This window comes from Pangasianodon hypophthalmus, chromosome 30, assembly GCF_027358585.1.
Source record: "Pangasianodon hypophthalmus isolate fPanHyp1 chromosome 30, fPanHyp1.pri, whole genome shotgun sequence".
NCBI lineage: Eukaryota > Metazoa > Chordata > Actinopteri > Siluriformes > Pangasiidae > Pangasianodon > Pangasianodon hypophthalmus.
The window spans coordinates 5,003,777-5,075,865 of NC_069739.1; the positions used below are offsets into that span (position 1 = coordinate 5,003,777).

A 72,089-nucleotide genomic window follows, 5' to 3' on the forward strand; every position below is an offset into this window, starting at 1 on the left:
AGAGAAGTTGGAAAGCCATGATCGATTCAACGCAAAGACGTAACGAGCATTTCATTTGATGCCAAAGTTTATGACGCAAAAAGCATGTCTGCCTAATTGCAAGCATATGTGCTCCGTCTTTGTTTAGCATGGCTTCTATCCTTGCTGTTTTCATTAGTGAACATATTAATTGAAGACGATAGGGTAAATATGGTTGCTAAGATTAAGGGCAGATTAAGCTACTAATATTTACCAAAGCAAAATGTACTCAAGTTTGACTGGCAGCCAAGGAATCCACATGCACACACACATACACATACACACACACACACACACAAATGAGCAGCAAATTATGTTTCCATACTAGAATTACACCTCGAGCAGTCAGACACCCAACCTCAGTTGCGTGTGAAGGTATTTCCGTGAGAAAAAGAGAAAGTGTGAGTGAATTTTAGTCCGAAAGATTGGCAGTGTCAGGCTTGGTGCCAGGCGTTAGGAGAGCAGGGCGTTAGCGAGAGGTGCCGTGTAAATGGCACGGCATGTTTTTGCAGGTGTGTGGACGGCCCACAGGAGGAATTTCCTGCAGCGGACTGCAGCGCTCGTGTGACCTCACACACCTCACGCATCCCACCACCACCCAGCAACATGGGGCTTATGAGACGCTCCGGCTAACGCTTAGCCCCTCATCTCTAACACCAGGCCAAAGGTCTGAGCACAGACCTGACCCTAGAGGAATCCGACAACTTGTTATTGTTATATTAAATTATATATATGTCATATAATGTTTCTATAGTAACAACTCATTAAAGGGGACTTTTAATATAAGCCTAATAATGAATATATTAATAAACTGTTGTTATAACAAAACAGGTATAATCGTTGATGTGCTGCTGTTTTCTTGAGGAGATATTTATAACATTTATGTAAGGAGTCTCCAGTGTCAGAGGTTTGTAATGGTCAGTAAGGTTTCCTCCACAGAAGAGCTTTGTAGTTTCTGGGTTTTTTTTTTCCTAACCATGAGAGAGAGAAAAAGAGAGGCTGCTGAGTGAACAACTGTTTATAGCTGCTATAGCGTAAGTGATAACAGGAACTAGATTGTCTCGTAGAACGTGCAGCTGTAACAATAAATAGTTAAAAAGCATGGGATATTGTTCTTTAATTAAAAAATATATAGTGATAACACTTTACAATAATGTTCCATAACTCATAGGTAACTATGCAGGAACTAAGCAGGAACAACTGAGTCTTCTGGTTGGAGTTCTCATCGGTTGAGTTCGCTCGCTGCTGCTGGGGGTGGCCCCATATGGACTGCCTGAAGAACTGTTTGGATTGCTGGGGATGGTGCCACCTGGGGGCTGTGGAGATGGCTTGGGGATCACATATGGGGAGCTGTACTGTAATGGCTTGGGACTGCGATTGCTGTAGTGGCTTTGGGGCTGCAGTTGCCACGAGCAGCTTCGTACTCAGGACTCCATCAGTGGACAGTGGATAGATTTTAACCAGCCGGACCTCTTGCAAATACTGTGATGAATTTATTGGTTGCACAATTGCACTATTTGTCCATTTAGTACACAATAGAAGGGACTTATTTATAATTGCACTATCCGTTGCACCCAGATGAGGATGGGTTCCCTTTTGAGCCTGGTTCCTCTCAAGGTTTCTTCCTCATATCATCTCGGGGAGTTTTTCCTTGCCACCGTTGCCACTGGCTTGCTCATTAGGGATAAATTCACAGTGATAAATTTAAATATTTACAATATATTTTTGTGAATCCATTTATTTCTGTAAAGCTGCTTTGTGACAATGTCCATTGTTAAAAGCGCTATACAAATAAAATTGAATTGAATTGAATTGAATAGTTCTTCATTAACACTTAGGTTACTATTAATAACTAACATTATTAGTTACATTAGTAGTTATTGGGTTATGAAACATTATTCTAAAGTGTTAGCTACAGCGACTTCACGATAGCAAACTGTGTATGATAATTGAGAATTCCTTTGATTCGTAATTAGCAAAAGAACAATGGATGTAGCTTAAGAAGCTTCTTATGTAGCTTGTAATGTAGCTAGCTCGTTTTAATAAACTGGTTTATAGTAGTTTGGGTAAATTGTCTAAGGTTCTAACTATCATGCAAGCTTAGTCTAAATTAATCATATCTAAATATTTTGTGCTTATACTCCTACAAATATGAATTGAAACTCAACTTTTGAGAGTATTAAATTATCAACCACATACTAAGCCTGAAATGGCTAAATGCTGAGGCAAACCTTTGCATCCTTCCTGATTTTTTTAATGGAGGAAAGAAAAAATGTACCCCTGTTTAACAGTTTATCTAAAAAAATACCAAAAAATTGTAGATGTTAAAAATGAAATGCAAGTGCATCCTGCAACAAGACAATGATCCAAAACATGAGGCAGAAAGATACTTGAAAAAGACATTTAGATTTTTTTTGGACTTCATGTCTGATGTGAAAAGGGCAGTGTATTCAGAAATCTGTGCAGAGAGTATAAAAGGGGTTGGATATATTATAAATGAAAAAGGATGTTGTAACACAATAACAGAAAGAGATGTTGGCTTTTTTTAAAAAAAACTAATTCTTAATAACGATAAAGAACATCTTCAAACCCACACACTCAATGTCTTGTTTCTATGACTGAAATTCTTCCTTCTTCAGTTTGTCCTAAAGGCATGAAAACAGTCATACGTTTCGAGTTTCAAAGGCAATCAAAGGTATTAGCAGAGGCAAACACTTCCTGTATGTTAGGAGTGATTATTTCTAAAGCCCAGAGGCTTCTCGAGGATTCAGTTTATCCTGAGTAAATCCTTTAGACTCATTCAGTTTAATTCTAACCTGATGAAATAAAGGCTCAGCGTGTGGGGACATTCACCAGTGTGTGTGTACGTGTGTGTGTGTGTGTGTGTGTGTGTGTGTGTGTGTCATTGCCAGATGTGATACACCTAGGTCTGAATTGGTAATGCCTTTCATTTGCCTCTGCATGTGTGTATTTGAGCATAACTGTCACTGTAATAAGGATGTGGAATATGAAATATATATTTATTAATATATAAAATAAAAATTAAATATATTTAATGTAAAATATATCGTTATATATAATATTATTGTGTATAATCAAAATACATGATGATGATGATATTTATTTATTTATTTATTTATCGACTTGTTATTCCTGAAAGAAATAAAAAATGGTAGTGATGCTAAATAAGAACAGAATTGGTGAGGTTTGAGGCTCTGGGTATATGTGTGTGTGTGTGTGTGTGTGTGTGTGTGTAAGGTACCTCAGAAAGGTACCAAAAATATCCAAAAATGTACCAGTAAATGGTATGTGTACCTTTCTGTTGTGGGTCTCAGCAGTCCATTGTTGATGTTGAGGACTAAAAGACAATTTGGTCAAAAAAGGATGAGTATAAAACAAATCTTTGCTCCTGAGTGACCACCTTTATTAACCTCTAACTGGTCTTTCTGTCATCTGTTTACCTGCAAACCATCGTAGTAGCCAAGCAACAGCTCCAACAAAGCGCCGGAGGTCCAGATGCCCCGGTGAGCCACACACGATGGTGGTGTGAGTCGGAAATAGCTGCTACGCTAAAGCGAACCCTCATCCAAGGAAGACGCAAGGATGTGGATAGGCCATAAAGCAGATGCTATTTCCTCCATTCTCCTGTATTATTTCATGATTTCCACATACATTTCATATATGCCCAGGGATAACTGACTCAATAAAGAGCAACAAGGACGCCAGGACACGGGCCAGTGCATGCTCACGGATAATAATAGAAACATTTAAATTAAAAATATGCTTTGGTCTGTTGTGAGTGTCAAGAGTTCAGGCCAGGCCACAGGGTCACTGTGCACCAGTTTAGCTCCTTGTGACGCAGCATCACAAGCATTTTTATGAACTCATGCAGGTCAAACTCAGCAGATAGGATAACAGCCTGAACACTGAGACTGTGATGTCATTCCCTTGCTTCGTTCCAGGCATGTTTGGCAACTGCTTTGCTTTTATCAGTCTCGCGCTGCCACTTCTGCACTAACATGTTTTGAAAGAAGCTGACGGCATTAGCGTGGGTTCAGATGGAGGGCAAATGCTTACTGTTAACTCAAAAAATTTGATGCTTTTCATTGCTTAATCATCACGATTGTGCACAATGCACTGAAAAAGTATTGCATAATTGCATAATCAATCTTTCATTTTAATATCAGACAAAATTTCAAAGTAATTTGGTTTTAGCTTTTGGAAAGGAAAGCTCTCTATTGTAGGGTGGTGTAGATCCTTTAAAGGCACCCCCACCAGGAAGACAAACGCTTTATGATGCTAGATTGAACCTTTTTTTCTAAGAGCATACTCTAGTATGACTATCTTATGTGATATTTATCTACAAATCCTCTTCATTTTACATTGTTTTATTCATACCATCTGGAGAGAGGTTGCTCAAGTGAAAAAAAATGTAATCTCAACATCTAGCCAATGTTTAATTATGTCCTCTCATGTGTGGTTGCGAGAAGAAATGCTATGAAATCATCTATAGCTGCTCTAACAGAGGCTAAAGAGATTAAACCCAGGCCAATTCAACTCCATCAGACAGGGGAGCTACAAAAATTACTCTCGGTAATGTAACTCCTTTTGTTTGGCTGGAGAAAGTGAGTCATTGGGTGTGTTTTCCACCAGCTGGCTTTGAAATCCTACATCTTATTATTAGTCTGGCTGGTGTGGGTGGTAATCGGTCTGCGAATCTGCTAACCTGACCTTTTTACAACTCTCCTAGGCACTGCTTGGCCTGCTGAGTAAGCCTGACTCTATAGATCTTTCCCGATAGTGTGTGTGTGTGCGCGTGAGCCTACGGTGATGTCATTATCCAATAGGTGGGCACCTTAAGTTGAGGTCTGCAAGAAATCTGGGAAATACCCTCCTGCTTTTTTAGTGTGGTTTTTGTGGTTCAGATATACATATCTTAATACCAGATAGGCTCTAAGAAAGACTGGAAATGTCTGGCTGTATAATTTTTGGGATGGGAGTGGTTAATAGCATGAGCCCCTGGGAAAGTGTAAAGAAAACCGTGGAATTGCTCTGTCAATGATTTTTTTTTTTTTACTGTAGGGAGTCGCAACACATTGTGATAGGCTAGTAGAGCTGGTAAAACCCAACCCACTGGACTCATGGAATACTTTAGCAGACACCTCTTTAAGAACAGGATGTTCAACGAAAACAACACACGCACTGCTGCTTTGAACGCGTTCCCTGACTGGTTGCACCTCGCACACCTACGTCAGTGGTGTGTCTGTTAGCTCCAAAAGCCGACGTGTTCTTTCTAACAGCTCTGCTTGTCCAAGCCTTAGGTCTGCAATTAAATTACTTTGGATGCAATTATTTTGGGTGGGCCCAAGCGTGATTTTTATTAAGATAAAGGGGCACTCGTAGTTAGACTCACAGTAAACTGCTTACAGGCTCCTCAAATACATACACACAGGGTTCTATGTGTGGATTGAACTGACTGAACTGTGTTTGAACCAACCTGCGCAAGTGCACCAGGGCTGAATCCGCTCGGGTTATTACGGTGGGTATCGGCGTCCGGTTTACACCGGTCAGAAGCCAATATCCGCTCGAACGGAAACTGGGAGAGTTACTTCAGCGCAGAGGTATTCCTTGTTCGTTTAAAGTCGCAGTAAAGTTCAATCTGTACATTTTTTTGGCAAAGTGAACACCCAGGAAGCTCTGGAGGTCGGAGTGCACTACCAAGAACATTACATCACAATACATTATGTAAAACTGAGACATGAAGCATATCGGAAAAGATGCCATATTCACCATTTTTGAAATTTCCCAATTTGTAGTCATGTCTGAAAGCATAGTGTAGAATATCCAGCCCACAAAACAATGCAATAGATTAAGCTCCAAATTATGTTCCTATGTACACTGTTAGGAGCAAAACCCTTCTTCAGGGATACTTTGAATTCTACTATTCTACTCGAAAAGTATTATAATGTTTTACATAGAAACTTAATAGGACAAGAGTGGATGTCGGGAATACCCATATACCCATGCAGTTTCATGTTTGGAATGCACCGTTTTGGACATAGGAAAAGTGTTTTTTTTTAAGCTAAAATTGTGGTTTAAATGGTTGTCATCTATGAAGCAAACTTCTAAAGAAAAAGGTTAAATCTACAAGTCTTAACTCTGTGGTCTCATCCGCTGTGATTTTTTTGCCTCACAATGTATAAGTTGCTCTAGAGTGCTAGTTCCTTTTTTGGGTTTCTGCAGTTTCCTGGTTTTCCTAATAGCACATGGCTAATGTGATATGGTAACCCAAATTACCTAGCTAGTTATACAAAACCACCCATTTGACCACTAATCAGATATCTTCCTCCTAAAAAAAGAGATGCTTTGCCTGTTTTTACCACAGATTTATTCCTGTATGCCTGTTTCACCAACTTGGAGTGCTTCAATCCTGGAATATATCAGTTCTTCAGAGTAACATCTTTACACGTCATTGGACCTTCTCCATCAGAAAGACTAAGTAAAAGGCTCTCCGCTGTTCTCCATATCTCATTAAGCTTATACTGTCAGCATTGTATAGATTCAGTGGGGTTTGTGGCGTATCTCGAACACTATTGGCTGTTGTGTAAGTCAGTCACGCACATCAACACAGCGTCACTCTAAATTCCTGTTCCAGAAGGAAATACGTCAACATACAGAATCAAACTGAATCACAGCTAAGAAGCCATTTCGTAGGTCTTTAAGGAAAGAACCGTACCCTTAACCTTCTTAACTGGTGGTTGCTTCTCATTTTTCATAAAGGTAACCTTTTTACCTTGCATTGTCAGTGGTTGCTTGGCAATCTGTAACTGTAAATTGCCAGATCCTGTTAAAACAAAAACCTAAAACACATGTCCGGCTGGTTTGTTGCATCATGTCTTTGATAATGGGAAAGAACACTTGCCAATGAGAGTGTAATATTAATTTGACTACTATGATCGTCCAGGTCTTATGCATTGTTCCACCTTCTTCTTTTGCTTGAATTAGTAAAGAATATGAAATATGAAAACATTTTTTCGAGTAGTGGAGTCAGACTTTTACATCCTACTGTATATTGATTGCAGTGATAGAACAAATCTAGAAGGAATTCACATGGTGCACAAGCTCGGTTTTGTGTTTTGGAAGAACTGTTCATTGGAAATGTTTGGAGCTGCCGGTGTTTCAGTGTTGCAGCTGGGCCTCATGGAGGTCTCTACTGAGCAAACTCTGGGCCTGCAGGATGTGTTTTTCCCCCATGACAGATTCCTTTTTTTTGGGTGTTTGGGCAGCTTGGCTGGGAAAAATCCACCTCGCTAAAGGGCAGAGGTGTTTGCACTGCCGTGGACGCTGTTTAAATTCGAAAGAGGACATTCCGACTCGGCTCATGTGATTCACGTCGGTTTACTTCAGGTCATTCCGAGAACCCGGTTAGGAGAAAAACAAGTCCTCTTTCCCACATCTCTAGCTCTTAATATAGACCAAACTAAGACATTGTTTCAGTGTAACATATTGATGAACCGTGTTGTGGCAAATCGGCCATATTTGCTATTATTTGAGTCTATTTTATATAATCAGGAAAGATTATTCATCCCAAACTTCCCTAATTGCTTCCTTTTTTCTTCGTTTTGGCATTCGGCTGATGAATTGCTGTTGGTTTCCTTTGTGGAGAGGACGTGCTGTTGCATGCGTATTTGGCTCTGCATCCAGAAGCAAACTTGCGAAACAGAACAATGAGAATTCAGACTGTGGAGCCATAACAAGCTTAGCATTACTTTCGTTCGTCATGGCTCGTTACTTTCTCAAGGCCTAGTATTACCTCCGTTTAATAATCTAGCTGAAATACAGTAAACAGCCTCCTTTGGTTTCCTCTTTCTCTTTCACGCAGCCTGTCTTTCGTCCATGTTGGTTATGGGTTGATGTCATTGTAATTGTTTGGGACGGCTTGCCAAAGATGAGCTTAGTGCTAGTGGCATGCAACTGCTGCCACATTTATCATAAGCAGAGTTTAAAAGAAGCGTTTGCGTCACGAGCAGCCGTTCTCTGTCTCAGCCTCCTATCACGGGCCAGACAGCTGGCCTCTTTCATACACTCCGACATGCAGGCACGCAGCACACACCACCTGAGCTGATGTGTCTGTTGTAATTCTGAAAAGATCCTATATTGATTTCTTTGATGTGTTTGGGCATGCTAATACTTTTGTAAGTAAGGAAGGCGGGCCGCTCTTGTAGGAAAATAATCAATGACACTGGGGTGTGATGTGGCCCAACATGAAGCAGAATTACTGGCCTAAAGTTGAATATTTTCCTATTACAGCATACCCATGAGTGATTTATTCCTTACTTATAAACGTATGAGCAAGTTAAAACACATAATTTAACAATTGAACACACCTATTTTTTAAAAAAAATTTATTAAATAACCACACTTCATACTTTTTAATCCATTTATAGTTACATTTAATGTTGTGGAACATCTGCGAAACAAGTTAGTTCCTGTTATCACTTACTTAATGGTTGTTATTTTATGTTTTATGAGTGTGTGTATACTAATTGGTCCGCATTAGGCACAACAAAAGCCTCTAATCGTTTTCTCGTGCCCCAAATTTCCTGTGTTCAAAGGCCTTCAGTGAAAAAAATGCAGCATTAGGTCAAATCCACATTAAGCCTCCTCCCTGTTAAGTGGCACTGTTGTTTACCAAGTAAGACCTGAACATTCCTCGTGCCACATTCTGCCGTGGCCACAGGATGAAGGTAAAGGAAAGCTTTTATGAAATATCACGGTTTGGGAATGACTCTGAAAAAGTGCCGAGCCAATGTGGTTTATATATATATATATATATATATATATATATATATATATATACACAATATGTAGCCTTCTGATGAGGGAAAAACATCAAACCATCCAAGATTCCTCAAGTTTCTCTCCATAAATTCCTCAGTTTTCAACATTAACATCTTTCAGACTGTTTTAAAATAGTCTCGCTCTCACCTTAGGAAGAAAAATGAATCCCTGTGTCAGTGATCACTACACTACTTTTCCCATCCATGTCCATACGGAGGTTCTCCCAAGATCTCGGGTTGCTCTTATGATCATATTTATTTAACGTAGAAGGCAGAATATGATCTTGAAATTGAGGTTAAATAAAGATTCAGGCGATGACGCCAAAAAAAAAAAAAAAAAAAAAATCAGCACGCTGGGTGCTGTTTAAAGAAAAGGCATCAAGTGCTTACATGGTGAAAGTGAACCCCCTAAATTAAAGACAAACACTTCTCAAACTTATTTAAGGAAGCTGATTAGGGCTCTTTCTATTTTTGTTACATGAGGCTCAGAGGTAAAGCGAAACCTGGTGATAGACACACATGTGCACTCGTACACACACAAGCTAGAAGTATTTAAAAGAAAATAAACAAATTCAGGCTCTGAATTCCAGAGTGGGCTGATGTACCTTGTGGTCTGTCAGTGGTTACAAAGAGCTTCTGTCTGTGTGTGTGTGTGTGTGTGTGTGTGTGTGTGTGTGTGTGTGCGTGTGTGTGTGTGTGAGGGTGTGGAGTAGGGGTCTAGTGAACATTCCACTGGACATAAGAAGGCCTTACTCTCTCTTTTGCCCTCTCCCTCCCTTTCTCTCTCTTTTTCTCCATGAGCTTGGTCTAAAGCCTGTTTTCCTAAGCTACTTTAGAATGTTTGTGCAACCAACCGTTGACCACTTCATTAAAATTACTGTTTGATGCCGAGGCTAAGTCCAGCAGCGCGTCGGCTCAAACTGGTTTGAGAAGAGAGGCAACATTTTTCAGCATGAAGTAAACAAAGTGCTTGTAAAAAAGCCACAGGTTAGAGCTATGGAGCAAATAGACCAGTTTAGGCCAGCTTGGGCCAGTTTAACCTTTATGTTCCATTCAGGTTAAAATGGCCCATTTGAATTTTAACTAAAAATGGAAAAGAGTAAAAATTATTATTATTTTTTTCAACAGGAAACATTATGTGCTAAAGTACGTGTAAATAATTTTGAAATACCATATTTATATTGACAAGATTATGTTTATATTTGTACAGTTGAGTGCAAAATCCCCCATGGTTTCTGGGTGAAAAAAAATGAAAATGTGCATTTATTTTACAGTTATTATAATTATAATAATAATAATTATTATTATAATTATTAGTATAGTAGTAGTATAATATTTGTAAAAAAATATATAATAATAGTAGTAATATAATATTTGTAAAGAAAAAAAAAACACCCAGAAGAACCCATGGGGGGTACAAACTTTTGAACTCACTTATATTATAATAATAATAATAATAATAATAATAATAATAATAATAATAATAATAATAATAATAATTATTATTATTATTATTATTATTGTAGCAACACTGAAAATAATAATAATAATAATAATAATAATAATAATAATAATAATATTTAGAAGTAGTAGTAGTAGTGGTAGTGGTAGTAGTAATATTTATTTATTTATTTATTTTCACAAGAATTTAAACATAAAGCATTGATGTACCCTGTTATAGAATATTCTGACCAATCAGAATCAAGAATTCATTAAGGTATAGTCATGAATAAAGGGTAAACAGTGCAGCACTAATTCAAGATTCAGGATGCTGTATTTAGAAACATACATATCGATATGTGTTGTTTATATTGCTAATAGTTGAGATGAAGAAAAGGAAATCATATTAGAAATTTAGAGACACTCTGGCTCGATGTGATGTCCATGCATTGCTTAGTAATAAACTGAACAGGACAGTCTATACACACATCCTAGTTGTAGAGTACTGTATGTGTATTAATTTTCAGGCACCAGACTGTAAAAAAAAAAAAAAAAAAGTGCGCCTACACTTCCTCAGCTGCTTGCTCTTGCACTGCCTCAGCCAATTTCTGCATAAAAGATCGAGATGGAATAAAGAGCGGAACGGAAACGGGGTAGTCTCCGTTAGTCAGCGGGCATTACCTGGCAAAAGTAACAAGTAGCTGTGAGTAAATACAGCTAGTGCGTTGGAGCCAGTGTGTTTTGCGCACGAGGCGAAGAATTGGCTAGATGTGTTAGAAAAGTGTGTGTGTGTGAATGAGGGGGTGTGTGGGTTGGGGTGTTGGAGAGAAATTGCACATTATCGTGTGTACATGTGTATATGTGTGTGTGTGTGTGTGTGAGAGAGAGAGAGAGAGAGATAGAGGGAGAGAGAGAGAGAGAGAGAGTTGCTTCCTCCTTGTGTTTGGGTTCGCTGCACCCTGGCCCTTGACCTTTAACCCCTAACCCCTCAGCTTTCACCCTTAACCCACACTCTGTCAGTTCGCACACCTGCAGCATAACACCACACTCAGAGGAGCATAAGTATTGTATGCATGCACACTACATCTGAAAAACTGAAACTCCTCAGTGTTATTCTGTATATATGGTAAGTCATTTCTAGAACATTCTTCTCATATTGGATTTTAGAATGTATACTACATAGTAAGTATGGAGCAAAACCCATGGAGGCATGCTGTTCTAGGAAAATTATCAACAACAGGATGAGTCACTGTCACCACCCCAAAACTTAGATCAAAACTTAGATCATTTTGGAGCATTCACATTCATACAAGTCCCTGTAAGTTGTTACCATAGAAACAATATCCTATCTTAACAAGCGCATTAATATCATATAAACCTGCAATTTTGTCTCGCACCTTCTGACCAATCAGAATCGAGATTAAACTGCGTTGTGGTATAAAGACAGTTGAAGTAAAGTCTCATTCGCTGAGATTTGCAATTCCTATGCAGTATGCGTCAAAATGGGAAACGCCCATGGCAGCCATTTTGTAGGATCGTTCCAATTTGAACATGATGAAAAACATTTACCTCCAAACAGTCGCTTTCCACGGAAACAACAGCTACATCCTTTACTCCTGAGATTCCTTACCTTGTTTTTACGCTGAATGGAAAAAGGCCACGACAACAACGTTCCTATAAATGTATAGGATTCATGTTTTTATGTATTTACTATTTTTTTAATCACTACCTTCGGTAACTGCTCATAGCTTGAGCGTTTGTATTGGGTTACCGTTGTAAATTTAGAAAAGACAGACTAAGTGAATGGCAGCTCATAGGATGAAATTCTTAGCATTATGGGAATGTTTTTGTTGTCTAGTCCATCTGTTCATTATGAACTTGTTTACATAATTCTGAAAAACATTGGCTTGGGCTTTGAAAAATGATGTTCATATGCATTTTACAAATTATATTCTATGGGAATCCTTCCTGGAGGAGCCTTTGTAGGGAGTAGGGCATAGTCATGATCGCTTCAGAATGAACTGAAGCCGTTTAGCATAGGCTAGTCTACGGTTCAAGGTTCCATGTGCAACCAGTTCTCATCTGGTTCTTTCCTGTTATTAATTCACTTTTTGCCATTGTTGTCTATGTACATAATGTCTTTTCTATGAATGATTAATCATAACTAAGCACCACTTTGTCATATCTCAGTTTCCTTTTTTCTTCCATTTCCCCTCCTTCCCTAGAGCTTATCTTTTCTAGATATAATGATGGATTGACCCGTGTTAGCCCTTGTTTACGTCAGTTTTGACCCCTTCTGTCTGTAATGATGTCAAGGCACATAGAGATACTCAGTGATTACGTACAGCTCTGTCTGTCTCCACAACTTTTCTAATATATGGGCTACTCTAATATATCGCTATCATTCTAAAACCCCTACTTCGGTGTTATAGCAGGAATCCCATGAATCAACAATCTCAGAATTACAGTGTAGAGTGAAATGGAAAAAAAAAATATGGAAAATTTATGGAAAAAGAACTAGAAAACCTGTTGAAATAATAAAAAAAATCACAATTTAATGCTATTTTGTTAATTCCAGCTCAAATATATAATATCTGTATAATATACTGTAAATCTGTTTTTAAATATGATTTGTCATGTTCATTAGAGAAACTGAGCCGAGCACATAAAGTTTGATGTGTTTTATGTGCTCAGAAAAAAAACTCTGGATATTTTACTGGATATTCCTGCCTGGAATAGCGCATGAGGATGATCTGACCTGAGATCTGTTCAGGATATTCTTTCATAGAAGATGACTGGTGTGATTTGAAAAAAAAAAAAAAAAAAACTCATTCTGAATCAGCACAAACAGTAAACTGACTAAAAGCCACTCTCTGTTTTGACTTTCCGCTGTAGCGCTTAATATCTGCAACAAACAGTCGGTGGTCTTGGTAACGTATGCTGTAATGGTTTACGCCGGCAAATATGATGATGATGATCTCACTCTCGGCAAGGGGAGTCTGTTTACCTCTTTAGTTTTTTTTTCCCCTTCCACTCCCTCTCTCTCTCTCTCTCTCTCTCTCTCTCTCCATTCACTTTTATTTCATTTCATGCAATCTACAGTGACATCTTTGGTGCTAAAAAGTGGGTTTTCTAGCACGTCCAGAGGAGCTGATTTGAGCCACTGACTCATTTTCTGATCTAATTTTTTCTAATACGTAGAGCTTCTGTGTGTGTTTGCATACACAGGAGTCTGTGTGGAGAGATTCAGATACACTGGGTTCAAGGATAGAGAATTATGCCCAAATATTTCCCAAGGACTTGAATGGGGAATGCTACACATAATCTATTCCTAACAATAAACAAGTGTAATTCTTGATATGGTGAAGTTTTCTGTGAGGAAATTTTTTTTTTTGGAAGGAGTCTCCAGTGTCAGCGCTTTGTAAACATCAAAAGTGCAACTTTTCCAACATAGGAAAGACTTTTCGCTTTCTGTTTTCGCAGTAACATGACAATATACATTTCTTTTAATCTTTCAAATTTAAAGACAGAAAAAAGTACTGTTTCTAGCTGTTATTACATAAGTGATAACAGGAACTGTTGTTTTTTAGGATGGATAAATGTAACTATAAATCAATAAAAAAGTATGAAGTAACTATAAATGGACAAAAAATATGAATGAATTAAAAAAATATTTGTTGGAAATTTGCTGTGGTACAAGATGAATAAAGGACTTCCTGTAATGTGTGTGTGTGTGTGTGTGTTCCCAGAGGTAAGGGGAAAAAACATGTCCATCTGAGGATTGTGACAGGACATGATGTTTTTTTTCCTGATTTGCTCTCGGTCCTGTGCGTCACTAACATTGGCACCTTGACTCTTTCGCATTCCACACCAGAGAGGAATCCTCGCCATCCTGAAACTCCGCTTTGTTTCATCGCATACACACACGCGCTGTACACCCTCATGGCAGACTGACCTCAAACCTAACCCTCACCTTAACCCCAGATATTCATCATATCTCACACACTGGTCGTGTCTAGTATCAGGAGCAGGTACAAACAACCTGAAGGCAGAGAGCGGTCTTTTCCTGCCGAACTTTAATCGTGAAATATGATAGTGTAGCTTAACTCCATAATAACAATGTCAGAGGCTGAATAATAGGTTTAATTGTCGTGAATGTTAGTGCTAGCTAATGGAATATCATGAGTTGCTGTTATGACTCTGAAGCTAATTATTTCCAGCATGTTCCGAAGTGTTTTATTCATTCCATAGCAATTTGCCAAAGATTACCTTTTTAAATTTATTATTCCTAACTTTTTATTATTGATAACATTATACTTTTTATCCATTTATAGTTACATTTACTAGTTAGTTCCTGGTAACATTTCAGTTATTGCAGCTATAAACATTCATTTATTCAATCTATTTTTCTCTCTTTTGACGGTAAACCTGAGAACCTGGGATTTTTCCCATGGTGGAATGCTTACAGCTTTAACTCAGACTGTTACAATGTGCTTACACTGGAGACTCCTTCCAAAAAGGCTCACTTCATTATATCAAATATCACACTTTTTTTAATGTGGATCGTCTGCCATGAAAGTCCCTGTGTAAGTTGTTACCATAGAAAGCGCATTAATATAAACTGCAATCAACAAACAAGAAAGCAATAATAATTTACTGTACTATTGAAATTGGACACAGCCAGCCATAACACACTGATGAATCTGAACTGCGCCCTAATGTTCCCAAACAAAATCATGGAGCGAAGTGTGGCGTACTGTTTGCAAACAAAAAAGTAGGGTACAAAATGTGCCGAGCCTCAGGACGTTAAACTGCGCTTGGCTCAAGTCTATAAAACATTCAGCTTCGGTAGAAATGAAGTGTTTGGATCTTCAGAACGCCAGGTGATGCTTAGAAAACATCAATATTTATCCTGCCAGAGCTTTGAGGAAGCTAGAGGAGAGATTCTTTATTTCTCAAATATACCCTTTGACGAGCACACACACACACACACACACACACACACACAACACCATCCATGCAAACATGCAAGTCCTGCACACACAGATCGGCTACGAGCAAAACGGCCTCCACACGGCTTCCAAAGTAAAGTTTGCATTCCGCGGACGGTTCGGCATATCTGGCACTGTGTGTGTGTGTGTGTGTGTGTTGTGCAAGTTTCACTTGCCACTGCTGGGATGGTGAATATTAGCGAAGGAATGTGTGTCTGTAACACAGTTGTGGCCTTTTTGCTCACCGGCTATTTCCTCTCCCTCAGGAAAAGGTAAATACAGGAGTTTATTTCTCGTGGGCCTCGTTGCTGAGACCTAAAAATACGGCTGTCAGAACGCCGCTGGACATCTGGCATGGTGCTTGATTCCACGCTCACACACACACATACACACATGCACACAGAGCTTCAGCCCTTTCATGCAGAGAATCAAATCACCTCATGAAAGTCTAAATGATTATATATGTAAAATGTAAAAGAAACATAAAGAGGACGTGGTCAGAGGACGCAACTTCAAACTTGCTAGAATATTTGATTATTTTCAAAAATTGTTTGCAGAATTCACATAGCAGAGCCGGTCTGGTGGTGGTTTTAAAATTTTTTTTACATAATGGCCCAATAACTGATCCCTTTCTATGGATCTGCGCCAAAACCGATTAAGATAATCAAAGAACATTGTTAAACCTGGTAGTAATAAGGTTAAGGTCAAAATGTTATTTGTAATATTTGACCCAAATGTGGCACAGGCTTGGTTCAGAAGTGGTTCAAATTCAAGTCATGATACCATATTGTCAAAAATTATGGTTTAAAAATTTAAAGAATAAAAAAAATGAAGGACCGATTGGCCATGACATTAAAACCACTGACAGGTGAAGTGAACAACATTGATTATCTCCTTACAATGGCACCTGCCAAGGGGTGGGATATATTAGGCAACAAGTGAACAGTCAGTTCTTGAAGTTGAAGTGTTGGAAGCAAGAAAAATGGGCAAGTGTAAGGATCAGAGCGACTATGACAAGGGCCAAATTGTAATGGCTAGACGATTGAGTCAGAGTATCTCCAAAACGCAGGTCTTGTGGGGTGTTCCCGGTATGCAGTGGTTATTACCCACTAAAAGAGGTCCAAGAAAGGACAACCGGTGAACCAGTGACAGGGTCATGGGCGCCCAAGGCTCGCTGATGTGAATGGTGAGCGAAGGCTAGCCCGTCTGGTCCGGTCCCACAGAAAAGCTACTGTAGCACAAATTGCTGAAAAGGTTAATGGTGGCTATGATAGAAAGGTGTCAGAACACACAATGCATCACAGTTTACTGCGTATGGGGCGGAACTACACGCTATTAGGCAGGTGGTTATAATGTTATGGCTGATTGGTGTATATGCTAATAATAACAACAATAAACAGACAGTTTATTTTAAAATCTCCATTATTATGAGGCTGTAGTGAACAATCTGAAATATTCGAACACATTAAACTCAAGGTAACATTATATAATCAAGCGTTAAGACAAAATGTATTCAACTGATTATCACAAACACTAGGAGAGCCATAGAAAGAATTTAAATGATTAAATTTATTAAAAAATTATTTGGCCCTAAAGAAGCACTTGTTTATCAAGGATTATTTTGTGAGATGACTTAACACGAATGAAAAGCCTAACATATAAGTTAGAGGCTGATGAAGAAGTGAAGGAAAATGAGTAAGAGGATAATGCTGGTTTTAGAGGTTAGTGTCCATGGTGTTTTTCCTCCACAGAGGAAAACCCTCTTCAACTAGACACTAAAAACAACATGGCTCTGAGGAAGGTGACTCAAGGAGGACGTCTAACCAACCCATCTCTGTGTTTGAGAGAGAGAGAGAAAGAGAGAGAGAGAAAGAGAGTATGTGTGTCTGTCTGTACTTACACTGTTCTGCTCTCTTTGTGGAAAACATGATGTCCCGAGCTTGTGGGCATATGACGTTTTCTTCAGCTTTCACTTAGTGAACCAAAGGATGTGTGTTAGCTTTCTCAGGTTGATGGTTTGTCTGTGTGTACTTTTGGGTGTGTTTGTTCACAATAATGCACATGTGCCACCTTTTTACTTCTCACCAAAATAGTACTGCAAGCAAATGTGTCTATAGGATTTCATAAATAAATAAATAAAAATAAAATAATAATAATAATGTAAGCAAGGTATAAAACACTGGGGGATGTGCTGTTACAGGAAAATAATCAGCGATAGAATATGGTGTGTGTGAAGTGGAATTACTGTTACAACCCTAAAGTTGATTATTTTCCAAGGATTGGGAGTGTATGGCAGTTTTATCATACAATAGCTATGCGCAGTGAGTCTACTTAAAATGATTGTGCAATTAAATACAGCACAAAGGTTCATCATTAAATGAAACATTCTATAATGAGGTAGTTCATACTGCATCTCAAGTCTGATTGGTCAGAAGGTGTTTGTTAATTTTCTATAACAGCAGCTCTGACAGTAGCACCAGTTGCACGGCAAATCACAGGTTTATATTAATGCACTAGTTCTAATATGTTTCTATAGGAACAACTTTCCAGGGACATGTATGAAGTATAAAACACTATAAGAATAAAACAGGTCCAGGTCACGCTGTTATGGGAAAATAAGCAACATCTGGGTAGTATCTTTGTTTCACATTAGGCCCCATCACACCACCACTGGCTTTGATTATTTTTCTATAACAGCACACCCGATAGTGCTGAATTCCTTACATAATAAATAGTCCACAATAGTACATTTTCTTTACGATATCTGTAAACACTACATCAAATACTCCTTTAGGTTTTTCTTAATGACTGTTACTTGTTAGAATGACTTCTACTAAGGACTTTTTATTAAACAGTATCATTTAGGATACACCCAGGGGCTTAGCATATCTACCATAATCTGTGAGTAATAACTCACATGAATATTTCCAAAGGAAACTCAAAACAAAACTCAAATTCTTTTTCACAAAGAATTAAAGTATGCATGTGCTTGCATCCAATCAAATAAGCCAGTCATGTGTTACATGAATTTTCTCGCTAGTAAATACTGACCTCTGCTGGTGAGCCGGGAACTGAGTTGTCGAGCACAAAAAGGATCGAAGCATGTTTTTAGTCTCTTTCACTAGCTTCTGATGAATTGATGAAGCACCATGAGGCATTTACACAAACACTCAGGTAGACACTGTATTCTACAGAACACTATTTCACCAGAATGGAGAAGTTGAGGGAATGTTCCTCTTTTAAATGCTATCATTTCATCCTAGTAAATCATATCGAATCCTCTGACTTGCTGAATGAAACCCATCAAGTTTCTCCTCATTCAGTTTTTTTGGATTCTGGACTCAAAAGGGCCGTAATGTACAGTGTATAAAATCTGATTTACAGTAAGCCATATACATTAGTAGGGTTTATAACAGGAAATGCCTCTTCAGGCTAAGTTTCCCCCTTGCTCTTATCTTTTCCTCTGACTACGGGGATTATGCTAATTTTTGTCCCTGAATAATAAGTGTTAGGTTGTACATGAAAGTAAGGAATTTGACTGGAAAGTATTTCATTCAGCTTTAAGAAAAAACTCATTTAAACTGAGCTTAAACAAGTTACCTCAGAAAAAGGGCTATTTTACCTCAGAATTTTTAGGTTTATTAGCATTTATGCTGATGGTCATAAAACACAAGGTTGTTTAGAGTGGTTTTACTTGCTAGCATTAGAGTTATTTATCAATAGCTAGCACAAATATCTTGTTAGCAACAATGCCTGTTGTTATTTAGCAACTGGTAGCACAAATGTTAGCTGGCTAGCTACAGTTAGTTATACAATATATTTAGCAGGCTAAATATATTTACCTCAGAACTTTTAGGTTTATTAGCACTTACGCTGGTGGTCATAAAACACAAGGTTGTTTAGTGTGGTTTTACTTGCTAGCTAGCATTAGAGTTACTTATCAATGGTTAGCACAAATATCTTCTTAGCTACTAGTTGTTACTTAGCAACTGGTAGCACAAATGTTAGCTGGCTAGCTACAGTTACTTATACAATATATTTAGCAGGCTAACTGTAGCACTACCGCTTGTCATCAGAATAGCCTATACGCTTGTTTCATATAAATAATGTAAAACATTAATAAAACTTCTATAACACTTAGCACTTTTGTTTGGAGAGTAATTATTAAAGCTTTAAGAAAAAAAAAAGAAAAATTTGAACATATCTTAGAAGAAAAGGGGCATTTGGTGTCATGTTTGTATGCTTATTAGTATTTAGGCTTACAGTCACAACTCACAAAGTATTCATTGTACTGGCTAGCTAGCATTAGTGTTATTATTTAGCAAATAGCTGCTTAGCTAGAAGAAAACAATATTAGCAGGCTAGCTGAGAAAAAAGTTTGAGGTTAAACAGCATGGAGGAAAAGCTTTAAGACTTATGAAATCTATGTAATCCATTAATGTGGGGGGAAAAAACTTGATCCAGTGGCTCCCCATTTGTAACATTTCATCCTGTGAATTTCAAATCGTGAAACCATGTTGGTCAAATGGGATGAGGCATCAAATTTAATGTCACATTTTAGCTAGCTAGGCAATTTCTAGGTAGATAGATAGATAGATAGATAGATAGATAGATAGATAGATTTAAAAATTGAGTAAGAAAAAAACGAAGTGCAAACATGAGACTTTGCTGTATTACTCTTTGCTCCATTTTGACTAAAATGGAATAATAAGATTGCGCTATAGAATATTTTTTTAATATATATTATTGAATAAATCATTACTTGGTAGGCGGTTCTTACTTTTGCACCCAAATTTCTTGCCTTTAGACTTCTTAACTTCCTTTACACACACTCAAGGTTTCATTTCTTGGACAGAACTACCATTTTGGAAATCCCTGATTCAGATTTCAAGGCCAGACAGTGGCGCAGACTGAAAGGAAGAACAGGAAGTCACTTTGGCACTTACAGGATGTGGGATGTTAGATTTCTCATTGCTGTGAGATACTCTCACCATCCTGTGAGGTTCCAGTATGAGCATCGATAGTGAGTTCAATCTGTGTGAGCAGACTGGAAAGACAGAATGAAAAATATTGACCTTTAGGCCAATATGCTTCAATGAAGCCACCAGAAAGCCAGTGTGATCTACTGATCTGCAGCGTTTCTGCTTTTCCACTAAACCAGTCCAAGTTCTTGTGGTTTTAATTAACATTTGGATTTTTCTGTGTTATCATTAGAGCTTGGAACATCTTTTGGGGGAACTCTTTTCGCCAGAAGAACAAGTACTGCCTGAAGCAAAAGCATGTTGTTTGTTTTGCCCAAACTTCCTGTGCTAAAAGTTTGTACCTAAGCTCAAATGATGCACTGTTAACTCAAACCAGCTACATGTAATTTCATTAAACATACTACTGCTCACAGTACAGGAGCACTACATCTAAATCTCTTCTCCTCTTTGATTCGTGTTGTTGCTGAGTGAAATAAACAAATATCGAAAATCCGACCTCCCCTTCATGTCTGCCGTGATTTATTGTAGCCTTTTTTCCGCCAGCGCAACACTCGCCCACAGCTGGCCGTGCACCTTTAGTGAGTCACCATTTCTGTTGCCCAGCATCTGCTTCTAGTTCTGAAAGGCCAGTGGTCTTGCATTTTGGCACTTTCCTCTGTTTAAGGCTCACTCAGGTGTAGTGAAGCAGGAGAACCCTGAACCGTGCAGTGCCAAGGATCTCTCTTGCCATCTAACTATTCAGCTTGGATATTTTCATATATTCGTTTTTTTTTTTTTTTAATTTACACATCATATTACTTTTTTTTCTGTGGTGTATTCCACAAAAGGACATTTTTGCCATGCTAGGGTTAAGATTTGCCTTTAAAAAACTAGGAATTCAAAATCATGGGTTATATCTTTGAGAATTTAAAAAATCTGAACCCTGAATTTATATCAAAAATACAGAATTTATGTTAATTAGGTCATAACTGATGCATCCAGGCTCCGAATTTAAAAAGTAAATGCTTTGAGAATAGTACAAGAAAAAAAAATTGTTCTACTCAAATAGCAGTGATGTTAAGCACTTCATGTTTAGTACAACATTTCAGGTAACATTATAATTGGTTAGATTATGCCAATATTAACTTCCTGGGAATTGGTAACAGCTTCAGATGGCTGCTTAACAGGAACTGAGCTCTTTCATTAGAATATAAAAACATGAGATGGTTCTTACCTCATTACGGTTCATTTCTTCTGCTTTGACGCCCCTGAAACAAACATGGCAGACGACTGTGATTGGCTAAAACCTGAGTTTGACTGCTCTGCTTTTCTCTAGTCACAGTGGTCTGCCATGTTTGCATCCATGACGTTGTGTGGAAGATGTGGATATGGAAGATATACAGTAACCATACTCAAATAAGTGCCTCTAAAGTTTTGATGTTCTACTGAATTAGCTGCTTTAAGATGCTAATGATTGCAATCAAGCTAAAGTTAGCATAGCCTAAGTAAATAGAAGGCAACCTAAATTAAACTCACCTTAAATAAATAAATAATAATCAATTAAAAATAAAATAAAAACTTTTTAATTTGTTTGACCACTCTGAAAAGCATATACTTTTCGCTGGGAATCCTGGATTAAATTATACCTCTGGCCTAATTTAAATAAAATCTGTATTTTTGAGATTAAAGATTTTGAGATTTGTATTTAGGTTTTTATTTATTTATTTATTTAAATCTCAAAACTGTAATTTTAACCCTTACATCAAATCTCACCCTAGCAAGTTCAAAACAAAAAAACAAAAGGAAAAAAAAAAAACATTGCCAAAATAATTTATTAAATACAGCACAGGAAAAAGAATGTGATTTCATATGACACTTAAATAATTCAAATATACAAAAGTCATATTCAAATACTTTTAGCAGCTTCTGAGCTCAACACCACCCTGACCAAGGAAAACATAAACAAGATGCTCTTACCATTATTGATTTTTTTTCTTTGTGGTTTCACCAGAACCTCCAGCAACCAAAGCAAAGAGAAGATGGAGGTCTTCAGTTTCTCTGGGAACTGTAAGCACGTACTGGCACTTTCTGGGCAGCTGATATGAGGGAGAATTGGTGTTCTGTGCTGTACCAGGGACTCCCAAGCACTAAGAGTGGACTTACATAAAGCAGACCTGAGCCTCTGGCATAATCACATCACTGTGTGAACAATCAGGAGGAAATGTATTAAATTTTTCATTTTTTGTTTTTGACTTGACCAACGTCATGGTGAAATGTTTGTAATGCGACATGAAGTTACTAACACCACTGTAAAGTTGATTATTTTTCTTTAACAGCACATCCTGATGTGGTTTATTCCTCTTATGACAAAGTAAATCGCCAACAATTACAATTTTTTAAATTTGTCTACAAACAAGTTAGCTCCTGTTATCACTTGTGTTAGTAGCTGCAAACAATAATTCTCTTTTAAATCTCTTCTGAAAAAAAAAAATTAATAATAATAATAATAATAATAATAATAATAATTACATTTATGAAATAAACCTTTATTGAGTCCACATACAAAAATGTTACAGTTTTTGGTAGAATACCAGCATTTTAATTGCTGAGACACATATCACAGGAAATAACCACCATCTGTGTTAATGTGAAAGAGAATATATCAATTATGTAAATGTTAATTATGCCCTTATGTAGCTACTATGCTGCAAATATTTATTTATAGCATCTAACCAGCACTTTAATATACATTTTTAAAACCATAGCACTGTTGAATTCATGAATCTCATTGTTGATTCATTTCTATAACAGCACGGTTCATACGGAGATTTATATTAACCCACTCGATCTAATACATTATTGTTTGCATAGTGACAACTAAATAACATATTAATGTTGAAAGTTTTCTGTAAAGAGATGTTTACTTAACATTTTTGGAAGGAGTCTCCAGTATCAGAACTTTATAACAGTCAGAGGTAAAGCTTAACTTGAAGTTTTTCCTCAATGGGAAAGTCAACAGCAAAGAGATAAGCTGGTGAGGGAACATTAAATGTATAAAATTGCAAAAAAGTTTTTTTTTTTTTTAAGTAAATACATCGTTAAAAATGTATTCGTTGGCAAATTGCTGCATAATAAGAGGAATCAAAACTTTGGAACATGCTGTTACTGGAAAATAATTCTGGCTTTTAACATTAACTGCACTTCATGACCACCCTGTCGTTGATTGTTTTCCTATAACAGAAACACCCCCAAGTGTTTAATTCCTTACTTAAAGCACACCAAATTAGACTAATTAAAGAATAAGGCTTTAAAAGTATCGAAAAAGATAATTATGCATTTGTAAACAGTGCTGTGTAATTTGCCTCATTTGACTGCTTGATTAAACAACAGCAACTGGGATTTCGCCAATTAGCAACCAATTAGTTTGACACCCATTTGCAATTTAGACTCAAATTTTTCAGCTAATTGTACGCAGTGTTTCAGGAGTGAGAAGCAGCGAAGAACAGGGCAGTCAGCGTCTGTGGGTGGCCAAAGCAGTTCAAATCCCAAAGGGCATTGTGGCCAACTACTCACTTCACTGTGGAGGCTGAAAAAGCCTTTTTGAGGCGCAGCTGAAAAACCTTTCTAAGCATCCAGCATGAGCGATAAATCACACAATGCTTTGGAGTGCAACTAGCGTATAAAGAACTCTTTGTAGAAAGGGAGGAGTACAATAAGCATGACTCATTGGGCTCTAATTAAATTTATGTGACTGAGTCAGTGCGTAGTTGTGTGTGCTGACAGAAAGCGTTCTCTTATGAAGAACTGTAATGAAGTGACCAAGTGTATCAAGAAATGTTCCAGAGTTTGGGTCAGGAGTAAATCTTTGTTGTGGAAGTTGGAAGTGATGGTGCAGTAATGACATAATAACGGTGATGACGAGTTCAGTAAGTGTATGATGGATGCAGGCGGCTGAACTGAGTTGCCCTGAATTTAAAAAGAAATGAACGAATTTAAGGAAGGAAAGAAGGCAGGAGTCAACTTTGATCTCTTCAGGTCCGTGAGCATGTGTGTGAAAGATGTGCTCGTAATATGAACATGCATTAAAAAAAAATGGTTAAAAAAATGATATTCAATCAGATTTCAGAGCTGCTGGTGTTGATTAATTTTCTAAACCAGCAGGTCTGACAGTAGTAATGAATACACAGGTTTATATTAATGAATTTGTACTAATATGTGAGTAATTGTTGATATAGTGAGGATTTCTGGAACGAGATGTTTATTTCTCATTTCTCAAAGGAGTCTCCAGTGTCATACATAAAGTTGTAACTTTAATTTTTATAACATGAGAAAGTTTTCAGGAGATTGTTTGTTAATAGCTGCTATAATCTAACTGATAGCAGGAACAAATGTTTTTTTTTTGCAATGTTCCTTAATTTAAAAAAATCAACGCTGACAACCAGCTGTGAAATAAAAGGAATAAATCACTTCAGGATGTGTTGTTATTGGAAAAACAACAACTTCAGGGGTTAACCCTGTATTTTCCTACAAAAGCCCCATCCTAATTTATTCCTTAATCACTATCAAATCCTAATGAGACTCTAAAATAAGTGCTTTATTATTACAACATATGTATGTGGGCTTTTGTGATTTGATCTAGAATGTTCCAATAAAATAATTATTAATACTAATAGATTAAAAATAAAAAAACAATCATAGTAAACATTTTTTTCAAAAGATTTTCAAGTATTTCAAAATTAATTTTTTTTAAAGCTAAAATATAGAAATATATGTTGTTGAAAAACATATGACTGGCAGTGTAGTTCAAATGGTACTTCGGAAATATTATAAACAACAGGTCCAAGAATGACGTCAATCTTTTTTTGCACTTAAATCTGCTCTCAGATGCTAACAGTTCTCCAATGTAATGCTTTATTTATCACAAAGCTTAGCCTATAGATAAAATCCTCTCTGTATGTTTGAAACCACACCCTGTTCACTACATCATTATATAATGCACGAGTTAGAGATTTTTTTTTTGTAATCATCATAATGATGTCTGAAAGCACAATGAAGAACACCTATAGTGTAGAGCTCTTTTGCTATCCCATAATGCACTGCATTGGGGTGGTGTCTAAACTCCCATAATGCACTTTGTAGTTGGCTAGTACTAGTATCAGTTGAAGATAAATGTATATAGTGTAGTACAAATGTTGAATTCAAGTGAACTTCAAACGAATTAGACAGACTTCTTGACAAAAAAAAAAGAAAAGAAAAAAAAAACATTCCAACCATTTTTCTATTCACATATAACTATTCTGTATTGAGATATTCCATTTTTAGAATATTTAAAATACTTTACAATGACTTGTTTAACCAAAAAAAAAAAAAAAGGAATATATGGTATCCAAAATATATTGACTAGATGTGCATTTGTTTTGGTTGAACTTGTGCTGATTGTTTGTCTTCTATAAATCTGTTCTTCTGAGGAAAAGAACAGAATTTCCACTGAGGATGGTTAAATATGAGAGACGTTTGGTTAGAGAGTGTATAATACATCATTATTTGTTTAGGTTTGTAACCATGCTGGTTCTTTTCTCCAGACTAATCATCTCCATCAGTCCAACAACATCCTGCTGCTGTTGTCCTGTGCTTTGCATCAGTGCGTGATGTTTGTTGGAGTAAAGGTTTGTCTAGACTACTTGTCGTCTTAAGCACATGGAGTCAGCGCTGGGTATTGTAAAGGAAGAGTAAGGACATAACTGTGACGACTAGTACAGAGAGGGTGTGATGATTCTGAGATGCCGAGCTGTTCATACACATGCTTTTGGCAGGCGGTCGAACTGATTTCAGCTTCGGGGGAGGCATGATCGTGCCCTGAACCTGAGGAGAGGGAAGTTAAGAGACGTCAGCTTTGGCTACATGCGCATCATAAATTTCACAGAATGATGAACATGTGTGTGGCAGCTGTGCCTCTAATATGAACATTCACAGAGAAATAACATAAATGAAATGAATTGGTTCTCAAACTAGGATGGCCACAGGGAGGCGCTAAGGGGGCATTTGGATCTCAGAAACTGTATTTTTTGAAATTGTCTCAATTTATAAATCTGCTGTGGCCAAATCTAAAAACGTGGTTTGTGTTTAAAAATAAAAATATTATTAAAATAAAATGTGTGCCAACAAATTACAGTTCATGGCCAGCTTGATGAGCCCATGAACGAGGGGGAATGTAATTTGCAGTGTTTTATTTTAGCTTTTAAATGCTTGAAAAAATTCTACCTCCCAATTTTACCCCACTGTTGAGGGATAAAATAATAAATAATAAATAAAATAATTATTTAAAAAATATATTTTTAAATAATTATTTAAAAATAAAAATAAAAATTAAATATTATAAAAACTATTATAATAAACAAACAAATAACCAACCAAACAAACAAATAACCAACCAAACAAACAAACAAACAAATAAACAAACAAACAAATAAATAAATAAGCATGTTATGCCAACTTTTACCATTAGGTCTACTATTTATTTGTTTGTTTGGTTTTTTGTTTGTTCATTCTCTCTCTGCAGTGAGAGCTACGCTTATGAGCTAATAGTGAATACAAATATACAAGTATTGTGGGATTAGTATGAATAACTTTGAAGAAAACCACAGCTTGGGCCGAAAGATGGCCTGGGTTAATGAAACATCATTGTACCGAACAAGTATTGAACAAAACATGCTGTTAAAAAAGCACCCCGCCCACCTAATTTTTATTTTTTTTTTCACTTACCAGCCACTCATCATAACCCAGCTTGGAGCAGCGCACATTCACTGGGAGCTTCAGCACAACTTCATTGAAGTCTTTTCCTCTCTTCTTTGTCCATCGGAACTTGTCCATGGCTTCGGTGAATGAAAGGTTGCTGTATTTCTTCGGACTTTTAATCACAAAAGGCCATGTCCTGCATAAAGAACAGCTGATTTATGTTAACTGAGTTTCTAATCATCTCTAATATATATTCTAATTAGACTAATTAAAGGGTAAAAAGGGTTGCACTGTTATAACATGGAGGCATTTGTTAACTTTTCTGGCATGGTCTGGGTCTACTTGCATCCTTATAGTGAAGAATCACTTCAAATTAATACAGTAAGCTTGTAGGTTGCTGTTGTAGGAAAATAATCAGTGATGGGTGATGGCTCCTACTTGGTGCAACACAAAAGCGTTTGTCTCTCGTCAAAAGATAGTGAGTTCAAATCCCGACGTTGCCACAGCCATCCGTGGCTGAGAGTCCAAGAGAGCAGAATTGGCTGTGCTCTCAATAGAAATGATAATACATTGGAACAAGCGCATTAATATAATCTCGTGATTTGACTTGCAACCGGAACTACTGTCAGAATGTCCAATCAGAATTGAGTGTTGTGCTATAAGTGTGTGTAAACTATCAACTCCTACAGAAGTAAACTAAATTGAACTAGACGCTTGAATGATTTTTCTAACTCTGTATGACGGTTAAAGCTCCTTACATGAATTGTGTGTGTGTGTGTGTGTGTGTGTGTATTTTTGGGAAATGTGGTCAGTGGGGGTGTAAAGATCTACATCTGTGTAGCACTGCCTCGTCTAAACCCTTCTGTACCGCACAAAACAGCTCATGGCAGTAGGAGGGGGAAGTAAACACACAGCATCAGCGGAGCCTGTCAGATGGTTTCCATTTCAGAGCCCCCTACTACTCACACACTTCAGCACGTGCACACACACACACACACACACACATGCTCCCTCATATGCAAACAAACACACAGGCACAGGCATAAAACAAGATGGACACCTTTTTCCCTTTATCTGAACTGGTTATTTGAATCTTTGGTTACCATTTTATCTATATTGTTCAGTCATTTTTTAGTGATTAGCAGCTATAAAAGGGTGTACATATTTACTACTACACTCCAAGAAGAAGATCTGAGGGGTAAATTATTATATAACTGCATTACAAACATTTACAAGGAAGGCTGATTTCTTGCATGGCTTTGTGTGAGACAAAGGATTTGACTGTGTGGCTTCAGCACTCGCGTCTGCTTTTCAGCTCTCGCGTGTTTATTAGCACCAGACCCAAGTCGATTTTTACAAGAGCAGGCCTTATATGTCTCTCAGCTTGAAAAAATCCATTTTGTCCTCTTTGCTAGAGAGGCTCAGCAGGACCGATGGTTCCCTTCCTGCACATGACAGCATATGTGCAGATACAATAGCTCATGTACAGAACGCAGATATGTTTTTAACCAGGTTGAGTTTGGTCATGGTGTGATGTGTGCAATAAAAGTGACCCATGAACTTCAATAACACACTAAAATAAAAAAAAATAGGGCGAGTTATGACTAATAAAAAATAGGGCGAGTTATGACTTTTTCATTTGCAAAAGCAGAACTAACACAAACCTCAACACATGCAAGACTCTAGATGTTTAAAAGATGTTTTTGAACAGTTATACCAGGGACCCAGGCTGCCTGAGGGGCAGGGGAGAAAAAAATAAAATGGGCACAGTGGGGCCAAGAGAGGGCACATTTCATTGCACGCAGGAGCACCTAGAGGGCATGTCATCCCATCTTCTTGCATGTAGGGTAGCCTATAGGGCACTGCATCTCATTTTCTCTACACAGTAAGGGCACCTACTAGGGCACTTCATCATGTTTCCTAGGATGTAGGGGAAACCTATAAGGCACTGCATCACATATCGTCCACTGGAAGGCACCCTAGAGGGCACTTCTTCATGTTTTCTCATATGTAGGGGCAGCCTAGAGGCCGGTTCATTGCATTTTCTCGCACACAGCAGCACATCATCAAGTTTCCTTATATGTAGGGGAACCCTGTAGGGCACTGTGTCATATATTCTCCACTGTAAGGGCAACTATTAGGGCACTTAAACATCTTTCCTTGGATGTAGGGGGACCTTATAGGCAATACATCACATATTCTCCACGGGAAGGGCACCCTAGAGGGCACATAATCATGTTTCCTTAGAGGTAGGGGAACACTATAGGGCACTGCATCACATATTGTCCACTGGAAGGGCACCCTAGAGGGCACATAATCATGTTTCATTGGATGTAGGGGAACCTTATAGGCACTGCATCACATATTGTCCACTTGGGCATATAATCATGTTTCCTTGGATGTAGGGGAACCCTATAGGCACTGCATATTATCTACTGGAAGGGAACTGCACATATTATCTACTGGAAGGGAACCTTGGGGGCACTTCATAATGTTTTCTCTTATGTAGGAACAGCCTAGAGGCCAATTCATTGCGTTTTCTTGCACATAGCGGCACATCATCATGTTTCCTTGGGTGTAGGGGAACCCTATAGGCAGTGCATCACATATTATACACTGGAAGGGAACCTTGGGGGCACTTCATCATGTTTCCTCTTATGTAATGGCAGCCTAGAGGTCAATTCATTGCGTTTTTTTGCACATAGCGGCACATCATCATGTTTCCCTGGATGTAGGGGAACCCTATAGGGCACTGTGTCATGTATTATCCACTGGAAGTGAACCTTGGGGGCACTTCATCATGTTTTCTCATATGAAGTGGCAGCCTAGAGGCCAATTCATTGCGTTTTCTTGCACATAGCGGCACATCATCATGTTTCCTTGGATGTAGGGGAACCCTATAGGGCACTGTGTCATGTATTCTCTATTGGAAGGGCACCCTAAAGGGCACTTTTTTACATTTTATCTACTTACGTAAGAGGGCTCTGAATTTCCTTGACTCCGATGAATTTGAGCTGGCCGGTGATCTCAGGAAGGCTCTCACACCTGGTCAGGTTGATTCGAGGGTAGTACAGCAGATATGACAAGCACATCTCATCCCTCGTGCTCAAGCCACCCTGCAGAGAAGCAAATTACACTGACGAATTTCCAAAATCTCCATATCAGCCTAACAGTGTACTGTTAATGTAACACAGCCTGGTGTAATGATGTAATTTGTGCAATCTAAATGCTTTGACTGGTTTTAACGATGCAAACATACAGCTGTATGCAAAAGTTCTGGCACCCCTGCCAAAGTTACATATGTGGGAGCCCATGGCTGTTGAGTGTTAGCACAAGGTTTGAAGAGTCAGAGAATTTATAATGCTCTGAAATTTTTATTCCTAACGACAAGTCTTGACCTATGTAACAAGTCCGAATGAGTCAATTAAGACTTAATGAGTTAAATAAGTTCTGAGATGCTACAACTGGTAGGGTTTCCAAACTTTTGCACATGCCGCATATAAAGTATAAATATAAAGCCAAATATAAAATAACTGCATATTAATATCTGCAAAAAAATAAAAATAGTTTGCTGCTGAGGTTGTGTTTGCTTCTTTTCACTTAAAAAAAGGTTAAACTGAGCTGATCTAGTCAGAGGAAAACAAGGTTAATACACTTTAATACCAAAATACTTTTCCTATGATTCTGGAAAAAAAAAAGATGGTTAATTGTGTATTTGTACAAAACATAACACTGTAATTTGCTTAATTTCAATCCTAATAATGCAATGATATGGGATTCAGTCAATTAGCAACCAACTGTGTTTGATAGCGCTTTGTAATTTATAGTCAATTGTCCTCATTCATTCCACTTAGTACAGCTAATTATACACAGTGTTTGCTCAGAGGCATGGCTAATAGAGAGATAAAAGTGAGCCAAAAAAAAAAAAAATTGACACAACATATTATTTTCAGTTAGCTCTTCAGACATAAGGGAAACCACTAGAATATATAGATCAAAGATGGTCTAAAATCAAGTGTAATGCAAGCCAATAATCTTACCCATGTCATGTTCTTCCTGCCTTTAGTGTTATATATGCATTCAGTAATTAACGAGTCCCCCTGGAGGCAGTAAAAAAAAAAGGCCATCAACAGAACCATCATGATATAGGTATATGAGCATGCCTGAGACCACGTAGGCCACTAACAGGCCACTTACATGTATATTAAGTAGTTAATACTGAAACATTGCTTAAATTATGTGCATAATTATAACTGAGGCAGCTGAGGCAGAGTAGGATACTGAAATTAAGTAAAGTCTGTACTGCACTAGAATAAAGTAGATAAAACCGAGGCAGGGGCAACAGTACACTAGAATAACATAGATAAAACCGAGGCAGAGGCAACAGTACACTAGAATAATGTAGATAAAACCAAGGAAGAGGCAACAGTACACTAGAATAACATAGATAATATCAAGGCAGACGCAACAGTACACTAGAATAAAGTAGATAACATCAAGGCAGAGGCAACAGTACACTAGAATAAAGTAGATAACATCAAGGCAGAGGCAACAGTACACTAGAATAAAGTAGATAACATCAAGGCAGAGGCAACAGTACACTAGAATAAAGTAGATAACATCAAGGCAGAGGCAACAGTACACTAGAATAAAGTAGATAACATCAAGGCAGAGGCAACAGTACACTAGAATAAAGTAGATAACATCAAGGCAGAGGCAACAGTACACTAGAATAAAGTAGATAACATCAAGGCAGAGGCAACAGTACACTAGAATAAAGTAGATAATGCCGAGGCAAGAGGCAGTAGAATACCAACAGGCAAAAGCTGCCGCTCTGGGTTCAGTGGCTGAAACTCCTGGAAGTTGAAGTCGAAGTGCTCGTCTGAGGAAAGAGGAGGAAGCTCAACCTGCTGACGGAAATGCCTGGTCCTGATGGCTCTGCCGGCCAGGTGAGCATGGAGCAGGACTGCAAACACCTGAACACCACTGGGCATCTCACTGTCCAGAGACTGAGGAAAACAGAGAAAAGACAGATAGAGGGATGGGTGTGATATGTATAACAATTATGTGATCAGATTTATGGAACTCAATCAACTAGTTCTTATTTATTATGGAAATCTGCCAATGTGTGTGTGTGTGTGTGTTTCATACTTCCTGCAGACACTCTTGCATGCAGTGACCCTCAGTAACGTAGTCCTGTAACCCAGGAGGCAGCATGTGGTAAAGGCTGACCCACACCCCTGTCTCTATCACCCCTGCATCATAACTCCGCAGCCTGGGGGTATAGTACAGACGTAGACCCGAGCTGTCCACTATTCCTGAGTGAGAGAGAGAGAGAGATTGCAAACATGGAAATGATGGCCTTGTTTGGCTTTAGTGTTGCGGTGCCACTGCTTTAATCACTGTAATTTTTGTTTTTTGATTGCGTATTATTATAATTAATCAAGGCAATTAATTTCAGCCAATTTCCAGCCAATTTTTACGGCACTGTTTGCAACATGAAAATAGTTGTCTTTTAAAGTTTACTCTTGGCAGTTGCGGCTGACATGTTGTCTTGAACCATAGATCTTTGGGGGCAGTATTGTAGTGCTGTAATATATATGTGACAAATAAAGGCTGCTTCCTCGTTTCCCATTCAACCTCCACCCCCTAACACCTTCCCACCCCAATTTGGTCACCTGCCAATTCCCACCCACCAGCCAGCTCTTCCCTTTCACACGACAGCTACCAAACTGAGAGGATAAGGGCTAACACATGCTTCCTCTGAGACATGTCAAGACAGCCAACTAGATCTTTTTAAATTGTTGCCCATGATGCATCACAGGGCAGACGAAAGCGCTATCGACCCACTTCCACATACATGAGCTCACAGAATGCCTTGTGCTGCTGTGATTGACAGGAGACAGAGAGTACGCCATCCCTCTCACGCAGAGAGCCCTTATGTGTTAATATTTGTTGTAAAATAAAAATAGCCATCCTCTCTGCCACCAGTGTCATCATCACTGATCATATCGGACAACAGTTCTGCCTACTCTCCACACTGAAAAGGCTAAAAGTAGACTTTTCATCAGGTCTAGTTAGAATGGACCGACAGACACTTGGACAGTTCAATACAACGAAAGTATGGCTGTGCAATCTGGAGTTGGAAAATGTAAGAAAGTTGTTTTTCTTTCGTAATAGGCGATCGATAATGCTAGTAGGCTTCTATTGACAAAGTACTCTGGCTCAGTCGGCGTGACCGCGCATGGTTTTAAAGCCCTACAACCTTTTTCCTTCACAGTAAAATCCAAGTGTTGTTTTACTTCAGACATTTACTCTCATCCTGAGCTAAAAAACATCCTCACTAACTACAGGGTCTGAATTAGACCATGCAGGCATACATCCAGCTCCCCCCTGAGGTAGTTTAACATTCTATACATACATTAATGCCCCTGCAGTTTTTTCAGCTAGAAGTCAAAGCAGGCTGAGTCCAAAAATCTCCTTGCTTCCTCGATGTTACTTCAGGGAAGTTGGCCATTAAAATGCATTCAGAGGAATCAAGGAGGATTTTGGATCAAGGAAAGAAACTATGGCCCACTATTGTAACTGCATTTTCTTACTATGATTATAATGTCTGCAATCGAGTCTAATATCTCAGGCAACATCTCAGCAAAACAGGAAGTCGGCCATTTGCCAAACATTTGGAGTTTTAAAAAGAACTTTTTTTTCACTTCTTCTCCTACAAATTTTGTCCAAAAGTGTAAATTTTTTTAAAATGTGGATCACAGCATCGTGAGACCAACCCAAACAAAACTTGCTTCACAGATTTTTGATAAGAAGGATGGTTTGCCCATAATGTACAAACAAATTTGACAGTCACCAAACAGGAAGTGAGACCATTTCTCTGAAATGCTTTTATGTATTGACACTAAACTTGGCACATATGTGGTACAACATGACTTGATTCTAACAAACAAGCTTCGAGTTCATTTGCAACTTGGGAGGGCTACTGAAAACAGGAAGTGGGGCAATATCTTCACAATGAGTTTATGTACTACCATCAAATTTAGTATATCTTCTTGGGCACAAGTGCGCATGGTCCCATTGACTTTTGGTCTTCCTCCGTCACTAAGGGGTGGAGCCAAAAAGTGCTTGGCTCCTTAATTTCTGCTATATTTATAAAGTGAATTCACAAAATTCACTTTAAAGTGAAGCCAAGGATGTCTAATTTTATAACTACGTTTGTTCTCAATTCCTCCTGTCCTCGACTGCTTTTTTACATTCATTCTCTGCTTCCTTGGATAGAGGAACTAAGAAGCGAGGAAGAAAAGCGAGGAAAGGAACTAAAGAGGTGTGATTCAAGAAAAGAGAATCACCCTAGGTTTGCTAATGGGATCATGATGTTCCATTTGCTCCATGCTCCTACCACAGACTCCATTTCCCAGGATCCTTGTTCAAAAAATGAACCAGAAAATGAGTCGCATGACCAATCATGATCTGCTATCGTGGGGCTCTAATTACAAATGCCTGTTCCTAATCAGCACACTCCTTATAAATAATCCAGTCTTTGACTGAATCTTTGTGACGTGTCAGTCCTAGCATTGTACCAGTGACATGGGCAGGTGTGCATGCTTTATTAAAGTGTCATGGTAATAGGGTGGTATACTTCTCTGTAAAGCAGGGTTGTCAAAATGAACCTCCAACAGCACATAGACCGGATCTGCAGCTGTTCCTATTGACATTCCCACATGCGGAGGATAAGTGAAGCCCTGCAACAGAAATATATATACAGAGGACATTTTAATGCTATGAATTCAAGGCACCTGATATTGTGTTAAGGTTCCTACTGCTTTAAGTCAATATGAACGAACTTTTTTGGACAATGCTACTAATTTCCCAAAAGATTCCCATTGTACATCTGCAAAAGTGACAGTCTAGCAGTAATAAGTTAAGGTGTATAAGGTTATTAAACATTACAATGACATGGAAGACAGAACAAGTGCATATACATGTCGAAGCTACTTCTCACCTCTCCACCAATGGCCCATGCAAAAATGACAGTTTGGCATGTCACGAAGGAGTCGGGCATGTTGGGATGGAAGCATTCATGTCCGATCTCCAGCTCGCTTTCATTCAGGTTGCTATCACACTGATAGAGCAGGATGTGGTGGATCAGACTCTCATGGCCTTTCTGGATCAGTGGTTCAATCTGCAGAAAGACCAAAATGTAAGATCATAGGGATTCAGAGCTGAGGTCAAAACACTCCACGTAATACTAGACTATACTATAGGACATCTCGACCTGTTTAACTTTTAATGTGGTTATAACTCAATTCCTGTGTAGCATTTTATTCCTTTATCTTGTCCTTAGCATGAATGGCTGAATAAATGTTGAATTCAATTTACATAACAATAGACTCTCACAAAGAAGCTTTACAGAAATTTTGGTTTAGATCTAGATTCCTACTAAGCAAGCCAGAGATGGGAGTGGCAAGGAAAAACTCCCAGAAATGGGATAAGGAAGAAATATTTCAAGGAATCAGTGTCAGAAGGAAACCCATCCTCTTTTGGGTGAGACTGGATAGTGAGATTTTGGCATATATAGCCAAGCCAAGCAAGACTTTATACCACAGCACTACTGAATTCTTGAATCTGATTGGTCAGAAGGTGTCCATTAATTTTCTATAAGAGCAGCTCTGAAAATATTTAACATGTATGGAAGGAATCTCCAGTGTCAGGGCTTTATAACCTTCGATGTTTTCCACCCCTGGAAAGTCAGATGAGTTGGCCTTCTGGTTTCTGGATAGCATGACGATTTTTTTTTTTGCTTGTTTGTTTTTATCTTATTAACTTCAAGAGAGAGAAAAAAAAAGAGAGGCTGGTCAGGGAACGACCTCTTATAGCTGTTATACGCGATAACAGGAACGAACTTATAACATTAAATGTAACTGTGAACAGATGAAAGGTATGGCAAACTGTAAAAATGGTCAAACTTCTGTCAAATTAGAAGAATAAACACTTAGGTACTGATGTATATAGACACTGAGGTATATCAGAAGATAATTTTGAGGCCACATCACACCGCCTGTTTGTTGCCCCCAAGTATTTTATTCCTCCCCAGTATTCTAGTATTTCTTTTCACTATATTCTAACATATCTACACTGGCCAAAAATATACAGATATACAAGACAGTATAGATGTCTGTATGTAATTGAGTGTGTGTTGGTGTGTTGCAGAAAGGACAGGGCCAGATGTGTTAGCTCTGGGATAAGAAATGAGGGATTTTGGACCGAGCCTCCCCCTCACAGTAGGGGTTTCTTTTCTGTTGCAGCAGGAATTCTAAATATAAGCATTCTCAACAGGCGGATCTGTGTTTCTCTCTGGAGGGTTTCCGTTTGGAGCTGTGTGACTCAAGGCCAAACGGTGGCCGAATAAATATTCAAGCATTTCTCTTCCTTTCTTTTCTCTTCTTTTCATCTTATTTACACACAGGGAAACCATTTCAGTTCGTGGCTTTAAACAACTGGAATCTTATAAAAGAAATGCACATCAAAGAAGCACTAGTATCCAAGACATTCTTCCAGGTCTTAATGCCATAATTAATGCCAAAAGTGTGTATTAATATGATGCGAGCCCTGCATTTATCTGAAGTCTAAGGCTTAGCTGTGAGGTTTAATGAAATATTAACAACTGTAATTGTAACAGATGAAATATTCTATTATTTTGGAGCAAATGACCCCAAATGGACATTATGAATTTTCCACTATCCCAAGCCCTGGCATTTTGGTTTCTGCTCATTATTTACCATCACAACTGAAAAACCATATTCTCTATCTCTCAATCACTGCTGATGATATGTTGAAATTATCAGCCCAAATAGAGATCAAATCTAGGAGATCTGACACATCTGAGCCCTTCTACACTCTGGGCTAGAAAGAAATCAGCCCCAGTCTTGCTTCTCGCTTCTTCATACCATTCGGCGTGTATAATGAACCACACATATATTGATGCCTTTTCAAATTTGAAAAACAAAGGGGGGATTGGCCCTGCTAGCCCATTTACAGTACAGTACACCCCTGATTGAAATAATATGAAATCCAATTACGTTGCTCATACAAATTCGCTGAATTCTTTACCAGACTCGAAGTGCGTACAATAACAGCGTGATCTGAATATAGACAGTGAGGGCATTGTGGCCGGGATTTTCCACTTCCATCAGGCCGACCATCATACATCTGTGTGGAGGACCACAAACGGGCGGAAAAGACACACACACACACACAAACACACATTCACAGCCTGCTGTGGTACTGAAGGCCAGCTGCTTTTTTTCTTTTTTTTTTCTTTCTTTGGAAATATACAGTCCTGGTGCTCTGAGGTCAGATGAAAATGATCCAATTTTAACTATAAAGTGGAACATTAGTAAAATTATTATATTTAAAAATGTTTATAGTGTATATAATAGAAATGAAGATGCCCATTTTACTTTTTTTTCCTTTGAGAATCTCTCTCTGCTTTTTTATTATGGGTTTTAATGCTTTAAAGCCTGCTTAATGATAGTGGATAGCGGGGTGTGTCACCTAAAAATGGCAGCTTTTGAAGGTATAATAAGCAGGTGAGCCATAGAAGATACATAAAGAATAGGGTGTGAAACAAAGAGATGACAGAAAACTCATAAATCAGATGGAGCGCTGGAGAAAAAATACGTTAACTTGTTTTTCTTTAGTGCTCTTTAGTAAAGAAGTATATAATGCGTATCAAGCACTAAATCTAGATGAATGCTAGTGATCTAAAAACTAGCTAAAAGTAGGTCTTCAAAATATAAATGCTGAAAAAAAATCAAGATAGAAATCAATGAAAATTATGAGTATGAAACTTTTTTGTGAGGTAAGGGACTCAGTAACAAGAAAACTAACATACTCACTTTGATTACATGATGCTTTTTCTTCACGTCCGGGATTTTATACATCTGACACCAGTAAGTTGTGTCCTTTTGAGGCACTGGGACCTGTCTTAGGAGGATAATAAGTGTAATAATAAATAATAAAATACATGTAAGGCTGCACATGACATTACATTTAATTATAACAAAGCCCTGAATTCTTGAATCCGATTGGTCAGAAGGTGTTCAGTCATTTTCTATAACAGCAACTCTGACTGGTACTACAGTTCAAATGTCACGTTTATGGAAGAAGTCGTCTCCAGTGTTAGTGCTAGGAGAGGTAAAGTTGTGCAACATGGAAAAGTCTACAGGATAGTCTACAGGTGTTTTCACTTTGCAGTTTCTTGGTAATGTAACAAGCTGCATTTTTTGTAATATGAACTTCAAGAGAAAGAAAATAATCAAGCAATAGGCAAGTAAGCGATCGACCATGTATAGCTGCTATAATGGAAGTAGTAACCTTTCGCAAGATTTCCACAACATTACATGTAACTATAAATAGATAAACAGTATGATGCATCATTCTTTATTAATGTTGACAAATGGCTGTGGTATAAAAGGAATAAAAAATTTTGGGACATGCTGTTATTGTAAAAGAATCAGCTTTGGGGTGGTAACATTAACGCCGCTTCGTACTGGGCCACATCAAACCACCCCATCGTTGACTACTTTCCTATAACAGCATGCTCATAGTTGTTTAATTTCTTACAAAATACAGCTTTGAGAATCAAATGCACTTTACAAAAAACATTGTGCATAAACTGCAGTGATTTTTCACTTTACTCACGTTAATGTTCCGCAGCTCGAAGCTAGCTGTTCCATGAGGAACACTCTTGCTGGTCCCAGGGTTGAGGAAACGTAAACTTTTCCTCCCTCTGTTTACTCCATGGTACACCGGCCCTGACGGCCCAACATCTTCTTCATGAAATGCCCAGATCACCCGCATTGTACTACCCTGCGCAGACACACAATATGAGCAACTACAGCATTAACAAATCAGATCTTCACTAAGTATCTCAGACATTTGTCCTAAACTGACTTTGAAGCCTTGACCTTCTTAAGTTGGATTTTTATCAGCGTTTGGAGAATGCACATATTGCATTCCTGTAAAAAAAAAAAAAAAACACTTAGGGCTTCTAGGTTCAGTTCTCCTAAACCTTGGGTTGAGAATCCCACTATAAAAAAAAAAAATCATAAATGTTGCTACACACTGTAATTCTCACCCACCGTGATTTCTCTGTCATCGGGGTCACAGGTCTGCAGCTCCCTGCTGAACGCCAGCACAGTGTGTGTGTGGTTTTCTCTTGCATACAGCAGCTTGTAGTTCTGGACCTGATCTTTATGGACTCTTCTTTTGCTGTCTGCATAGTAGTCCTGGAGAACGAGTGGAAGAAAACCAATATGAACCAACTGTTGGTCTGGAGGTTTTGTCCACTGGATGTGTAATCAGTCTAAGGTTGTACAACGGCTTTTTATTTGTTCTCTGCACTCTGGTCATGTAGAAAGCAAATGAGTAAAAGTGTAAATAAAGTGCCTTGCAAAAGTATTCAACCCCATTACAAGTCATCAGATTCATCTGGATTACAAATGACACGCAGATTGTTCCAGCCAGTATCTTTATTGCAAACCAATATGTTCTTAGAATACATTTTCAAAGTCAAAGTTCATTATATGTCAGCAGTTTTTTTTTAAATGCTACTTGCATAAGTATTCAACCCCTTCAGACTAGTCTCTGTCCTGCTGAAAGGTGAAGTTTCTACCAAGCTGTAGTTTGTTTTAGCAGAATGAATCAGGTAATATCCCCCTGTATTCTGTTCCATCCATTCTCCCTTCATTTATGACAAGAAGCCCAGTTTCTGTGGATGAAAAGCATCCCTAGAGCATGATGCTACCACCACCATATTTCACTGTAGGGATGGTGATAGGGATGGCCTGCATTAGGCTTGTGCCACACATAGCGCTTTGAAACTTGCCTCAATCAAATATCTCAATCTTGGTCTCAACACACCAAAAAAACATCACTTCACTGGGTCATTCTCATGCTCTCATATGACCCTTCTTGAGCAATGGTTTCTTTACAGCCACCCTCTCATACAGTCCTGAATTATGCAGAGCTCTTGAAATGGTTATCTGGTGCACCTTCACTTCAATCTCAGCCACTGTACTCTGTAACTCCTTCAGAGTCTGTTGGCCTCATTGTGGTTTCCCTCACCAGTCTCGATCTTGTTTATGTGCTTGTTTATGAGTTTTGAGGGACTGCCAACAGCGAGTACTGGGATGCCCTCTTAGATATAATTTTACAACCTAATCCTAAGTTTAGAATCTTTAGCTTCCTTAGTCTTCATTTTCACTCGTTCCCTTCAAAGTGACAGTCCCTTCAATGACAAACTAACAATGGAAAAAAGTGTTTTTTGTCCAGAAAGATGGGAGCTGTTTTAGTATTTCACAGGTGAAGGCCTTGTTAAGATGATATTTTTTTAACTGGAGCTTCTTGAACCTGGGAGGTTGAATATTTATGCAAGTAGCATTTTTCAGTTTTTAATTTTCGTTGAAATACTTGCTATTTCACTGCAAGAGAACATGAGTTTGCAATAAAAATGCTAACAGGAAGAATATGTGTATTTATCATTTGTTATTCAGACACATCTGATCAATTCCAGGGACTGTAGTCTATCATAACCAAGCTTTATATTTTATTCATGTCATAAACAATAGCTGGGGGCATGGGGAATGGGTGGAAGGGAAGGAAAGAAAAGTAAAAATGAAGGAAGGAGGAAAGGAGAGGAGAGGAGAGGAAAGGAAAGCGAAAAGGCAGAAAGGAATTGAGGATGGATGGATGGATGGATGGACAGATCAGAAACAGCCTCTTGAGCCAATATTGGCTCTGAAAAACCCAGAGAAATAAAACTACCCCAAGAAAAACAAACCACTAGTAATCTGAAGAACTAAAACAGGTTGTAATGTGACAGATGTGCTTATCCCTTTTATTTAAAAGAGAAAGCCATGTGAAAGGATATAGGTAAATAACCACCTGTATCATAAAGGGGCTATAATACATATATAAATGAATATAAATGCATAGAATTTAAATCCCATATCTTTGGGAGGTTAGTCCTGTGCTCTTGGTTCTAGCTAGACTGGCTCTGTAATGTTCACTGTTCATATGAGCACACATAGAAAAAGCAGGATGAACTGATACATAAGTCTATGCTGAGATATAAACCACTGCATCAAAATTCATGCAAAACAATGGCCCATAAGCACTTGCAAATTGGTAACAATTAAACTGAATTGCAATTTTCCCATGAGAAGTAGTTGCCCAAAATGCCATAGCAAGGGCCAACTGCCAAAGTTTATCAAGCAATATAAACAAAAAAGCAGTTTATATCTCTTCATGTCAACAGTGTTACCACAAAAGACACCCAGAGATTTCACTGTAAGTGGGCTTATTACATTGATAGAACAATGGATATCATCTATCTTTTCATAAAGTTGTGTGGAAATGTTTCCATAGGCCAAACCAAACTAAAGAGTCCCAGCAAATTTAGAAATGTTTCGGTAATGCTGATTTTCTTCCCACTCACTTGTGTATGTCAATAAATACCAATTACCAAGTATGTTCATGGCAAAGCTGATTTACATTTAGCGATGCCTACAGAACTCCATAAAAGTCTACTCTCACAGAGGGCTGATTTTAAGGGGTGCCATTACTTTTGTCCTAATTGAATTTTGCCTAATCTTATTTGTCTTCATTTATGGATTTGTTATGGATTGCTTTCTTTCAGGTCATTAATATTAAATGACTTTCACAAACTTTTCTTTCAATTTGTTTGTATTTGAACTACATAAATCATCACTGTTTATATAATTTTAAGCAAATTAATCAAGGTTCACGTTAGTGAGTCTCCTTATAAATGTACACCAACTCCAGGAAAATTTTCATGAATCCCACACTTCTTGAGGACTATTTTCAATTCAATTTGTTCATATCTAACTTTATAAACGAGGCCCATTATCAGGGATGGGTCAAAACAATATTGTTTAGACAGTCACCACCCATTCCAGATGTTTCATGTTATCGTTGGATCACATCTGGCTTGTACTTGCATACACTTTCAGTGGACACCACTAGCAATCCACGCAGTGTGTGTGCACAGTTCTCAAGCTGTGGAAGTAAACGCACACTTCCTGTGGGTGCGAGAACTGTTTCTGCAGTACAGGAGATGGGGAATCATTTTTCAAACACTGCTGTACCACAGCCAACAGAGATTCGGTGCACTTTGAACATAAAAGTATAAAGATTTGACCACAGCCGGGCTGTTCTGATTATTCTAGAAGCTTCTCCAGGAAAACCAAAGCCTGACTGGATGTATTTTCACACATTGTGCTGGTTTTCCAGAGAATCCACTACCCTTGTTAAAGTGTACCAAAGTAGGCAGTGTTGTGTTTACCAACTGTTCAACTTTAACATTAGCTAGTGATAAACCTAAAACCTGAGCGTTGGAGAAAGTTTAATGTCTAGCTAGCTAACAAAACTGAATGATGGTAAAAGGTTTAATGTTAGCTAATGAAATGATGGTAAAAGCTTAAACATTAGCTAGCAAACAAAACTGGGTGATGTAAAAGCTTTAACTTCAGCTAGCAAACAAAATCGATGGCAAAAGCTTTAATGTTAGCTAAACCTGAGTGATGTTAAAGCTTTAATGCTAGCTACTGAGTTCTGGTAAAAGCTTGAATGTTAGCTAGCAAACAAAATTGACTGACTGTGAAAGCTTTAACGTTAGCTAGAAAACAAAACTGAGTGATGTGAAAGCTTTAACTTCAGCTAGCAAACAAAACTGAGTGATGGAAAAAGCCTTAATGTTAGCTAAACCTGAGTGATGTTAAAGCTTTAATGCTAGCTACTGAGTTCTGGTAAAAGCTTGAATGTTAGCTAGCAAACAAAATTGACTGACTGTGAAAGCTTTAACATTAGCTAGAAAACAAAACTGAGTGAGGTGAAAGCTTTAACTTCAGCTACCAAACAAAACTGAGTGACGGAAAAAGCCTTAACGTTAGCTAAAACTGAGTGATGTTAAAGCTTTAATATTAGCTAAGAAGTGCTGGTAAAAAGCTTTAATGTTAGCTAATGAGTGATGTGAAAGCTTCAAAATTAGCTAGCTAATGAAACTGAGTGTTGTGAAAGCTTTAAAGTTAGCTAGCTAACAAAACTAAGTGATGACAGCTTTAATTGAGAGCATTGGTGCAAGCTTTAACATTATCTAGCTAACAAAAATGAGTGGTGGTAGAAGCTTTAATACTATCTGGCTAAGAAAAATGAAAAATTTAATAATATTTAGCTTAAAAAATGTGTTTATGAAATATTTAATGTTAGCTAACTACCAAAAACTGAAAATTGCCGAAGCTTTAAACGTAGCTAACCACGAAAAATGAGTGTTGGTGAAAGAAAACTAAGTTTTAACTACTTTAGCTAACAAAAGTGAATGTTTTGTGTTTTGTACTGGCCACATTCACAAGAACATATACTGTATTTTCTAAAGGCATTCTTTGTTGTATATTTTAATATAGACTTTATGTTCATCTCAAAATTGAATCTCCTGTCCTAAACCATGCACAGTTGCAGAAAATACCATAGTGCTGTACCCATGTACCCAAGATCCTGTACCAGGATCTTCATAATCGTCTGTAAACTCAATCTGATGTCAGGGATGAGATACTGAAAAAATTATATATATATATATATATATATATATATATATATATATATATATATATATATATATATATATATATAATTTGGCATACTGCAAGTCCACTATCTCACCTACATCTAAAGCTAACATGAATTTGGTGAGTAACTGGATATTATTGCATGCACATGAAAAACTAACACAGAGCAGATGAGCATTGGACACTGTGGATGATTTAACACCAGATTAAAGTTGGAGCAGTGCCTCCATCCATCCATCCTCTGTACCACTTATCCTACACAGGGTCACAGGGGAGTCTGGAGCCTATCCTAGGGGATTCAGGGCACAAGGTGGGGTACACACTGGTTGGGGTGCCAACCGAACTCAGGGCACAATCACACACACGCACTATGGACAATTCAGAAATGCCAATCAGCTTACAACACGTCTTCAGGAGGAAACCCTCGAAGCACAGGGAGAGCATGCAAACTCCACGCATGCAGGGCGGAGGCAGGATTCAAACCCCCAACCCCGGCAATGCGAGGCAACAGTGCTAACCTCTAACCCACAGCCCCCCTTCCTTGGGGCAACTAGAACTGTAATCTCATTTAACTCATCTGCTTTTTTTTTTCTTTCACATTCTCAGAATGCCTCTTTTCATTTTGACCAGTTTATCAGTAATGAAGTTACAAAATTGTATCACAAATCCTGCACATTTGTGTTAAAAAAATAATGTCTGACAATATAACAATGGACAATTACACTACATATTGAGCTACATGCTAAACACTTTTTTTTGGTTGTCCTTTTGGAGGAACCCTTAAATATTCTATGTGGATTTTTTTTTTTTTTTTTTTGCAAATGTGTGGGTGATTTTAAGAAATGCCTATGCAGTAAGTAAGAAAGTAAGTAAGTAAATAAATAAATTTTATTTATAATATAATATATAAATTTAAGGGAGATTGTCATTATTATTATTACTACTACTACTAATAATAATACTACTAATAATAATAATTTTTATATTGTATCTTAAATTTTGACATTTATTTATTTATTTTTTTAAATTAATTTTTTTGAATGTTTTTATTCTTTTTTTGTAAGAGCTGCATCTGTTTATATTGGACATATATTTTAAGATCCCTGCATTATAAGATGCAATGGAAGAAAAATACACTTGAAAATTAAAAACATAAAAAAATAAAAAATAAAAAAAAAATCAAAATACAGAAGTTTGAACAAGTTCATTCAACAAGTGCATCCAGTCAGGAGTTTTTGCAAAAATTTTTGCAATCATGCAGCTGTGTGTTGTCACACTGCCCCTCCAAGCAACTGAGGAAAGTTAGTGTAACTATTATTATAATTATTATTATTATTATTATTATTGTTAGGATAGTGTAAAAGTTGGAGCTCACGTGGAGATAAGGTTTCCCGTCTGCAATCCCTCCAAAGATGATATCAGACGAAGCCATGGCGCCGTTTGGAGACAAGCCGAAGCCGACATATCCTCTGGTTTGCGCTTGGATCTCGAGCGCGATGCTCGTTTGGTCAAACCTCCATCTCATCACGTATCTGCCGCGCGCGTCTAAAGCGGCTGCGTGCTGGTAGTCGGGCTGCTGAGAGCGCGCGAGGCTGAGGGTACAGAGCAGCACGGTGCTCAGGAGCGCGGTGTCCGACATGGTGCTGACCCTGATCGAGCAGGACAACGAGATCTTTACTCATATATATATATATATATGATAGATATAAATATATACACATATACAGCTGGAGTTTTGGAAACTCGCGGCGTCCGACTGAGAGCGCGCGCAGCTTTTCCCCCCTGGAACCGTGTGTGTGGAACGCCAAAGAGTGCATAAGCACAGTGGAATGATCTCCTCCTGACCTCACACCAGGGCTGTGTCATTAGCAAGCAGGATCTCATTTCCAGCCCAAAAACACCTGGAACTAGTTCAGTTATTACAAAAGGGTGGCATGTTTTTGTGTGTTTCCTTCTTTGGGTCGGTCACTGTGGTGCGCACGCATTTCTGATTTGCCTTATCCGCAGGATCGTTATCCACATTATGCATAATCCTCTTTTCCACTCTTCTAATCTTTATAATATTTTCTTCAACGTTTACATGACTTACTTGGTACTCCGATGGCGTATTAGAAGAAACGCAGAGGAAGAACGATCACTAGCGCCACTACTCCGCTCAAACACACTCGCACGACATTTCACTGGAATGTAATAGTTACTTTATACATTCCCAAAAAAAAGGAATAAACTGACATAAATGATGCACTTTGAGCTCGAGGCAGGTCTAGAAGTAAATCCGATCTGTAATTGTAATCCGATTCGTTGATGGTATGCGTCATCACATGACATTTCTGGTGTTATCCTAAGACACGAACGCAAACACACAGAAACCGTAACATTCACAGGTGTAAAACGCTTACACTAACGAGTAATTGTACTTCTCTGCTGTACTTAAGTTCTTTTTCTTCAAAGGATTTTTTCCCTATTTTTCTCTTGCCCAGCTGTTATGCCAATCTGTTGCATTTTTGCTTTTTTTTTTAATTTTCTTTGTTTTTTTCCTAAGACAATCAAATTCACATCAATGTCACATGAAAGTGAGAACAACCGAGTTAATGGGCCATTTTCACAAAGCCTGGGTAAAATGATTTCTGCTAAACCTTACAGCCGATTGTTTACCAGAGAAACACATGGAATATATTATCATCAACATAGCTGAGACTAAACTTCAAAGATCTGTCCAGGATAGATAGACAGACAGATAGATCAACAGACAGATAGATAGATAGATAGATAGATAGATAGATAGATCGACAGACAGATTGATCTATAGACAAAACAGACAAATAGATAGACAGAAAGATAGATAGACAGACAGATAGATAGATAGATAGATAGATAGATAGATAGATAGATAGATCAACAGACAGACAGACAGACAGACAGATTGATCTATAGACAAAACAGACAGACAAATAGATAGACAGAAAGATAGATAGACAGACAGATAGATAGATAGATAGATAGATAGATAGATAGATAGACAGGCAGACAGACAGATAGATAGATAGATAGATAGATAGATAGATAGATAGATCAACAGACAGACAGACAGACAGACAGATTGATCTATAGACAAAACAGACAGACAGATAGATAGATAGATAGATAGATAGATAGACCAAGAGACTGACAGACAAAGAGACAGACAGACAGACATATAGATAGATAGATAGATAGATAGATAGATAGATAGACACAGACAGACAGACAGACAGATTGATCTATAGACAAAACAGACAGACAGATAGATAGATAGATAGATAGACACAGACAGACAGACAGACAGACAGATTGATCTATAGACAAAACAGACAGACGGACAGACGGACAGACAGATAGATAGATAGATAGATAGATAGATAGATAGATGTCTGGATTGTCAATTTGTAATCAGATAAAAATATTTACTTTTACTCTGGGATACTTGAATATGTTTAGGCGTAGATGCTTTTTGGATTTTACTTAGCACGCCCAAACATCAACTTTCACAAATCCCAAATCATTTTTTCTTAAAACAGAGAATGTGTGCTGGTTGCAGTGATATATTGCAATGGAAAAACCTACAATGCGTATGCGGCACTAGTCAACTTTAGGGCTATAAACAAATTCACACTTCCTGATAAGTAGAAATGTGGCCTATACAAACAAGAGAACATCGCGCAACAGCAGCAAAACAACCAAACAAACGAACGAACAAAAAACAGCATTCCAAACGACTCCATTTAAAGTTTAAAATTGGTTTGTTTGTTTATCCATATATTAGCACCCCCACTTCACATGCCCTTTTATGCTTTATGATTACACTATTTTTTTGTCACGTATATGGACCTTTTTTGCCTTCCATAGCCTCCAAGTGCTGGCAGCCTCCAAAAGCTGTTCCTCCTGATGCACTGGTGCAGCTTGTGTAAGATCTCTTTGATGTGGTGAGCCACACAGCAAAATTCCCAGTGCCGAATTAACACATACAATGTTCATCTGTGTCCAGCTGGACTTAATTCAAACCCTGTGTGCATTAATTTTAGACTGGAGATTTTGGCCTGTCTCTTCTTGATCCTGTTATCACATTGTTTACCATTGTTTATTCATTCACCTTTATTTGGATAGTTACAGTGAGCAGTGCGCCTGAATTTCCAGTTTCGGGTTCAAGTTCAGGAGCAAGTTGAGACTGCTCACATTCTCATGTAACAAATATGGGTGACCTCATAAAAGGATTAAAGTATAAAGCAGCTTAAAGTATATGTTTAATAGATTTGCCTTACAATATCTACACTTGGGGTCATAAGTTTACATACGGCTTGCAGAATCTGCAAAATGTGAATCATGTAAAAAAAAATAATAATAAGAGGGATCATAAAAATTGCATTTGTGCACAAGACACAATAATAACTGAATTTACACAAATGAACCAGTTCAAAAGTTTACATAAGCTTGATTCTTAATACTGTGTGTTTTTATGTTTTGTGATAGTTGTTCATGAGTCCCTTGTTTGTCCTGAGCAGGAGGGAAAATCCTCCAGGTCCTGCACATTCTTTGCTTTTCAAGCATCTTCTGCATATTTTCTAACCCTTTCCAGCAGTGGCTATATGATTTTGAGATCCATCTTTTCACACTGAGGACAACTGAGGGACTCGTACACAGCTATTACAAAAGGTGCAAACATTCACTGATGCTCAAGAAGGCACCATGATACATTAAGAGCAAGGGGGGTGTGAACTTTTGAACAGGATGATAGGTGTAAATTGTTATTATTTTCTCTTCTGGGAAACATGTAAATATCTTATGTAGCTTCTGAAGGGCAGTACTAAATGAAAAAAAAATGTTCTTGAAACAAATTAATAACAATTTACACCAAATCATCCTGTTCAAAAGTTTACATCCCCCTGGCTCTTAGTACAGTTTATTTAGTACTCGCAGTATCCTATATAACCCTTTATAACCCTATATATCTCAGTCTATTATTCCGGAAATCGCTTAAAGAACATAATAGTAAATCTTATTATTCTTTAACTACAATGAAACTAATAGGAAAGGTATGTATTACAAGTCTGGACCTGCTGGTGAGTCCTGGGACTTTAGCGGTTTAGTGGGCAGGACACCTGCGTAAGCCCTTACTGACATCTGACATAAACGTACACGACCATTACTCGTTTGCGGACTATTGCCAGAATTAAACCACCATATATTTACTACTGGTGAAAACCTAGACGAGTTTAGGAAGTAACTAAACGCAGTTCTACATCACTGTGAATTCTGAAATTCTCAAATCTGATTGGTCAAAAGACGTTGATGCGTAAAGCTTATTATTATGATGCGCTCATCCTGATATCTTATTGTTTTGATAGTAACAGTTAATTCCCAGGGACTCATATGGCGGAACGCTCTACAAGTCTAATTAAAAATAAAGTGTTGTTATTTATCATAGAAACTCCTAAACTCATTCTGTAAGGAGATGTTTATTTAACATTTATGGAAGGAGTCTCTAGCGTCAGGGCTTTGCAACAGGCAGTAAGTTTTCCGCCACAGGAAAGTCTTCAGGACAGAGGAGTTTATGCTTTGCCGTTTCTTAGTAACATGACAAACTGTGGTTTTTTTCTGTCTTACTCATGTAAAGAGAGAGAGAGAGAAAAAGAGAGAGAGAGAGAGGCTGGTTTATACCTGTTTAGAGTTGTTATAATGTAAGTAATAGCTTGACATATTACATATTACATTTATAAGAGAAATAAAACACTTTGAGACAGGATGTGATGTTATTAGAAATGAATTACTTCAGGTCAGGTTCATGTCAGGCCACATCACACTACCCTGTCGTTGATTATTTTCCTATAACAGTGTATCAGCTACAGCAGTGATGATGGGGTTATTGTGGACTTTATTAAATACACATCTTATTCATTCACCTTATAGAGACTATAGACTGGGAAAAAAAAAAGGTTACTTAATTTCCTTAATTCAAATGCGTTCCATGTGAATGAACTGAGTTACATTAAGGCAATTTGTTTTGGGACATCCAATATGATTTCAGCATATATTTTCAAAGCCCTGACTGAGATGTATTTTCACAATCGTGCCCTTAAAGCACATGCTTTAATCAGGTTAATTTAATACTAAAGTTATTTCTTAACATCAGCGCTAACATCCTCACGAGATTTTGCAGCGTAATTGGATCACATTAATAGTATGTGAATTATACGCTCACTCTATGCATTTCAAACTTGTAATTAGAAACTTGTTCGAAATGACATTTTGATGAGAAACTTAATATTTTTATGCAAACTATATGCAATATGTTCTCTTAAATCTGATTGACTGCATATTCCCTCTTTTTCAGCGTAGATCTTTCTTTTCCATGCACAGTGTGTGTTAATCATCAAATAGTCCTTCATCAGTGTTCCGTTTCTGATTCACCATTTATGACCGGATATTTTAGCTTTATAGTTTGGTTGCTTAACCCAGCAGAGGCAATCTTGGAGTCAAGACACTTCCTGTGTAGACTTGGACTTGTCTCAGTTTTGGGCATTGGCTGTGCAAAATTTGGCCTCAGTCTTGACCATAATTTTGTAAAAAATAAGGTTTGTGTTGTCTTTTCTTTTAGCATGCATACAGTTTCGCAAGATGTAAATCCTTCTTCTTGGAAACAGCCTAATTATTGACTGGATGCACGAATGAAGCTGACTAATTGAAGATAATGCTTGACCTCAAAAAGGATTCGATGGTTTTTAGTCTCGATTTTGACTCAAACCCCATATCAACCCCTATACCTTGACCTCAAACCCCATAAGACTCTGTCTTGATTCGTTCTCGATTGGATTTGACACTTGATTTCACTACACTCCTACTGGCGATTTTTCGACAAAAAGATATAGTTTATTATATTTTTCACTCTACAGAAAAAAAGCAACACTTAGTTCCATGAGAAAAATGTGTAGAGGAAAGCTAGTGGTCTCTGCTCTGTCTTCAAGTGGCCTCGATTTACATCATCGCTGCATCACAGTGGTGAGAAAAGTTGAGAAAAAATGCATTTCAAACACAAATATATCATTATACCTTAGCAACTGAGTGTGCAAATTGACCCAAACCAAGGCAGCAGTGGCTGTCAGGCTTCGTACCAAGGAACACAGTGGAGCCAAAATGTTCCAGGATTTATTTCTCTAGGGGGCGACAGAGGGGCGCTTTTCCTTTAAATACTACGGTTCCGTCACCTCCTTCAGTAAATCCTAATGCTGTGTCTATTTAGCAATGAATGTTCCAGGTGAAGTTTTTCAGATTGTTGGCTCTATAACATGCTTTATATTAAACTGTAGTAATAAATTGTAGTATCTACAAATGGATAAAAAGTACAACATGTTTCTTAATAAATAAAATATTTTAATCATTGGCAAACCGCTGTTGTATAAGAGGTAAAGAACACACTGGGACATGGTGTTATTGGAAAATAATCAACTTTGGAATGCCAAGAGTATGTTAGTAATGTTAACGAATACAACAAATATTGATATAAGGAACTTTAACATGGAAGGAAAGCTAGAGAACCTAGTTAACTATTACAAGGTTCTCTTTTTTTGCTACAAAATACACTACCGATTTTCATTGTACCAATCTTTCCATTTTGTGTCGATGACAATGTCAGACTAATGTCAGACTAATAATAAACAGATTAGCAATGTGCTGCTATTCAACAAAGGAAAAACAATGATCGCTGATTGTTGATATGGTGAAAGTTTCTGTAAGGGGACATTTATTTTACTTTTTTTTTTTTTTTTTGCCAGGGTTAGCGCTTTGTACCAGTTCGAGATAAAGCTGTAACTTGTACCATTTTCTGCCACTGGATCGCCTAAAAATGGAAGACTTTGCTGTTTGATTTCTGATTAACGTCTTTACAAACTTAAAAAGAGAAAAACCAGAGACTGATGAGGAAACGACTGCTATAATGCAAGCGATAACTCGCTCCATCACAGCATTAAATGTAACTATAAATGGATAGAAAGTACAACATGTCATAAAAAATGACATCCCAGGCCATGATAATGGTTGGTGCTACAAATGAAACACATTTTGCACTTTGTGCTGCTAGCACTCGAGGGCAGCAAAGGATAAGTTATGAACACACACTTTTCACACACAGGAAGCTGTTACTGTGCTTGAAGCCACATTCTTTAAAATAATGACTAATAATGTCATCTTAACTAAGATACACTGTTAAAGCCTTAAAGGTTTATTTATTTTGATTAAGTTTTGATAGTGCCCTCTAGGCGTAATAGACTTCCTTTCCCTTGTTGGTTTGGCAAGCAGTGAAGCTCTAATTTGATTTAGTGAAATGCTGTTGGTTCATTGAGACTACAATCACAGTAGTGATTCCGCTTCAGTGGAGAATGGTATTGAGTCCGGCCTCAAAGACACACACACACACACACATGCACGTATACATTTACTGAGATAGATTTTGGCACTTGCAGCTGACTCAGAGATGGAGTGAGGTTCAAAAAGTCTCTATGAACTCAAAGCAACCCAACTGTTTTACACAGTTACTGTCCCTGTGTCCTTCTCTCTCTCTCTCTCTCCCCCTCTCTCTCTCTCTCTCTCTCTCTGATTAACCCCAGGCCCCTGCTGAGCTGACGGCCAGACACAGCCATTTAATTTTCACTCGCATCCTTTTTCATCGCTCTCCTCCAGGCTGCTTCCTCCATCATCTCGGCGGTGGATCAAATGCAAGGCGGTTTTTCAGACAGAACATCTACATCGGCTTGTCTTTTTTTTTTTTTTTTTCGATCAGATGCTGTGGGACTGTTGGGTAAAATATGACATTTTCATTTCATTTTATTCATGACAATTTAATCCAAGTCAGGCAAAGTCACACAGATTTCACATCTGAGTTCACATGTAAGTGAATAATATCTGGATTTATTCTGTTTCGTCCTGAGATTGAACATGTGAACTCGAGTAAACACTTGAACATGTGAACAGGATTTGTTCATGTGAGTAACTGCATCTGAACAAATATTGACACCATGCGCTCCACATGTAAAAAAGTGTAATGCGGAAATTAAATGAATCATGTAAAAAAATGTGTCGTAGGAAATCACATGGGATTAAATGGATGATGTGAAAAGAATCAAATGAGATTAAATGAATCATGTGTAAAGAATCACATGAGATTGAATGAATCATATGAAAAAAATCACATGCGAAAATATGTAATACCACATAAGAATAAATCAGTTGCGAAAAAATCACATCTGAAAAATGACTTTCGTTAAAATCATGTAAAAAAATAAAAAATCATCTGTAAAATCACATGAACAATAAATGAATCATGTGTACACATCGCACGAGAATAAATAAATCATGTAAAAAAAATCATGTGGGAAAGATATCATGCAAAGCTAGCATGTGGAAATAAATGAATTGTTTAATAAATCATATGAAAATAAAGGAATATCAAATTATGTAAAAAAAAAAAAAATCATGAGAATAAATGGAGCATGTGGGGAGTTTGAAAATAATTGAATCATGAAAAATCATGTGAAAAAAAAATGAACTGTGAAAAAAAAATTAGAATTGAAAATAAAGGAATCATGTGGTGGGAAAATATGTGAAAAATAAATTAATTGTGAATAAAAAATATGTGTAAAAATAATGGAATCATGTGAGTCAAGGGAATCAAGTGAATCAAAGAGGACTAACTGGCAGGTTTAAGCAATCAGAATTATAGAGATTTCTTTACACACACACACACACACACACACACACACACTTTCTGTCAAATAGTTGAGTATGGAGCCTATAAAAGGAGCAGGTACACTGTCTCCCTCTGCAGGCGTCTATCTGCTATTCACCAGAAAATCAACACCATGGAGAAACAGCTGGAGGCGGCCAGGAAATTAACACTCCGTCTCTAAACTGTGACAAGGAGTTCTCAGCTTCCATCATTTAGAGCTAATTATGTAACAATTATGTATTGTTGTTGAGCTGATGTTGCTCCCGATCTGAGAAAACCCAAACTCCCTCCCTCTCTGCTCAGCGTTTCATTTTATCGCCTTTTATTTAGTTCCAAAAAAAGGGGTTATATCAAGAGTGGGCGGGATATTATATAGCATTATTCTGTAAACTGATATAAAGCAAATAAGAACACAATTAACATACTGCATCAAACCATCCATCCATCCATCCATCCATGACCTTATCCATCCGTCTGTTCATTCAGTCATTTCTCATCATTTCTATTCATTCATTCATTTATTGGTTGTATAAATACTTATTCATGTCTTTATCTATGAATTCTTGCTTCTAATTGGTTAGACGGTGTTGATTAATTTTCTATAACAGCAGCCCTGAGAATAGTGCCAGATGTAACTCGGATCACAGGTTTATATTAACGCGCTTCCTCTGATACGGATATCGTTTCTATAGTAACAGCACATTCACATGCTTAACAAAATCAAATACTAATAAACAGATTTAAAAAAAAAAAAAACATGTGGATAAGTAACAAAGAAAAACATATCATTGTTGATGTGGAGAATTTTTCAGTGATGAGAATTTTTCAGTGTATTTAACAGTTATGGAAGGAGTCTCCAGTGTCAGTGCTTTGTGACTTTGTACATTTCTGCGATTGGATGGAAGATGTTACGCTTTCTGGTTTCTCTGTAACATGACAAGCTGTCGTATTTATTTCATTAGAAAGAAAAAAAACAAGAGGCTGGTGAGAGGACGATTGTTTATAGCTGTTTATGACTTCAGTGCTAACAAGAACTAGCTTTCTTTCGCAGATGTTCTACATCGTAAAATATAAAAGGTTAAACTGATAAAAAGTACAATGTGTCATTCTTTAATAAATAAAAAAATTGTAATAGTTTATGTTGTGGGATTGGGCGCCATGACACCATTTATTAGTTTCCTATAACGGCAGACTTGCAAGTGTTTTATTCATTACATCTATCCATCTATCAGCCCATATGTTCAATCATACTTTTTTGTACTTTTATGTATTTTTCTTGGCCTGATGAAGCAGAGGCGGTTGGATACACTTATAACCATATTTACTGAAACAATCCAAATCAGCACGTAGTCAGACAGGCGATAGTCAACAGAAAAGTCGAAAAAGAAAGTCTGATGAAAAGCATAGAAGCAATAACTGAAAATAGACGAACAATATGTTTCTGACAAAAGCTCACCAAGTGTGAGTGGTGCGATATTTATAGACAGAGTTGTAATGAATGTAATTAGGAGCAGGTGCGAGTGGGAGTGTTGCGAAGTCCAGGAACAGACTCGGGAGTCGTGGTGGCTACATATTTCTTTCTTTCTACCTTTCTTTCTACAGCACAACACTGTTCAGTTCTCGTTTCTGATTCCTCAGAAGGTGTTGATGCATTTCCAATATATTAGAGCAGCCCTGACTCTAGTTATGGCTCTAATATAAGCCAAATCACAGGCTTATATTAATCCGCTCTTTCTAATATCATCACAGTAACATCTTATAGGCTGACTTGTTCGGCAGAGGCTCTATAGATTTACATTTTTTTTTTGGAAGGAGTCTCCAGTGTCAGTGATTTATAACAGTCCAGCTTTCCAACAGTCTTCAAGACGGATCAATTCGATGAGTTTCATAAGTGATACAGAACTAATTTCCAGCAAATAAAACCTATGTTGTTTTAACAAACAAAAAAAATGTAATTGTTGGCAAATTACTGTGGTCTACGATGAATAAAATACGTCAGGATGTGCTGTTATTGGAAAATAATCCACTTTGTGGTGGTAATAGTACATGTTACATATATCCATCCATCCGAGCCTGTTCAGCCAAAGAGTTTTCTTTCTTTTTTTCTTTTTTTTTTAATGCATCCATTCACACATCTACTGTATCTGTTAACCTGTACCCTGGTCTTCAAAAAGCTATCCATCCACATCTCTCACATATGTCTTAATTACTGTTAACTTTCAGATTATTTTTAGTTGTGTGTGTGTGTGCTCCCATGCAAGCGTGTGCATATATATTGTATGTCTGAACGTGAACACGGCACATTCTCTGCAAAGTCTCACTGTGACCCGGTTATGCCTCAATAAATAAACTGTACTTTTGAATAAGCCTCAGGAGATAATTGTAATGTTTCACGTACCTGCTCTCTTTTCAGATGGTCTCCAAATGCAAAGCTTCTGTACTCTATTTTATAGGCAAGATAATGTGCTTTTATTGAAAATGTGACGCAAAAGAAAAAAAAAAAAATGAAGAAAACCACCACGATGAGCTTAAAGACAATTAGCTTCATCCATATCTGGTGACATGTAAGGATGACTGACCTTTTTATACATATTAGTCTTATTTTAGAATTGGACGGTGGTTTTTTGGGTTAGCTGAACGGCATTCTGTTACAAGTTCATGCACATAAGCGCTAGGATTGATACTTAAATGTGGTTTTCGCATCTGGAATCTATTACTGTTGTCAGTCAATGAAAGATGATGTGATGACGTGACCGCTAGCGTGGTGTACAGAAAAGGAGTCATTTTTTTCATTAATACAATCAAGGTCAAAGCCTGGAGAAATCCATTGCATCTGAAAAAGTTGACCAGTGCAAAAAAAATAAATAAAAAAAAAATACACCTGCTATTTTTATCTATATTTACATGCATTTAGAACACATCTATCCAATCCGAATGAAGTACTCGTATTTGGTTACATCCATAATAAAGAGATATCTCTAAACACAGTGGATCCTCCAGAACCTTCTGCTATAAGTGACTACAGTAGTTCAGAAAGTCCAAACTGGAACATTTTTCAACTAACCACGTCCACTATATGCTCTGAACCCTAGAAATCATGGATTTCGTTTAGTGAAAGACTAGAAAGTAGGCGGAAAGCCTCTGAAACAAGCAGGGAAGGAAAATGGTTTGAGTAAGACACCCTGAATCTAGTGATGCTGGTGGGTCACAGACTTTAGCCAAAGGATTTGATGTAAAAGTCAAAGCATGAGCATTTTATTTGTAATCATGGACGCTTTCACACTTATTACTCCAGTTTTCCAGTTTGAATCAGTGATACTTTTGGTTCATTTGCTATTTGATTTGGTTTGTTTTCTAACAGCCAGCGAACCAAAAAGCATCATGTAGCAGTAATGTAGGGCTGAAGACACACACATAAAACTCATTAATTGGTCAGAAATACAGCTGCGGGACAAGTTCAACAAACTTTTCCCAAGGTTTGATTCAGTGAGAAAGTGATTCGACTCTGAATCGACTTGACTACAGGAAGTCATGCCATGTACAGTATTTTGGGTTGCGTGCAGCATTTTTTGTAGAACTGCTAAACTGAGCCGTGATTTATTGAACGCCCGCGTCTGGATTTTTGTGATTAATACACACACTTGGAGCCATTCAAGACTGAATGAATGAATGGATTTTATAAGTACATTTTCAGCCCTACATGCCACTCACACCGCTCACCCAATATTTGTTTGCTTTCCTTTTGTTTAATAATGTACATTGTGAAAACCAAACCAAACAGCAAATGAACAATAAGTACTGTTATAGACATAAAGTGAGTTTAGCATGTATACTGTACTCTCGCTTCATAGTCATTGTGACGTGCCGAAGTAAATCAAAATGACCAAAAACTGTCCACCTTTGCCATGCACAGAATTCTAGTTAATCCATTTTTGCACCTGCTGAAAAGAGAGGATTTGCTCCCCTTTTTTCCCGATACACATACAGCCAATTGCATCCTCAAGGACCCTCAGCGACAGATGGAACATGACCGAGCTGGGATTCAAACCTGAATAACAAACTAAGACTTATTTCTAAACTTGCCAAGCAGTGCTTGTGTGAAGTGCAACACACAGGGGGTCATCCTAGCCTCCTTAATCCTGCACCTGCAAACTAGCCGCTGTGTTATATACGCTCCTTGAATTGCAGCATCGACCTCTTTAATCGTAACGCCGCATGAAACAAGGACTTTTTTTTTATCGCAATCAAATTGATCAAGAGAGATGAAAAACATCCGAGGTAAATACTTGATCAATAGGATATATCTGTAATAGAGCACCATTCGTGTATCTAAATCCTAAATATGGATTTGCCTTTTTCAGGTAAGTCTTTAGGACATGAGGAATGAGGTCGCTCAGATTTCCTGCTCACATAAACGCTTACTTGTCTATTTTTGCATTTCAGAATACAATCTGAGAAATCAAATCTCTAAAACAAGGTGTTCATTAACACAAACCGAAGCGTAAGTGAAAGCAGATCACTTCCTCGTGAGACATCGGGGAGAGGAAAATTACTCGGGAGCCTACATAAAGATGAAGTCATTACAGTGAGCAACTCTCCTTCACGCTCAATCACACATATACATTGTGAAGTGTATTCATGCTGTTTGTGAAATCACAGACATAATGATGCCCGAGCTAGAGATAGTACTGTAACATAAAGAAACTTATCTGTTCTCATGAGACTTTACCTACAGCACTTTCCTTCTTTGTAAGAGATGTGGGTACAGCCCTTGTCTCTCAGGAACCTTCTGTGTTTTTATTCCTAATAGAATTTGCAGATTCTTCTTAGGTTGTTTTCATACTTAAGGTTATTTCCAGACCTGGGGCTGTTTGCCCCTCCCCAAGGGTTTGGTGTGTTTGGTGGAATATGAAAGCTGCTCTTGAGTCAATCCCTGGTCCTCTTGGTGGTGGAAGGTGGTTCAACCAAACCCCGGTTGTGTGCGGGATCTAGTTCAATCATGTTACTTCCGGTTTCTAGTTTTGCGGGGGCAGAGAAAGGGTTATGGTCAGTGAAGGGGAAGGTCTTACCAATAAATGGAGCAAAGAAGGCACTCAAACACAAATGGACACAACTCAAAACAACTAATTTGACCACCTGCCAATTCCCACCCACCAGCCAGCTCTCCCCTGTCCAACGACAACTATCAACCAGGGAGGGTGAAGGGTGAACATGTGCTTCCTTCGAGACTTGTTAAGCCAGCCGACTGCATCTTTTCAAAATGCTGCTCATGCTGCGTTCCACGGCGGTGTAACACACTTGGAAAAAAGCGCTATCTACCCTCTTCCGCATACATGAGCTAACAGATGCCCACAATTGGCTAGTGTTGCTGTGATTTACAGGGCAGACAGAGAGTATGCCATCCCCCCTACCCAGACAGCACAGCCAATTTTGCTGTCTTGGACTCCCAGCAATGGATGGCATCATCAGGATTCTAATCTGCGATCTTGATCTGACCGGTAGAGTGAAAGCTTTTCTGTTGTGCCACTCGGGAGCTCAAAAAAAAAAAAAACTCATGTTATTCTGGCCAAGTGTTAAAAGCCCTTACTCTCCTGATTTATCTTACAGGGCTCTCTAATTAGGTGGAGAATTGAAGCAGGGGAAGCACTTGACTCTGCAGAGGTTCCTCAAGTCCGTATTCTAGGACCACTCTCAATCAGAGGCCATTCTCATGGTGTATTCCAGTCTCATGCTTAGTTTTCCCTGGGATAGGCTCTGGATCCACCTCAACCCTGACCAAGATATGAATTACTGACTGAATGAATGAATGAATGGATGAATGAATGAATTATCCTTCATTGACACAGTATCTTGAGAAAGGTGGTTAAATGATAATATGGGAAAATTTAACATTGGAGTCAGTGCTGTCTTCTATCTCTCTCTGTCTTTGTCTCTATCTTTGGCTGCTGCATAGGAAGACGTAAGAGGCAGATAAGTTATTCAGGCCGCCTACAAAGAAAATGGTGACAAGGAGATGAAATTGGGGTCAGGAGCGCTACAGCATTCCTACTGTGTGAGACACATGCAGTCAATGTCACAGACACTCTGAACGTTCCCAGATGCCTTTCTCATAAACGCAAATGTCTCTCATTAGTCCTGTTCTGGAAATCAGCATGATGCTAGCATTTAAATGTGAAAAAAAGCTATTCGCTTTTGAAGTTGTGCTACAACATAAAGCTTTAGGGTTGCCATACATGAACTTTGGCAGAAGTATCCTTTAGCTGTTATGATGAGTTGCCTCAAGATTTTCTCTTTTTTTAAAATGGTCTGTGAACTGCGAAGTTGGAAACAAAGAAAACACAAAGAATAACTACATGGAAAAGATCAAAGAGCATATATTGTGCATTCACCTCCACATCCTGTCTAGCTGTCTAGAGTCAAAACGTACAACAATCCTGAAAAAAATATTACATTATTCTTTGCTAATTTAAGTTAAAAAAAAAGGAACTACGCTACATGAGGTCATTTCAGATCTTATTTATTATGAGTCACAACATTAGAGTTACCATTTGATATAAACCCAATATTCAGATCGAATTTAACTTCATATATAAGCAATAAAACACAACAGGGCATACTGTTATAGGAAAATAATCAATGACAGTGTGTTGTGATGCAGCCCATACTGAAGCGAAATCACCCAAAGCTGATTATTTGTCCTATAACGGCATATCCGGAAGTGTATTATTCCTCTTATATCACAATTTGCAGATGAACATATTATAAAAAATTGATTAAACAATGAATGATATACTTTTTTATTCATTTACAGTTACTTTTAATGTTGTGGAACATCCCCAAAACAAGTTAGTAACTGTTTTCACTTACTTATAGCAGCTATAAACATTTCTCTCACTAGCTAGTGTGACAGAAAATTAATCAACACCTTCTGACCAATCAGAGTGAAGAATTCAACAACTACAATCCCAAACAAGAAATAGACATAATTATCAAGGATTAAAGTTTGCTCACTAAGGAGTAAGTTCCTCAGTGATGTTTTTCCAAGACAATATCAATGATTAACGTTGTGTGTTGGGAAAATTCACGTCACCATTTAACGGAAGTTAGCTACTGTGCAGAAGACAACACTCATGCCAGTCAGAGTTGAGCTCTGTTTTCCCAGAGTTCCTTGCAGTTGTCAACTTAATCCAAGTCTCTTGGCTTCTCTGGAACCAACATATCTGGTCAGAAAAGATACTGCCTTTTTTTTTTAGTACATTTCACGTCACCTTTCCTGGTTGTTATCTCTTTCTTTCAGACTCACTGTCTCCCTTTCCATGTCTCTGTCTCTCGCCCGCTCTCGCCGGCTGTCTACCGAACGTACAGGTGAAGTGCAGTGGCGAGCATGTAGGGAACGACTTATCCACAGCAGGAACCGCACGTATGTGCATGTCGCTTATCTGTCCGCTCGCTGACAGAGAGACGAGTTCAGCTACAGCAGATGACACTGGGGGAAGAACGAGCCATTCAGTTCACACGTACACCAGCATCTCGGCCAGAGTGTCGCCACATCTGGATCCTTTTTCTTCCATAAAAAAATTCTTATTTCCCTGTAAAGGTACACCATGTTGTGTTAAAGACATTTCAGGGCATGCTGTTCTAGGAAATTAATCAATGCTGTGCTAGTGTGAAGTTGATTATTTTCAAAAAGCTTTATTTTTCATTATTTTCTTTTTTTTTTTAGTTATTAAACAACACATTATACTTTTTATCCATTTATAGTTACATTTAATGTTGTGGAACATCCACAAAACAAGTTACATTATAGCAGGTATAAATAGATGTCCCTTTACCAGCCTCTCTTTTTTTTCTCTCTGTTTTGAAGTTTATAAGACAAAAAAAAAAAAAGCAGCTTGTCATGTTGCTGAAAAAAAAACATGGACACTTCTGTCCTGAAGACTGTCAAAGTTACAGCTTTACCTCTGACTGTAACACCGGAGACTCCTTTCAAAAATGCTAAATAAACATCTCCTTGCAGGAGATGAAACTTTACCATATCAATGATTAGTCATATTTTTTAATCCATTTATGTGGAGCATCCTCGAGGCAAGCCCATGTGTAAATTGTTACTAATCAAAATGATAATTAATATAAACCTGTGATTTGCCTTGCACTTGCCTCCACACTACTATCAGATCTGCTATTATATAAAATCAATCGACACCTTCTGACGGTCCGAATTAAGAATTCAGCAGCGCTGTGATATAAATGTCTTATATTACTGACACTTTTGCGTTGCTATTTTACAGAGAACCAATATGTTTCAAGTTTCAGAGTCAAAGCATAACAAATTCAGATGTTGGAGTTGATGTCTAGTTTGTGTCTGAGGTTTTATTTTAATGGTGCTTATGCAAATAAGGTGTTTGCTCATGTGGTTGTCATGGCAACGATATCCCCGCTGTCACTGGTTCTTGATTACTGGTGCTGGAATGAAACTGTCTCTATGGCTGTAGAGAGACATAGAATCGTGTGAGATTACGACCGATATAGGTCATGCTTATTTCATTAGCAAAAATCTATTCATTGGGAAATGAAGAGGTGAATTTTTTCCTATAGGAATATTCAACTGTCAGCTCAGTCTAGCTTCAGATTCATGTTCTCGGCTAACAGGAGTGGAACCCAGTGCGGTCTTCTGATGTTGTAGCCGATCAACCTCAATGTGTGATGTGTTGTGTGTTCTGAGATGCTTTTCTGCTCACCATGGTTGTAAAGAGTGATTATTTGAGTTACTGTAGCCTTCCTGTCCGCTTGAACTAGTCTGGCCATTCTCTTCATCAACAAGGCGTTTCTACCCACAACCTCTGCTCACTGGGTGTTTTTTTTTTGTTTTTCTTCCCATTCTGTGTAAACTCTAGAGACTACTGGGTGTGAAAATCCTAGATCAGCAGTTTCTGACATACTCAAACTGGTACCAACAGCCATGCCACGGTCAAAGTCCCATTCTGATGTTTGAACATTAACTGAACCTCTTCATGTATTTGCGTGATTTTATGAATTGTGCTGCTGCCACATGATTGGCTGATTGGAGAATTGCGTGAATGAACATGTGTACAGGTGTTCACTCAATGTATTATAATGTTGTATCTTGAATTTTATATACAAAAATGATGCTCATTATTATATATAAAAAGTATGACGTACATATGATTGACAAATTTGACAGAATAATTTGACAGAATGTATTTTATTATTTTTTAGATGAGCTCTTGGTTGTGTGCATTCTTCAACCTGATAATTGTATCAATAATATAATAATAATATGGTGTAAAAATAATTATATTTTAAAAAATCGTGTTTGTTTGAGAAAAATAACGTGACTTTTAAATGTATACATTTCTTTGATTTATTATTTCATTTCTTTAAAATTTTTCAAATTTCTTTTCTTTCTTTCTTGGTAGTCGACTCAGACGTTTGCGCCCTACAACATGACATCTGATCACTGGTCAGGGAGGTTTGTGGCCTGACAGATACTTCCATCGTGGCTTGGAACAAGGCACTTAGCCCCAAAAATCGCTCCTTGGAAGACATCTGTCATGATTTTCTGCCAGGAACGAAGAGCAGGTGCATACGACGTTTTTCTTCACAAGTATATACGTATGTTTTCACCGGTTTTTAAAAGTTTCATAGGCTTTTTTTTTATTTTTAGAGGCAATTTATCAAGAACGAGAGCTGCCTTCATGTTTTGGTCGCATCAAAGTGGGTGTAAGGGTGGCATCGTGGCGATATCCCAGCTTGTGACTGACAGGCACAGGCCTTTCTGCTGTGAGATCCCCTTCACTGGCCATCTGACGCTGCGGGAACATGTGCCACCCGCTCGCAGCAACTAGCTGCAGAGAAACTTCACTTTGGAGGATGAGTGTACACTTTATGTAACGTTTTTTTTTTTTTTTTTTACTATTAATTTACAGCGTAGTCAGAGATACACTGCATTCTGTGTGCAAATGGAAATGTCTGTATGTGGCATATGTAAATATTATTATTATATTAATTATATAGAGAGGTTATTATGTACCGTTTTCTGTCTAGATCTCTTAACTAAACTTTCAGTTCAAGACACACAGTTGAAAAATTACACTTCATACCTGTTAGTGCTGTAGAATTCTCAAATCTGATTGGTCTGAAGGTGTTAATAATTTTCTCTAACAGCAGCTCAGACAGTAGTTGCAGCTTGTTATAGGGTCATGTGCTTATTATAATACTTTATCCTTTCTATAGTGATAACCTAGTGATAGACAGGGATGGATTAACACGTTTAAAATATGTGAAATGTATAATCGTTAATGTGATGATATTTTCCGTGAGGAGATGTTTACTCACCGTTTAGCGAAGGAGTCTCCAGTGTCAGCACTTTGTAACAGTCAGAGGTAAAACTATAACTTTTCCACCAAGTATAACTGTTGTATGTTGCATTTTGTGTTTTCTTGGGAACAAGTTGCATAATTTTTTGTCTTATTACCTTCAAGAGAGAGTGAGGTAACAATTCTTCATACCTGCTCTAACGTAAGTGATAACAGACCATTCCACAAGATTAAGTGTAACTATAAATGGATAAAAAGTATGACATTTTGTTTTATAATAAATAATATATTTTGGGTTCACGTTGGGCTCCACTCCATCGCCAATTACTTTTCTAATAATGTGGCTGTTGGGAAATTACTATGGCGTAAGAGGAATAAAATACTCAGGGCCGTGGCTTTATTGGGAAATGATCAACTTCAGGTTGCACAGTACCGCCCCTTTCCATCAGGCTGCATCATTCCACCATACTGTTGATTATTTTCCTGCAACAGCACCCCTTTAAGTGCTTTATTCCTTACATATCTAGCACTAGTCATTCAATGAGAATGATTCAATTTGGTAGGAATTACAGCATAAACCATGTACAACATGCATAGATAAATCTTTATATAAGTAACCAATAACCAAGTATAGCAAAGAAGCAACATCCAGTTCTCATTTTCAGTTGTAATGGACTATTTGAGGATATTTCCTTAGGTATATAGTTTAGGATCTATGGACGGCTGGTTTCCAATGCACAGACTAAAATTAACTGGCTGTAACCCGCAAAATTATCATTAATTACATATTCTTTATAGCTGTAAATGTTTATGAGGCTTATAAAAACTCGCAGATGCACACTGCGTCTGTTGCTCTAGTTTATGAAGTGACACACTGACATAAAACAGTAAGCTCAAACAATAGATTTTAAAACCAAATCCGTTTGGCGTTATCTCTGTCGTAATCTGCATATAAACTGACAGGTTAATAACATAATATTGGTATAATAACAGCATTTCCAGTCAGGGACAGCGTAACGCTTCAGTGATAGTAAATATAGTGACTGATATCGCGTTCTCTGATGTTACGGCCGGGAGAGAATGTCAGAAAGAGAGAGAGAGAGAGAGAGAGAGAGAGTGGTCAGAGCTGTCACATGTAAGTCATTTGCATTCTGTGTCTGCGCTGGGTGGCCGAGATGAAAATTAACTCTGACACTGAATTAATAAGAAACTCAGTAATGTCTGGGTCACACTCTCTTCCTCCGACAGCTAGCGTCGCTAAAGTCTCCATTTTTTTCTACCTTTATCCTTCATTATGCTGTCCAAATGTGAATTTTAGCAGGCCGAGAGGCTTGATGAAGCTCTTTTGGACTCCGTCTGGTGGAAATTTCAAGAGTGCTGGTGAACTGATTCTTATGCTTAGTTGTTACAGGGTCTGATTGTTGTCCCGGGCGACAATATATCTCCAATCTCAGAGACCATGAGTTTATTTATTTATTTATTTATTTATTTATTTTTAGACCAGGTTAGATACAGTAGTAACAATTTTTCTATTTTCATAACCAAACCCTGCTTGATACTTTTCCAGAACTTTATCCCAGACTTGTTTTGATAGCTCCTTGGTCTTCATGATGCTGTTTGTTTAGATATATGCTCTAACAATCTCTGGATTCCAGGAACAGGTGTACTTATTTTGAGATCATGTGACACTTTTAATTGAGCACAGGTCACCATTCAACTAATTATGCAACTTCCGATGGCAACTTGTTGCACCAGAACTAATCAAGGGATTTCACATGAGCAGGGGTGAATACTTATGCAATTACAATGGTAACTGCGTAAGGAATACAGTTACATTTTAAAGCTTTTATATGTAAAAATTTTGCAATCTATATTGATTCCTCCCTCAATTATAATTCCAATTAAGGCGATTACAGTTCTAGGTTGTAACACTACAAAATGTAGGAAAGTTCAAGGGGGGTGAATACTTATTCAACCCCATTTTCTCCCAATTTGGTCACTGCCAGTTCAACACCTCCGACAGCTACCAACCATTCAGGGTGAGGATACATACACATACACCTGTACATCCTCTGAGACATGAGCAGCTCCGTCAGTGTATCGTTTCGTGCATCGTGTCCATGCAACGTCACAGGACAACTCAAAGAACCACCTTCTTCCGTACACATGAGCTCACGGATAACCATGATTGGCTAGTGTTGCTCTAATCAACAAGGGAGAGAATAATTCCCAAAAAAAAACAGTTTATACCCCTTGCTTCAGTAGATAATCTTATATATCTGGATACTTTAGATTCGTACATGAGAACTGCTCCTGTAAGGATGAGTTTCCTTTTGAGTCTGGTTCCTCTCAAGCTTTCTCGAATCTTGTCTCAGGGAGTTTTACTCATCACTATAGCCTCTGGGTTACTCATTAGGGATCGAAATCTCTATCCAGATTTCTGTAAAGCTGCTCTGTGACAATGTCTATTGCTAAAAGTGTGATACAAGTACAATTAAATTGAATTGAATTGAATAATGCCATTCTTCCCACCCAGAGAGCAGAGGACTGTTGCATCACTGGGATTTAAACCTCCAACATAAAGCCCTAAGCGTTTCAGTTTCAGTTACACCCCTCAGAAGCCCTAAGAACTGAGTTGGCAGCACAGTAACACTGAAAGCCCTAATGAGGTTCCCTAATAACAACCCAAGAGGCTGCTGTCTTGTTCGGTATGTCAAAATGGCTGTCTCAGTCACCCAGGCCATCTCTTTTGGTTTCATAAAGCAATATTATTTACATCCACAATGCATTCGTACATTTCTTCATGCCAAAGATTAGCAATATAAATAATGTTATATCATGAGCTTGGGGATTCTCCTGAAAGCAGGTGGGAGGGAAAAGACATGATATTTAGAGGTCCATAGTCGAGCATTAGGAGCATCACAGAGTAAGAGTGGTTAGCTACAACGAGATTCCTCCTTTTCTATCCAATTTATTCAAAATGATCCTACAGTGACTTGCATAAATATTCACCCCCAACATTGAACATTTCCACTTTTTGTAGTGTTAGAACCTGGAAATGAAATGGACTTTATTAGGATTGTATATTGTATGATTTACACAAAATATCCCTTAATAAAGAAGTGTGGGGAAAAATCAATATAGTTTGTAAAATTATTTACAAAAAAAAGTATGTATCCACCCCTTTTTTCTGTGAAAGCACTGAATTATTTTTCAGGTGAAAACAGTTACCATTAGAAGTCTTATAATTAGTTAAATCAGTCCAACTGAGTGCAATTAATGTCACATGATCTTAATATAAATATGCTTCTTTCTGAAAGACCCATCTTTTTTTTTTTTTTTTTTTAGAGAACATATCTAAACAAACAGCATCATGGGTTCAATGGGGGCAAAAACTTTTGCAAGGCATTGTACATCATGACTTTTAGTCTTGATTCCAATCATTATTTAGTAAAGGATTTGTCATTGACTAGTATTAATTTGTTGATGAGCTGCAGTGCAACACAAAGGCAACCAAAACCCCTTTTTTCTTTCATTTTCCTATTTCATATTAAGCAGTCATTTCAAACATATTTATATTCAGGATATTTTGATTATAATCTCAACATTTTATATTAGAAGGAAAAAAAAAAAGATTAAATGCTTGTGCTTTAGAGAAGCTGCTTCACATTGGTAGAAAATACCTGAAATCTTGATATGAACCAAACTTGAGGGTCAGTGGTGGTAAAATTTCATACGATTGCTCCATATGCCATGCCTGATAATAGCTCATGCACACTCCCTGCCTTGCTCTTGACCTCATGTCATGTCTCGTGGTGTCAGAGGCGCCGCACTCCTGAAAGCCTAGCGGACTGAAATATGGGAGATCTTTACGACACCATTAATCACTGTCGTGCGTCCAGCAGGAGAGGCAGACTGCGTGTCAACCTGAGCTTCATACAGGATTACATTCATGTTCCCTCAACACATTCGCCTTACTGCTTTACTGTTCGACACAGCAGATGTTGTACTACAGGTAATTAAAGCCTGGTATGTTATGACTACAGCAAAGCTGTGATTGAGTAATGGTTTAACTCTGGGCTACATTTCCGACAACCTTCACTTTACACTGTATGTAGCATTTAATTATTAACTGGCCTGCTCAGTCAATTTCACAACGTAGCCACTGGGATGTTTTTATTTATAAAGAAACCCATTACTTTATTGCCTAGCTTTATTCAAGCTGCAGGTTCTCCTTTATAGCACACTTGAGGGAGCTTTTCTCTGAATTTCTCTGAATCTGTGTGTGCATGTTTGTGTGTGTGTGTGTGTGTGTGTGTGTGTGTTAACTATGTTCTCATTGGCCATGCTATTATTATTGTTTATTCCTTCATTATTACGGATTAATCAGATGAGAATTAGATGTGTAGTGACCTAAGAAAACCCCTCACATGTTACATTTTCTATTATATAGTTCTGAAAAATACAGACTCAGACTTTCCTGAGCTGAAATACATGATACTATGACACACACATCACAAATATTTCAATATAAATATACTTTATGTGTTAAGATTGATAATTAATGAATGATTAATTTATGAATACTTATTATACAACATTTCAAATAGTTTTTATATGATACATATTTATATTTATATATAATTTATATTTATATATTATGGCATCAGATTTTTTTCAGCCCCAAAGAACACAAAGCTCCACCCCCAGAATCTGGCTTATAGAGTTAGCTAACTAGAGTTAACATACTGACTGGAATTAGCATTAGCAAGGTTTGTTCTGACATCACTTTCAAGCACTTTTGGCCGTTCAGTGCTGGAAAGCTGAGTATATAACACTATAAACATGTGAAATTTGGCTCAAACTTTGATGTCCTGTTTTTCTTTGTCACTAGATTTTGTGCTTTTAAGCTCCAGTGTTCGTTAGCATTGTTAGCATCACTAGCTAAATGAGAGGCCATTCAACTGCTAATATACCTGATTATAACAAATAAATTATAACATTATATACACATGCAAATTGTCTCATACTACACTGTACAGTTATTACAGTTATTACTTATTCAGTCAAAAAATTCAAAGCTTTATAGGGATTGCGTTTATATAAATATCTATCTATTCGCTACATATAGCTAATTCGGTTTCCAACGTCATCTTCTTCACCAGTAATAAATGAGTCCATCTTGGAAAAGTGCTGCATTTCTTGTCATTAAGTTTTTTTCAAAGCATGTCGTTGTTTTCTGCTCATGGGAGAATAATCAGGCTGTGCTGAGCACTTACCGATTTCATACTGAGATAAAGGAGGAGTGAAGGAGCATTGGGGAGTGTCTATAAAATGACTGACAGGAGGCCCATGTGAATACAAACAAGCCTTCCATGCAATACACTTGTGCTGAAGCCATGGTTTAAACCTTTTTTTTTTTTAATCATGTTCTACATTCTATATTTTCCATGTGATTTGTACAAATTATTTGACTATTGCACCTTAAATAATAAATCTATCCTCATTTAATGTGTATTTTAGTTCGAATCTATAAATAAATTACTCCTTAAAATGATTTAATTAATGAATTTACTAATGCTTACTAATATAATAAAGGTTTAGAAGCAATCTTTAATTATTAAACTATACATTACTTGCTTATAAATACTTTATTACTGGAAGTTAAATTAATGTGTCACCAGGAAAAAAAACGAATGTATATTTTACAGAAAATATTGAGATTGAGAAATCCTTCCAGGCATTATACAACGTGCTTTCTTGTGACTTTCTCAGAGTTATTTCGCATCATAAAGAAAGTTTTCTGCTGATTATTGAGACGAATCGAAAGCGCAAGCTCTTACACTAACAAAGCCGAAGTTCCAACTAAACTGTGGGAGACTGTTTTCCTTTGAAGCCTTCAATTCCGCCGACCAACCATGAAAATAGGCGCTTTATGTCGCCATCTCACATGCTGGTCCCCGCTTTAAACGCTTGACATTTTTATAGCAAGTGAGCTGGATGCAGCGATGCACTGACTCTGAAATAGTTGGCACAGTTTCACAGAGCGAACCGTACACAGGTTAAATAGGGCTGCGACGCCTTTTTGGGTTTTTTTTAGCTCGTGTTTATGCACGGCTGGGCTTTAGATAAGAATCCATTCATGTAATCCCGCCAATTCCTGCATATAAAAAAAGGATTTTAGGGTTCAAACCCCATGGAAGGATTCTTGGCTTTGTCAGACGGAAGGATTGAAGTCAATCGTTGAGGCTGAAAGACGTGTCAGGCTGAAGGAATGTCCTCCAGTACACCTGATTCATATTATAGGCAATTATCTCAGTGTGTCTGCTCTGCAGACTAACAGTAGGAGCCAAAAGTTCACATCCACTTTTATTCCAGTAGTTATACAGTACATTCTTCACTAAGTCCAAACAGAGTGCTGTTAAACTAGGGAAATTTAATGCTTTTGTAGGTAAATAATCAACAAAATTGATTCTTTTCCAACAACAGAACTGTTTTATTCCTCTTATACCATGGCAACTTACCAACGCTAACACCTTCCGACCAACCGGATTTGAGAATTATTGGAAAAGCAAAACTGGATATTACAAGACAGGGAGAAATTGTGATTCTGTAATAGCTGACAAAAATTACAGACTCATTAGAACTCCCATGAATTGATATATAATTATTAGTTTGATTGTTGAACCCTAAATCTAAAAAAAAATAAAGCACAAGAGACCTAACATATCCCTGATCAGGACTAAATTGAGCCACTGATGTTATTATGGTGGACAAACTACTTTTTAAATGTAGCTAATGAACTCTCATAATGAAAATTTGCTGTATAATATTGCACCTGGTACTTGTATTGAAAACAGCCCCGGTTGTCCCTCGGCATCTGTCAGGAGCCACGTGGGCCTTGTAAGCCAATTTGTGACTCGTTGCAGTATGACAAGTCGCGAGCCGCCTTGGCTGACTGATGACAATTCATTGACGTGGCATGCTGCTATGGCCAGTAATGTCCTCCGCGGCCATCCTCTCTGCTAATTACTGCGCATTTATTTTCAAAAGCAGCAATTAATTTACCAAGAATTAGTCCACATGTGGCTTCCAATCTGTTCTCAATTTATTCCAGTTAGTCACAAAGCTCCAAAGTAAGTTCATCATGTGCCCTACCTCTCACCTGGGTTGAGTCAACATTCTGTTCACTTCATATACATGTTAGAGTCATGCTAATCACAAATAGACACATACAGTAGAGCTGTAACCAAATATGAATACGTTGAACAGAATAATGTGTTCTAAATGCATAAAAATTCAGATATCAATTTCTTTTTTTTTTTTAAAAAAAGCTTACCAGAAAGCTTCACAAGCATGAATGTGTGCCGTTGCATGATACATTTACAGCATCCTTAGTAACTGCCTGGTCAGGGTCATGATGGTTTAAATTAGAGCTGCAACAATTAATTGCTATTATCAATAATAATAAAAAAAAAATAGCTGGCTATGAATCTTGTTATCGATTAGCTGGCTTGACAATGCCTATGATGCTTATTTCAACATCACTTATTTGAAATCAGGGAAATACAGATCACGTATGTTACAGTGCTGGGTCGTGTTAGCTATTTTGAATAAAATATGAATATTTTGAATAAAACATTGTTTACATATTTAATGTTTAATGTTCAAATGTTCAGACTAATCTTTTTTTTCTTTCCCTGTTTAATCGATTAATCAAACTTATAATAGACCAATTAATCAATTATATAAATAGACTTTAGTTGCGGTTCTAGTGTAAATTAAGCTAATGGTTATATTATATTATATTATATTTTGGGAAATTATTTGCAGCTGAGACTGATCATGAACTTGAGTGATGTAGCTGAGGTTGAGGAACTGTCACACTCAATGCTGACACTTCCACCATTTCTATCTCTGGGGTAAAAAAAAAAAGTAAATAAACGTCTTACGGTTTAGGCCACGCCCACTTCAGGATTAAATCCGTATATGGATACAGATATGAATATTGGGAGCGCTAAACACATACAGATTGGTATTGTGTTAGACCCCTAACACACAGCAAGCACGAAGACTAGTTTAACTTTCCTTCTGTGCTGCGAGCAAGGGCTGCCCAGGGAGGGTGAAAAGTTCATTGAGACTTATCAAGAATAAAGGAAATTTCAGAGCAAAACAGAAAGCAACACATGCTCCTCCGGGACCTTCATCCTCCACTCGATTTGCATAAGGGCCTGTGCATCAAACAGTAGTGGGTGCCCTTTTTAAAATATTAACGCACAGCCTCCCTCGCTGCTTTGTAGCACCCTCAATCAAAAGCTGAGCGAGAGAGAGAGAGAGAAGCAGAGACAGCAGAGAGGGAAT

The 72,089-nt window shown here is 37.7% G+C and overlaps 1 protein-coding gene across 1 annotated transcript; it reads right to left on the reverse strand.

Annotated features, from left to right (window-relative positions):
* Positions 1-24,491: 24,491 nt before the first annotated feature.
* moxd1 (monooxygenase, DBH-like 1) lies at positions 24,492-45,414 on the reverse strand. The gene is made up of 12 exons (XM_026917450.3): positions 45,013-45,414; positions 39,135-39,281; positions 38,695-38,862; positions 37,890-37,973; positions 34,994-35,173; positions 34,631-34,733; positions 32,137-32,303; positions 31,803-31,994; positions 31,026-31,085; positions 29,959-30,101; positions 27,013-27,181; positions 24,492-26,112 (listed from the first exon to the last, which is right to left on the reverse strand). The coding sequence occupies exons 1-12, from the start codon at positions 45,274-45,276 to the stop codon at positions 25,954-25,956; spliced, it is 1,836 nt and encodes a 611-aa protein (XP_026773251.3). The 5' UTR covers positions 45,277-45,414; the 3' UTR covers positions 24,492-25,953.
* Positions 45,415-72,089: the final 26,675 nt, after the last annotated feature.

Bases quoted from the DNA above. Each gene is read 5' to 3' on its own strand.
- moxd1 (XM_026917450.3), bottom strand. From the start codon at position 45,276: ATGTCGGACACCGCGCTCCTGAGCACCGTGCTGCTCTGTACCCTCAGC. The intron at 31,995-32,136 runs GTATGAAACACA...TGTTTTCCTCAG, and splicing joins TGCAAGAGTGTCTGCAGGAA to TCTCTGGACAGTGAGATGCC. The intron at 31,086-31,802 runs GTTGGTATTCTA...TACTGCCTCCAG, and splicing joins CAGAGCGGCAGCTTTTGCCT to GGGGACTCGTTAATTACTGA.